Source organism: Arachis ipaensis, chromosome B1, assembly GCF_059453495.1.
Source record: "Arachis ipaensis isolate K30076 ecotype BB chromosome B1, ASM5945349v1, whole genome shotgun sequence".
In the NCBI taxonomy this organism is placed as follows: Eukaryota; Viridiplantae; Streptophyta; class Magnoliopsida; order Fabales; family Fabaceae; genus Arachis; species Arachis ipaensis.
In genome coordinates, this window is record NC_142436.1 from 19,272,849 (window position 1) to 19,344,937 (window position 72,089).

Below are 72,089 nucleotides of genomic sequence, written 5' to 3' on the forward strand. Positions count from 1 at the left end.
CTTTGTACGTTAGAATTCTGCCGTCGGGGCTCTTGTTAATGGCAAAGAGCCAAAGACCCACTTATGTCCAACAATAGCAGCATATGATGGAAGATCAACAAGGGATCAAATGCCACATTTGGCAAATCCTTCTTGCTCATTGTCCGTGGCTTGTTTCCAATGAGGACTTTTTTTAGGAAGCTCATTGATTAAATTGTTTGAATAATAAGTAGTAGCCAGCATGTTTCTAGGTTTTGAATAACCATATTTCATCCTAATTTTCATAGGATATAAGTATTTGTAGGACACTTGACTACCTAACTTCCTCTTGGTAAAATACTAATTTTTCTTCTTGTGTAATTATGCTACTACTCTTAGCAATGGTTTAATTCTAAGGGTGCTATCAAACTTACTATTCATGAAAGAAATTAAAATTTTTCATATAATCAATGCGTTCTAATATAAATATTTTTTTAATTTTATAATAAATTTATAATTTAATAATTCTCATTCCCTTTAAGATACTTAGCTTGTTCGCAAAAACTACTATAATTACTAATCATTATATATATATACCCGAAAGTTTGAGGAGTTGACAAAACCTTTTAGAGAAAGAATTAATTTACAATTGAAAAGTACTAACCAAATCCACCAAACATAGTGCATATATATGCTTACCAACTACTATATAGAATAAATTCGTAAATTGACTCTCAAAAATTTAAGATAGGAAATTTTAGGTTTTAACACATTTTTAATGTCTGAAAGTTTTTGAAAATTATTTTCATCATACATATTGATTTCTCTGTTATTTTAAAAATAATTAATTTATTTTATAGTGATATTTTTGAAATTTAATTTTCTTATATTAAAATTAGTTAGAAACTTATTTATTTAACGCATATTAAAATTTTGCTTAAAAGCAATCGAGTGACCAATTTATTCAACAAACATAATTCTCAAAAATTTTTAAATTAAAGAATAAAATTTTTTTATAAACTATAATATCAAATCTAAAATGTTATAATATATATATGTGTGTGTGTGTGTTTAACTAACATGTGATCTAAGAGCACATGTTAAAGTTACTAATTAGAGTAATTTCAATGAGTAAATAGTCATTTTTGATCATGAAAGATTTGGACGCTAATAAAACTGACTGGAAAAGATTAAACTAGAGTTATACCCATACAAGATAAGTTTTATTTGACAAAAATAACTAATTGTTAATTTTTTTTCAAAATTTTGTATAATAAAAACCATCTCCTTTATTCTTCCTTTCTCATCTTCCTTCCATGACCACCACTATAAAATCCACCATCTCACCAAATCTACTTCTCTACTCTCACCTCTCCCTACATCAGAAACGACGTCGAAAAATCAAGAGACTCAACAGAAACAAAAAGAGAAAATCATATCCCTCTCTAAAAGCAAAGAAACCCATATTCCATTGGAAAATCCGTTTGGGAATCGACAACAATATACGCAGACGTGGACTACTACTAGAGGTAGCAAACGGGTCGAAATTCGCCGGCCCGACCCACATAACCCGCCAAAAAAAGTGGGCTGAGCTGAAAATTTGAAACTGCCAAACTTAAAAAGTCCGCCTAACCCACACCGCCTAATCTGTGGTCTTTGGTGGGCTTCGACAGAGCGGGGCGGACTTCCCCAGCGGGCCAGGCGTTTTTTTTGTTAGGACCATTTTTTTACAAATTTATATGATGTTATTGATCTATAAGAGGATGAAGATGATAATTGAAGATGTTCTAATTTATATTTTGGATTATATTTTATGTTTGATTGGTTATAAACTTGAAGATGTTTAATTGTATGTTTTGGACAATGTTTATTTTGCTTTGGACAATGTTTGCTTTATTATTTTGTTTCAAAAATTTTAGTTTATGATTATGTTTATTACATATTTATATTATAAAGACTTTAATGTTTATAAATTTAGAAATTATAATTTTTTTCATGTCTTTAGAAATTATATATTTATTGAATCGTTGTGAAATTATATATATTATTTAATATTTAATGGTTTATAAATAAAAAAAGAGATTTGGTGAGTTTGACCCGCCAATGCACCGGTCCGTCGTTAGGCAGGATAGGCTTCTTCGTTTGCCACCCCTAACCACTACCATGTGCTAGAGCTTCCATATAGTGAAGAAGGCGCCAAACTCACTGAAAGGAACAAAAGAAAACGAAAGCACATAGTCTAATTCAGAAGGAGTAAAAGGTCACTTTCAACTTTCTGATCCAAATCTCCATTACAAGAAAATCATCCATTCAGTCACACTTTTTTAAAGCTACATTTGAAAATGGTAGTCTATTCATAAAATAGGCTACGCTTTTCTCCGTTTCAGTTTTTTATAGGAGAATAGGAAACACAGTTATGACATCACTTGAAAAGTATCTCCTTAGATATTATAAAGATCACTTATAAAATGTAGCTTTATCTTAATATATATGGGTACACTTTTCTCACAAAAAAAAAAAACTCTTTTGAAGAATAAACTATTTGTTATGTTTTGACTGCGCTTCAAAAACATTTCTAAGAACGCCAAATTCACGTTCGACACTTAGTGAATCTTTTTGTTTTCTTTTCACCAAATCACATAGCTCGCGGCCCCTCAACACTTCGAAGAAAGGTTTTTCCCCTCACCACTCACCTTCATCCTTCTCCACTAACTATCGCTTCTCTTCCCCACTCACCACTCACCACTCACCACTTCACCTTCGCCACCACTCGTTACTGTCGCCACTCTTTATCCTCTTCACCTGCATTCACTTACCACTGTGTAAGATCCAGAACTTTTAAAAAATGTTATTATAAAGTAATTTTAATTTATTTATTCATTAGAGACCTTGATTTCAGAAATTATTTTATTAAAGATAATTAAAACACATTTTGATAAATTAAATTTGAAATAAATTAAGGTTTTATCTAACTTTGTAATTATTGAGTATTTTCCTATTTACAATTTAAAATTTTAGAAATTTAAAAATAATGAGGTTTGGACTATTTAAAATTAGAATTTTTATCTAATTTTATAATTATTGAATAATTTTTTTATTTAAATTATAAAGTTTAGTAGTTGTAAAATAATAAGAATTTTATATGATTTGATTTAATTGATATTTTTGAAATTTAATACCTTAAGTTTTATGAATAAAGAAAATCAATTATATCATCTTATATTTTTAAATTAGAGTACTTGATTGAAAGCCAATTAGTAAATTGATATAATAAATAATATTTTTAAAATAATTTTAAGGGATTAAATTAAATTTTAAATTAATACTCTATGTCGCAATTTTATTAAAATTATTTACCCTAATTAACCCAAAAATCCCCACATTAAAACCCAAACCCTAACTTTAAACAAATCAAACCCTAACCCTAACCCCCTAACACTAACAGCCGCCACCCCCTTCCCAAACACACACACACACACACACCCAGAAAAGGGACAAAGAAGGAGGGAGACGATGTCGGCGGGTTGGGTGCTGTCGTCGCCGCCGCTGTCACGAGCAAGAGGGGGAGACAGAGAAGGAGACATGCACGAGGGAGTTTAGCTGAGGAGAGAGGAGACGCAACGTCTGGTCGTCGCCGTCACGTTCTGTTCCCTCGTCGTCTTTGCAAAGGTCTATGTTGCCGTCGTCGTCCTCATCCGAATCGTCGCCGTCGCTACCAGCTTCCTCCGCGTGTCGAGCTTGGTCGCGAATGGGAGAGAAACTTCTGTCGCTACCCTGTGGAGTTGCAAGCCTCATTGGTGTCACCGTCGTGGGTCACCACCATTGCGCGCTCCATTGCCACTGCTGGAGATGCGTTGCCGAGCCTCTGTCGCCGGAAAAGGGCGCTGCCATTGCCGAGATCCACTGTCGATAAGGGTCTTGCTTTTAGTTTCCGTTCTTTTAAATTCCTTGAACATTGTTGTCATTGCATGGTTGTTACAGCCACCATCGTCGTGTTGCATGCAGTTGTCGGAGGCGTTCCTTACCGACACCACTGCTGCCGAAACGCTGGAGCTCTGTCGCCGTTTTTTTTTTGCCAGAAGAGTACCGGCGGCATCACTGCCTTGTTCCATTTGGTAAAAATAATTATTTGGTTCTGTTCCTATTTACTACAATACTCTATTACCAATTATGTTCTAATTTTGCTTAATATCTATTCCACGTTAATTCCAATTTATGTCAGATAAGTCATTATTGCTGTGATCCTTGATGTCGCTATTGATATTGCCTGGAAAACATCAAGTTTGTTGCTGCTGCTAAGAATTAAAGGAATAAACAAAAGACGGATTTATTGTGTTAAAATTTTTGCAGGCTTAATTTTTTGAGGTAGGGGATTATTTTAAAATTAAAATATTTTGGGCTTTAAATACATGATAAATTTAGTGAATTAATCCAAATGTATAACTGTCTGTTATATAACTGATTATTGGTTATGGTTGTGTGTATGACTGATTAGTGTTGTTGATGGAGTTATTTGTGGATTGTGAATAATGTGTGATTGATTGTGTTGTTGATGGAGTTATTTGTAGATTGAAAATTTCTTAGAAAAATGAATTTGGTGTTTGTGATTGAGAAAAATGTTATGTTTCGCTTTTGGTGGATTTTGGTAAGTAAAGGGTTTGAACCGTTTTCAAGGTTTTTATGAAAAATGTTTATATTAAAACATGAATTTGAGGTTTAAAAGAATAGCTTGGTAAGTGAAGGGTTTGAACTATTTTCAAGGCTTTTATGAAAAATGTTTATATTAAAACATGAATTTGAGGTTGGAAAGAATAGTCGATTATGGCCTTGGATTAATTTATTATTGAATGGCCGATTATGACTTTGGATTGATTTATCGAATGATGGATGATAGCTTGGAATAGTTTTAAATGTTATTGTTGGCTTGGAATAGTTATTAGTGGAAGTATTTATCCTTCTTTATTTCTTTATCATTTTTAGGGATATTTGCATTGTATATTATTACTGTGAATATCAAAGTTGTTAGGCATGATTATGAACCATATAAGCGACCCTTTTGTTTAAGAATAAATTTTATTATTTAAGGAATATTGTATAGTATTATTATTATTATTATTATTATTATTATTATTATTATTATTATTATTATTATTATTAAAAAAATGAGGGACATAAGACTACGTTTATATAGTGTAACTATAGGTATATAATGTTGCTATGTTTCTAAAGTGATGCAGTAGTAAAGATAAGTGTAGTCTATTTTTTTGAATTCTGGTAAGTATGAGTGATGAAAAGCGTAGCCTTTGGTTTTCAAGTGTATCACTTGAAAAGTGCCTATTCTAAATGTCAAAAGCGTAGCCTTTGATACAAAAAAGCACAGCCTTTGAGAATAGGCAATGGCCGAATAGTCATCCCCACTAAAGCGTCTCCAAAGCCAAAAAAGCGTAGCCTTTGCCTAAAGTATCATTTTTTTTATTTTTAGCTACACTTTTCAAGTGTAACTAAATGGGTGATTTTCTTATAATCCTTCCCTTCAGGTGATGTGAGAAACATGTAGCTGCCACCCAAATCTACAAAATCGCATAGCCACAGACCAAATTAGCAACTATCAAAGCAAGGTCTTTCACTCCCTTTGGATTCTTTGAAGTTTTACTTCAATCTGAAAACTTTCTTGTTCAAAGTCGTTACTTGAAGGTGTAGAAAAAATGTATATAGCTCCGATCAAAGATTCAAAGCTTACTTTGTGAGCTGCATGATTGGGACAAAAATAAAATAAAATAACTGAAATTAGGGTTCACATAGAAATAATTGCACAATTTAGTAGAGAAAATAAATTCAGATACCTGAGAATTTTAAAGACTAATAACGATGAAACCCAAACCTTGGGACCAATTCTCCTTCTTTTGTGATGAGATCAGTGAAAAAATTTCAAGAGTGAAAGGGCCCAGAAAGAAATAGAGCAAATCGATGAACTCTTGCATGTTAAGCTCGACTAGCAATACTGCTAGGAGTAGCGCGACGATAAGCGCCACAAGACAGTCTCCAATCTCGAGCAGGAGGAACGCAATGCCTTTGCTCCTGATCCTGCCACGAAGGCAAGGGAAAAGGAGGAGAGGATTGTGAGGCAGCTGATGAGCGGATAATTTATACGCTTTTTGGCATTGTTTTTAGTATGTTTTTAGTATATTTTAATTAGTTTTTATTATATTTTTATTAGTTTTTAAATAAAAATCACTCTTCTGGACTTTACTATGAGTTTGTGTGTTTTTCTGTGATTTCAGGTATTTTCTGGCTGAAATTGAGGGACCTGAGCAAAAATCTGATTCAGAGGCTGAAAAAGAACTGCAGATGCTGTTGGATTCTGACCTCCCTGCACTCAAAGTAGATTTTCTGGAGCTACAGAAGCCCAATTGGCGCGCTCTTAATTGCGTTGGAAAGTAGACATCCTGGGCTTTCCAGCAATATATAATAGTTCATACTTTACCTAAGATTTGATGGCCCAAACAGGCGTTCCAAATCAGCTCAAGAATTCTGGCGTTTAACTCCAAAACTGGCACAAAAGCTGGAGTTAAACGCCCAAACTGGCACAAAAGCTGGCGTTTAACTCCAAGAAAAGTCTCTACACATGGAAGCTTCAATGCTCAGCCCAAGCACACACCAAGTGGGCCCGCAAGAAGATTTCTGCATTAACTACTTATTTCTGTAAACCCTAGGCTACTAGTTCTCTATAAATAGGACCTTTTGCTATTGTATTTGGATGAAGCTTTGGACGTTTAGTCCCTAGACCTTGGAGGCTGGCCATTCGGCCATGCTTACACCATTATCACTTTTGTATTTTCAACGGTGGAGTTTCTACACACCATAGATTAAGGTGTGAAGCTCTACTATTCTTCATGAATTAATACAAAGTACTATTATTTTTCTATTCAACTCAAGTCTATTTCTTCTCCAAGATATTCATTCGTTCTTCAATATTAAGCTGGCTTGAATGCGTATCTCTTGGGTTTCTAATCTAAGATTGGAATCTTCGTGGTATAAGCTAGAACTATTGGCGGCCATTCCTGAGATCCGGAACGTCTAAACCTTGTCTGTGGTATTCTGAGTAGGATCTGGGAAGGGATGATTGTGACGAGCTTCAAACTCGCGATTGTTTGGCGTGTGACAGACGCAAAAGGATCAATGGATCCTATTCCAACATGATCGAGAACTGACAGATGATTAGCCGTGCGGTGACAGCGCATTTGGAACGTTTTCACTGAGAGGACGGGAAGTAGCCATTGACAACGGTGATGCCCAACATAAAGCTTGCCATGGAAAGGATTATGAATGATTGGAAGAAGGCAATAGGAAAGCAGAGGTTCAGGAGGAACAAAGCATCTTCATACGCTTATTTGAAATTCCAACCAAAGAATTACATAAGTATCTCTATCTTTATTTTATGTTTTTTTATCTTTTAATTATTAATTCTTCATCACCATCTGAATTAGCCTGACTGAGATTTACAAGGTGACCATAGCTTGCTTCAAGCCGACAGTCTCCGTGGGATCGACCCTTACTCACGTAAGGTATTACTTGGACGACCCAGTGCACTTGCTGGTTAGTTGTGCGGAATTGTGACAAAGTGTGATTCACGTTTAAGAGCTCCAATTCCTTTGGCGCCATTGTTGATGATCACAATTTCGCATACCAAATTTTTGGCGCCGTTGCGGGGGATTGTTCGAGTTTGGACAACTGACGGTTCATCTTGTTGCTTAGATTAGGTACTTTTCAGAATTTTTAAGAATGAATTCTAGAGTTTCAAGGTGATGTTCTTATCATCACAAAAGCTCATTGGTTCTCATCAATTTAGCTGCTGAATATAATGTCCTGCTAAAGCTTGGCCAAACATGTCTAATCTTTTTAGACTGAAGCTTTAGACTAACATTGCATGATTTCTGGAATTCTTGTTAAAAGTTTTGATTCTCTTTATTTTCTTTTCCATATAAGTTTCGAAAATCACAAAAAAAATTTTAAAACCATAAAAATAAAAAATATTTTATGTTTCTTGTTTGAGTCTAGTATCAATTTTTAAGTTTGGTGTCAATTGCATTCTTCTTGCATTTTTCAAAAACATGCAATATGTTCTTCATTAATCTTCAAGTTGTTCTTGATGATTTCATTGCTCTGATCTTTAAATTCTCTTGTTTTGTGTGTTTTGTTGTTTCTCATATGCATTCTCAATTTGTTAGTGTCTCTTATATGAAAATTTTTTAAGTTTGGTGTCCTGCATGCATTGTTTATTTGATCTTAGTTGCATTTTTATTATTTCTCATCATTAAAAATTCAAAAATATTTTCAAAATTGTGTCTTTTCAAGTCAATAATACAGAGTAATTGAAGATTCAGAACATTCAGCAGAGGAATCAAACAGAAAAAGTTGGGCGTTCAAAACGCCCAGTGAAGAAGGAAAACTGGCGTTTAAACGCCAGCCAGGGTACCTGGCTGGGCGTTTAACGCCCAAAAAGGTAGCACTTTGGGCGTTAAACACCAGAATGGATGCCATTCTGGGCGTTTAACGCCAGGATGACACAAAAGGGAAGATTTTGTTTTTAATTCAAATTTTTTTTCAAATCTTCATAATTTTTCAAAATCAAATCTTTTTCAAATCATATCTTTTCAATCATATCTCTTCAAAATCAATTTCTTTCCATTTTTTTAATTTTCGAAAATCCTTGCTACAATTAGTAATTTAATTCAAAATTTTCAAGTTATTACTTGCCTATTAAGAAAGGATCAAATTTTAAATTTTAGAATCATATCTTCTAATTTCTTGTTAGTCAAGTAATCAACTTTAATTTTAAAACTTTCTCTTTTTAGTCTGATTTTCAATCATATCTTCTCAATCATATCTTTTCAATCACATCTTTTTCAAAATTAATTTTCAATCATATCTTTTTAATTTCTAATTTCAAAATCTTTTTCAAAAATCACTTGATTTCTTTCCCAATCTTAGTTTTCGAAAATCTCAACCAAATTTCCAAATTTTTTTTTATTATTTTCAAAATCTTTTAATTAATTTTCGAAAATTCTTCCCCTCTTCTCACATCCTCCTATTTAAAGGACTAACACTCCTCCTCAAGGTACAATTCGAACTCCCTCCTTCTTTATATGTTCTAATTCTCCTCCATCTAGCTCCTCCTTCTATTCTTCTTTTCCTCTGACACCTCAAGGAATCTCTATACTGTGACATAGAGGATTTCTTACTTTCTTGTTCTCTTCTCTTTCATATGAGCAGGAACAAAGATAAAGGAATACTTGTTCAAGCTGATCCTGAACCTAAAAGGACCTTGAAGAGAAAACTAAGAGAAGCTAAAGCACAATTCTCTCTAGAGGGCCTAACAGAGCTTTTCAAAAAAGAAGAAACCATGGCAGCCGAAAACAACAATGCCAACAATGCAAGGAAGGTGCTTGGTGACTTTACTGCACCTACTCTCGACTTCTATGGGAGAATCATCTCAATCCCTGCCATTGGAGCAAACAACTTTGAGCTTAAGCCTCAATTAGTTTCTCTAATGCAACAGAATTGCAAGTTTTATGGACTTCCATTGGAAGATCCTCATCAGTTCTTAGCTGAATTCTTGCAAATCTGTGACACTGTCAAGACCAATGGGGTTGACCCTGAAGTCTACAGACTTATGCTTTTTCCTTTTGCTGTAAGAGATAGAGCTAAGACATGGTTGGATTCGCAACCTAAAGAAAGCCTGAACTCTTGGGAAAAGCTAGTCAATGCCTTATTGGCAAAGTTCTTTCCACCTCAAAAATTGAGCAAGCTTAGAGTGGAAGTCCAAACCTTCAGACAGAAGGAAGGTGAATCCCTCTATGAAGCTTGGGAAAGATACAAGCAATTGATCAGAAGGTGCCCTTCTGACATGCTTTCAGAATGGAGCATCATAGGTATTTTCTATGATGGTCTGTCTGAACTGTCCAAGATGTCATTGGACAGCTTTGCTGGAGGATCTTTTCATCTGAAGAAGACGCCTGCAGAAGCTCAGGAACTCATTGAAATGGTTGCAAATAACCAATTCATGTACACTTCTGAAAGAAATCCTGTGAATAATGGGACAACTCAGAAGAAGGGAGTTCTTGAGATTGATACTCTGAATGCCATATTGGCTCAGAATAAAATATTGACCCAACAAGTCAATATGATTTCTCAGAGTCTATCTGGAATGCAAGCAGCAACAGGCAGTACTAAGGAAGCTTCCTCTGAAGAAGAAGCTTATGATCCTGAGAACCCAGCAATGGAAGATGTGAATTACATGGAAGAACCCTATGGAAACACCTATAATCCTTCATGGAGAAATCATCCAAATCTCTCATGGAAGGATCAACAGAGACCTCAACAAGGTTTCAACAACAATAATGGTGGAAGAAACAGGTTTAGCAATAGCAAACCTTTTCCATCATCTTCTCAGCAATAGACAGAGAATTCTAAGCAGAGCCACTCTGACTTAGCAACCATTGTCTCTGATCTAATCAAAAGCACTCAAAGTTTCATGACTGAAACAAGGTCCTCCATTAGAAATTTGGAGGCACAAGTGGGTAAGCTGAGTAAGAAAATTACTGAACTCCCTCCTAGCACTCTCCCAAGTAACACAGAAGAAAATCCATAAAGAGAGTGCAAGGCCATAACCACAACCCACACGGCCGAACCTGGAGAGGAGGAAGAGGCAGTGATCTCCATTGAAGAAGACCTCAATGGCCGTCCACTGACCTCCATGGAGTTCCCTAATGAGGAACCATGGGAATCTGAGGCTCAGACTGAGACCATAGAGATTCCATTAAATTTACTTTTGCCATTCATGAGCTCTGATGAGTATTCTTCCTCTGAAGAGGATGAAGATGTTACTGAAGAGCAAGTTGCTAAGTATCTTGGAGCAATCATAAAGCTAAATGCCAAGTTGTTTGGTAATGAGACTTGGGAGGATGAACCTTCATTGCTCATCAAAGAACTGGATGACTTGATTAGGCAGAGATTACCTCTGAAGAGACAAGATCCTGGAAAGTTCTCAATACCTTGTATCATAGGCACCATGACCTTTGAGAAGGCTCTGTGTGACCTAGGGTCAAGTATAAACCTCATGCCTCTCTCTGTAATGGAGAAGCTAGGGATCATTGAGGTACAAGCTGCAAGAATCTCACTGGAGATGGCAGACAATTCAAAGAAACAGGCTTATGGACTTGTAGAGGATGTCTTAGTAAAGGTTGAAGGCCACTACATCCCTGCTGACTTCATAATCCTAGAGACTGGGAAGTGTATGGATGAATCCATCATCCTTGGCAGACCCTTCCTAGCCACAGCAAAAGCTGTGATTGATGTTGATAGAGGAGAATTTATCATTCAAGTGAATGGAGACTCCCTTGTGTTTAAAGCTCAAGGATATCCCTCTGTCACCATGGAGAGGAAGCATGAAGAGCTTCTCTCAATACAGAGTCAAACAGAGCCCCCACAGTCAAACTCTAAGTTTGGTGTTGGGAGGCCACAACTAAACTTTAAGTTTGGTGTTGAACCCCCACATTCAAACTCTAAGTTTGGTGTTGGGAGGTTCCAACATTGCTCTAAACATCTGTGAGGCTCCATGAGAGCCACTGTCAAGCTATTGACATTAAAGAAGCGCTTGTTGGGAGGCAATCCAATTTTTACTTATCTATGTTAAATTTATATTTTCTATTGTTATTTTATGTTTTTTGTAGGTTGATGATCATGTGAAGTAAAAAAAACAATTGAAAAAGCAAAAACAGAAGAAAAAACATAATGAAAAATAGAACACCCTGGAGGAGAAACTTACTGGCGTTTAAACGCCAGTAAGGGTAGCAGAATGGGCGTTAAACGCCCAGTCTGGCACCATTCTGGGCGTTTAACGCCAGAAATGGGCACCAGACTAGCGTTTAACGCCAGGAATGGGCAAGAAGCTGGCGTTAAACGCCAAAAATGGGCAGCAGCCTGGCGTTTAACGCCAGGATTGGCAGCAAGGGGCGTTTTACACGCCACATGGTGCAGGGATGAGAAATCCTTGACACCTCAGGATCTGTGGACCCCACAAGATCCCCACCTACCCCACATCTCTCTCTCTTCTTCACCCATTCACCAATCACCTTAATACCTCTTCCCCAAAAATCCCTCACCTATCAAATCCCACCATTCTCTTCACCACTCACATCCATCCTTCATAAAACCCCACCTACTTCACCATTCAAATTCAAACCACTTTCCCACCCAAACCCACCCATAATGGCCGAACCATACCCCCTCTCCACTCCTATATAAACCCATCTTCACTCCTTCATTTTCACACAACATACACACCACCTATCCCCCTTGGCCGAAACACATAGCCCCCTCCATCTCCTCTATTTCTTCTTCTTCTACTCTCTTCTTTTTTCTTTTGCTCGAGGACGAGCAACCTTCTAAGTTTTGTGTGGTAAAAGCTAAAGCTTTTTTTGTTTTTCCATAACCATTAATGGCACCAAAGGTCGGAGAAACCTCTAGAAAGAGGAAAGGGAAGGCAAAAGCTTCCACCTCTGAGTCATGGGAGATGGAGAGATTCCTCTCAAGGGTGCATCAAGACCACTTCTATGAAGTTGTGACCAAGAAGAAGGTGATCCCCGAGGTCCCTTTTAAGCTCTAAAAGGGCGAATATCTGGAGATCCGACATGAGATCCGAAGAAGAGGTTGGGAAGTTCTCACCAACCCCATTCAACAAGTCAGAATCTTAATGGTTCAAGATTTCTATGCCAATGTATGGATCACCAAGAACCATGATCCAAGTGTGAACTCGGACCCTAAGAATTGGCTTACAATGGTCTGAGGGAAATACTTAGACTTTAGTCCGGAAAATGTAAGGTTGGCATTCAACTTGCCTATGATGCAAGGGGATGCACACCCATACACTAGAAGGGTCAACTTTGATCAAAGGTTGGACCAAGTCCTCATGGACATCTGTGAAGAGGGCGCTCAATGGAAGAGTGATTCAAGAGGAAAGCCGGTTCAACTAAGAAGGCATGACCTCAAGCCCGTGACTAGGGGATGGTTGGAGTTTATCCAACGCTCAATCATTCCTACTAGCAACCGATCTGAAGTTACTATAAACCGGGCTATCATGATTCATAGCATCATGATTAGAGAGGAAGTAGAAGTTCATGAGGTTATATCCCAAGAACTCTACAAGGTGGCAGACAAGTCCTCTACTGTGGCAAGGTTAGCCTTCCCTCATCTCATTTGTCACCTCTGTAATTCAGCTGGAATTGACATATAGGAAGACATCCTCATTGATGAGGACAAGCCCATCACTAAGAAAAGGATGGAGCAAACAAGAGATCCCACTCATGGATAAGAGCATGAGGAAACTCCTCATCATGAAATCCCTGAGATGCCTCAAGGGATGCATTTTCCTCCACAAAACTATTGGGAGAAAATCAACACCTCCCTAGGAGAATTAATTTTCAACATGGGACAACTAAGGGTGGAGCACTAAGAGCATTCCATCCTCCTCCATGAAATTAGGGAAGACCAAAGAACCATGAGAGAGGAACAACAAAGGCAAGGGAGAGACATTGAGGAGCTCAAGCACTCCATAAGATCTTCAAGAGGAAGAACAAGCCGCCATCACTAAAGTGGACCCGTTCTTTAATTTCCTTGTTCTTTATTTCCTGTTTTTTGAATTTGTATACTTATGTTTATCTATGTTTGTGTCTTTATTACATGATCATTAGTGTCTAAGTATCTATGCCTTAAAGCTATGAAAATGAATCCATCACCTTTCTTAAATGAAAAATTTTTTTAATTGAAAAAGAAAAAGAAGTACATGAATTTTGAATTTTAAAACAGTTTAATTATTTTGATGTGGTGGCAATACTATTGTTCTTCTGAATGAATGCTTGAACAGTGCATGTTTTTTATATTGTTGATTCATGAATGTTAAAATTGTTGGCTCTTGAAAGAATGATGGGAAAAGGAGAAATGTTATCTGATGATCTGAAAAATCATAAAATTGATTCTTGAAGCAAGAAAAAGTAGTGAAAAGCTTGCAGAAAAAAAAGAAGAGAGGCGAAAAAAAAAAGAGAAAAGAAAAAGAAAGAAAAAGAAAAGCAAGCAGAAAAAGCCAATACCCCTTTAAACCAAAAGGCAAGGGTGATAAAAAGGATCCAAGGCTTTGAGCATCAGTAGATAGGAGGGCCCACAGGAATAAAATCCTGGCCTAAGCGGCTAAACCAAGCTGTCCCTAACCATGTGCTTGTGGCGTGAAGGTGTCAAGTGAAAACTTGAGACTGAGCGGTTAAAGTCGTGGTCCAAAAGCAAAAAGAGTGTGCTTAAGAGCTCTGGACACCTCTAATTGGGGACTCTAGCAAAGCTGAGTCACAATCTGAAAAGGTTCACCAGTTATGTGTCTGTGGCATTTATGTATCCGGTGGTAATACTGGAAAACAAAGTGCTTAGGGCCACGACCAAGACTCATAAAGTAGCTATGTTCAAGAATCAACATACTTAACTAGGAGAATCAATAACACTATCTGGATTCTGAGTTCCTATAGAAAAGCCAATCATTCTGAACTTCAAAGAATAAAGTGAAATGCCAAAACTGTTCAGAAGCAAAAAGCTAAAAGCCCCACTCATCTAATTAATACTGATCTTCATAGATGTTTTTGGAATTCATTGTATATTCTCTTCTTTTTATCTTATTTGATTTTTAATTGCTTGGGGACAAGCAACAATTTAAGTTTGGTGTTGTGATGAGCGGATAATTTATACGCTTTTTGGCATTATTTTTAGTATGTTTTTAGTATATTTTAATTAATTTTTATTATATTTTTATTAGTTTTTAAATAAAAATCACTCTTCTGGACTTTACTATGAGTTTGTGTGTTTTTCTGTGATTTCAGATATTTTCTGGCTGAAATTGAGGGACCTGAGCAAAAATCTGATTCAGAGGCTGAAAAAGGACTGCAGATGCTGTTGGATTCTGACCTCTCTGCACTCAAAGTAGATTTTCTAGAGCTACAGAAGTCCAATTGGCGCACTCTTAATTGCGTTGGAAAGTAGACATCCTGGGCTTTCTAGCAATATATAATAGTTTATACTTTACCCAAGATTTGATGGCCCAAACAGGCGTTCCAAGTCAGCTCAAGAATTCTGGCGTTTAACTCCAAAACTGGCACAAAAGCTGGAGTTAAACGCCCAAACTGGCACAAAAGCTGGCGTTTAACTCCAAGAAAAGTCTCTACACATGGAAGCTTCAATGCTCAGCCCAAGCACACACCAAGTGGGCCCGGAAGAAGATTTCTGCATTAATTACTTGTTTCTGTAAACCCTAGGCTACTAGTTCTCTATAAATAGGACCTTTTGCTATTGTATTTGGATGAAGCTTTGGACGTTTAGTCCCTAGACCTTGGAGGCTGGCCATTCGGCCATGCTTACACCATTATCACTTTTGTATTTTCAACGGTGGAGTTTCTACACACCATAGATTAAGGTGTGGAGCTCTGCTGTTCTTCATGAATTAATACAAAGTACTATTGTTTTTCTATTCAACTCAAGTCTATTTCTTCTCCAAGATATTCATTCGTTCTTCAACTTGATGAATGTGATGATCCGTGACACTCATCATCATTCTCACCTATGAACATGTGCCTGACAACCACCTCTGTTCTACTAGCAATGGCTTGAACGCGTATCTCTTGGGTTTCTAATATAAGATTGGAATCTTCGTGGTATAAGCTAGAACTATTGGCGGCCATTCCTGAGATCCGGAACGTCTAAACCTTGTCTGTGGTATTCTGAGTAGGATCTGGGAAGGGATAACTGTGACGAGCTTCAAACTCGCAATTGTTGGGCGTGTGACAGACGCAAAAGGATCAATGGATCCTATTCCAACATGATCGAGAACCGACAGATGATTAGCCGTGCGGTGACAGCGCATTTGGAACGTTTTCACTGAGAGGACGGGAAGTAGCCATTGACAACGGTGATGCCCAACATAAAGCTTGCCATGGAAAGGAGTATGAATGATTGGAAGAAGGCAATAGGAAAGCAGAGGTTCAGGAGGAACAAAGCATCTTCATACACTTATCTGAAATTCCAACCAAAGAATTACATAAGTATCTCTATCTTTATTTTATGTTTTTTTATCTTTTAATTATCAATTCTTTATCACCATCTGAATTAGCCTGACTGAGATTTACAAGGTGACCATAGCTTGCTTCAAGCCGACAGTCTCCATGGGATCGGCCCTTACTCACGTAAGGTATTACTTGGACGACCCAGTGCACTTGCTGGTTAGTTGTGCGGAATTGTGACAAAGTGTGATTCACGTTTAAGAGCTCCAAGTCCTTTGGCGCCATTGTTGATGATCACAATTTTGCATACCAGCAGCTCAAGGAAGAGATTGCGAGGATTAGGGCTATGCTTGCGAAGAAAGGGGCGTCGGAGGCTACTGCTTTTACAACGGCTGAGGAGACGGAGGTGAAGTGTTGCAGTGTTGGGTTAGATCATGAGAAAATTCTGAAGTTTTAGTGGGAGAAAACGGAGGAGGATTATTCGGCATCTATCTAGAAGTCGTGAGGGTAGATAAGTAGATTTGGTAGCATTGTGGATTTTGTCGTGGTGATTATGGCAGGAAGATGAGAAAGGAAGAAAAAAAATGAGAGTGTATTTACGAAATTATGAAAAAAATAACAATTGGTCATTTTTATGAAACAAAACTTATCTTTCATGGGTATAACTCAAGGTTGCGAGAACCGGACCAGTCAATAAACCGGTGAGGTCACTGGTTCAATGGTTCACTGGTTCGACCGGAGTTCAACCGGTTTAATTAAATATTAAATAAAATTATTAAAAAACCTAAAAATAATTTTAAATATATAAATTCAATAATTTCTAACTTAATAAACTTTAAAATTTCACATAATAAATTATCCATAACTTAATATTAGAGGTTCACAAACAACTTCAAACATCAAAGTTTATAACTAAACAATTTCATAGATCATTAAGAAAGAGAAATATAGTGATACTAAGAAACCCAAAACAATTTAAATTGGCATGGCTTGTGTACATATCATCTAGCAACACTTAAATTGTGGCTGTAAAGTATAAATAGATTGAATGATACTATTCAAAACAAAGGTATACTAGTACAGACAAGCATAGTTTGTTGATACATAACAACCAGTTTACCATATGCAGGACTTTGAAATACACTGATTCAGATAGATAGAAGCACATTGACACTGTTTTTGACTCATGCTTCACAAGAAGACTGTTAGTCTACCATAAGGCTTTTCACCTTCAACCCTAGAAGGTTGAATGTGACATGAAAACTGAACAGAAGCATACAATAAAGAGAGACAGGGTTCCAACAATTCCGTGCTTCACTCAGAAGCAAGCATTTAAGGACTAGCCAAGCCAAATACTTCTACTTATCATGATATGAATCGACCTGTTATCCCAGCTCAACAATGAATTATCGACAAATAGTAAAATACTATGTTGCTAGATCAAACCCAGGTTATAAGACTCTTCACGATCACTTGTTCGCCATCACCCTTGTCACATTTGTGTTTGAATTATTGTGCTTGTGTTCCATTCATTTACTCTAGTCTTCATGCTATTGTGCTAGAGAGGGAAAAATGGAAAATACACTACACAGAAAAAAGGGAAGGGAACATAGTTTCAAACTTTCAACAGCAAATCAATTAATCAACAGTATAGTTATAACTTATGAATCCAAACTAATCTAAAAACATATCAGTAGCAAAAACTAAATTGAATCGAATTCCAAAGTCAGAATCCAAATTAAATTGAATTCAGAATTACATCACCATTCAACAAATTGAATAAATAATGTCTTCTGGCTGTTGTTCCTGTTCCATCTTCAACACCCAGCAAAAATAAATTAACCTTCAATAAAAGTAACTCAAACAAATTAACCCAGCAAAGAAAATATTTAATCAAATCATTCAATCAATCATTATTTCAGAAAAATAGTAACTTGGATTAAGCAAAATTATCAAACTCAGAATCAGAAATCAAAGAACCCAAAACCCAGAATTGGTATTATTAACAAATGTACAAACCAAGCCATATTAATTAAAGCAGCAGCGCTTACCGGCGGCGAAGGAGGAAGGAAAGTGACGGCGAGGGAGGAATGGGAAGTGACGGGCTGATGACAATGGAACAAGGGAAGTGAACTCGAACAGAGAGCGACAGAGAGCTCGAAGCTCAGACACAGAGAGAGTGAGTGAGAGAGAGAGAGCGCGCGCTTGAAGAGATGACGATCAACCGGGAAACCTTCGCGACGGTTATGCCACGGGTTCAACGCTTCCTTTGTGCGACGGTGACGAGAAGAGGAAAGATGAGAAGGGATTGGCGATGAGAAGAGTGCGACGGCACCCACGATTCCCGCCGGCGGCGAAAGCACCATCTACCGGAGAAGAAGAGTTCGGCCATGGGGGATTGTGATGGCGGGCTGGTGGCTGGGGTTAGGTTAGGGTAAGGTTTCTCATTCTCAGAGATGAGATGAAGAGGTGGGGGTGGCGTAGGAATGACGCGTAGAACTTATATACCCGAACCGAAAATCCTGAAAAAAACTGGACGGTTCTACCGGTTCTCTGGTTAACCGCTGGTTTGACCGGTTTTTCACCGTTTTTTGCCAAGCGGTTTCTGACCTTATCCGGACCGGTTAGGTGACTGGTTCCCGGTTAATTTAGTTGAATCGGTCGGTCCGGTTCGATTTTCAGAACCATGGTATAACTCTAGTTTCAATTTTTCCTGGTTAATTTTGTTTGTGTCTGAATCTTTTATGATCATAAATACCTATTTATTTCAATTTCAATAGAATCTTTTAGAATATCATTTTAATACTTATAAGAAGTAATCTGATTCAAGATTGAAATTTGTAATGAAATTAAAATTTTAAACTTTACATTATTTACAATATATAATTTCACAAATGTTGATGTGTCATTTCACTACAACAAACAAGGCTTTTCACAACGGTCAAAAACCGTTGCTGTATATTGAAAAACCATTCCCTAAACTTTAGGCAACGCTTTGGCAACGGTTTTTGACCTGTGGTATATGCGGCCGTTGCCAATGATCAAAGGCAACGGTTTTTGACCTAAGGCAACGGTAACCAAAAAACCGTTGCCAAAGTTACTGGTATAGGCAACGGTTTTGAACACAAATTTTAAACAACGGTTTCAAACCGTTACTCGAGAAGCAACGGTTTTAGACCGTTCTTTTTCATGATACAACAGTTTAAAACCGTACCTGGATTGGCAACGGTTTTAAACTGTTGTAGTTTTGTTATCCACAACAGCAACGGTTTTAAAGCATTACCGTTGGTGTCGTTTTTTGGTAACGGTTTTTGTACTGTTGCCACTTTATAGTTGTCTAACACAACGGTTTAAAACCGTTACCGTTAGTGTTTTTTTGGCAACGGTTTTAAAATCATTGCCATTTTATAGTCATCTAAGACAACGGTTTAAAAGCGTTACCATTAGTTATTTTGGCAACGGTTTGAAAACAATTGCCATTTTATAGTCATCTAAGACAACGGTATTAAAGTGTTACCGTTGGTGTTGTTTTTTGGCAACGATTTTAATACCGTTGTCCTTTGTAACTTTTGACAACAGTTTTTTGTTGTAATATATAATTCTTTATTTACAATAGTAGTTTTCTCGTGAATAAAATTAATTTTATTTTTTTAATTATTTAGAGTCAATAAATAATCTAAACTATTTGAATAAAGTCACTAAAGAAAAATAATTGAATATTTTTCATCAAATTTGACTTACAAAGATTGTTGTAAGATCTGCAATCACATTCAAAATACCACAATACTATCATGACAACCTCGAACTATATCATCTAATGCTGCAAAAAATATAACAAAGAAGAGTTGAAATAGCTAAGTAGCAAATAGATTTATCATCATGTCCGATCCACAAGTTTATGACTTTTACTCTGTAACACTTGCTCTTAAAATTTGACCTTAATCAAGTTCGATTTCCCCTTCAACATAGTTTTCCTGTAAAAAAAGAAAAAAAAATCAAATATAAAACTACACATCTTTAATATTAATAATGTCTACTAAAAATGTTTGAGAGAGAGAGGAGAAACATATATATCTTAACATTCTTCTATTAAGATACACAAAACAATTGAATCAACATCAACATAATCAACCATTATTTAAGATATGATAACAATATAGAAACTTTAACAATAAATAATACCTCCTCATGCGCATCATTGTTCGGATTGCCTAAAGTGCTTCCTAGTTGAGCAGCTAACATCTCAAGGTCCACTCCTGAACTTTTTTGTTGCAACATCATCTTAACAAGCGATTTTAGTTCATCTACTTCTTTTTGCATCACATCAACTTTACCCTCTAATGATGCCTTCTCAACTGCATGTTGTTTCTTAAGGGTGGCAATTTCTTCATTTTTCTTCAACAAAGTTGGTGTGGTAACTCTTCCGTGACATCGCACTCTCCCTGCCTTCTCTTTCCCAAATATGGATTGAAAAGCTCTAATTGCTGATTCTTTAGACTTTTTATTCTCAGCTTGCAGATGTGCCTATATTAATGTGAAGAAAAATAATAATAACAAAAAAGAGTAACTACACACTTGGACTCAACATATATCATTTGACAACATCAAATCAAATAAAGATAACCACAAATGATGGACAAATTACCAAGACACAAGAAATCCATAACCTAGTTTAATCAAATTAACTCCCAATACTTACAATAACATCTAAAGTGTCTTCATCCAATGATTTTTCCTTTGTGCTTTGGCGAGTCTCAACAAACATTTCTGCTTGAGTAGGTGGTTCATTATTTTCCTTAGAAGCAGCCTATAAGTCCAGTTCAACAAGCATTTATATAGAGTTAAAAATGCACGTAGTCTTGCACCCCACATACACATACAAATGCACAAAGAATAAAAAATTGTACCAATCTTGCACGTATTCTTGCAAAATTTATTGGTCCCTTTCGATGGCTAAATTTCTGTTGTGCCCTATTTTTCTTATTCTGCGCAGACATTTTCTACATAGCAAGAGACAAGTATTATCAAAAAATTATCATATTTCACACATAAATGTATATAACTCATAATTGCATAAACAGACTACAATAAGTTGCACATGTCTTAACTTTAACTTTCTCAGTTCTCCAATAAGCAATCAACTTGCGAAAATGACTCTCAGGTATGCTTTTAGGACGATTTTTCAGCATTTCATTAACACTTTTGTATGGCAGAAAATGATTTTGCTTGATTGTGGTCTTATACCGTCTCTAGTTGTCATTGATACGAGCAAGGACTATCCTCTTTCCTTCAGTTGGAATAATGAACTTAGCCTATAAAACACAAATATTATTTGCTAGTAAGAATAAAATACATGTGTACATTTCCAAATAATTTCTAAAAGAGACAATAATAATATTCTCACTTGAACATATTCCCAAATGGCTTCTTTATCTTTAATCCCCTTCCAATTTGTGTAAATTAATGGACAAAAATCTGAATTCCTTGCCACTGTGCCCAAAAATTTGCTCAAGTTATTTACAGCTTCATCAGTAGGACCAATTGCCTCTCCTTCAATATCTAGAGTAATTTCTTCTCTATCTTCCAACTGTCTTGCATGAATCTTCAAGCATTGTGTAGGACCTCGTGTTTTCTTCAAGCTCAGAATAAGGCCATCAGCATCATTGGTCAATCAAAACAAGGCATGAAATCAGCCATTAACAAGGATAAAGCAGCACTAAACAGCAAAATCAACCCATATAAACTCACTAAAACCAAATCAGCACTAATAAAACAGCTCAGAATAAGGCCATCAGCATCATTGCTCTATCAAAACAAGGCATGAAATTAGCCATTAACAAGGATAAATCAGCACTAAACAGCAAAATCAACCCATATAAACTCACTAAAACCAAATCAGCACTTATAAAACAGCTCAGAATAAGGCCATCATCATCGTTGCTCAATCAAAACAAGGCATGAAATCAGCCATTAACAAGGATAAAGCAGCACTAAACAGCAAAATCAACCCATATAAACTCACTAAAACCAAATCAGCACTTATAAAACAGCTCAGAATAAGGCCATCATCATCATTGCTCTATCAAAACAAGGCATGAAATCAGCCATTAACAAGGATAAAGCAGCACTAAAAAGCAAAATCAACCCATATAAACTCACTAAAACCAAATCAGCACTAATAAAACAGCTCAGAATAAGGCCATCAGCATCATGCTCTATCAAAACAAGGCATGAAATTAGCCATTAACAAGTATAAAGGAGCACTAAACAGCAAAATCAACCCATATAAACTCACTAAAACCAAATCAACACTTATAAAATAGCTCAGAATAAGGCCATCATCATCATTGCTCAATCAAAACAAGGCATGAAATCAGCCATTAACAAGGATAAAGCAGCACTAAACAGCAAAATCAACCCATATAAACTCACTAAAACCAAATTAGCACTTATAAAACAGCTCAGAATAAGGCCATCATCATCATTGCTCTATCAAAACAAGGCATGAAATCAGCCATTAACAAGGATAAAGCAGCACTAAACAGCAAAATCAACCCATATAAACTCACTAAAACCAAATCAGCACTTATAAAACAGCTCAGAATAAGGCCATCATCATCATTGCTCAATCAAAACAAGGCATGAAATCAGCCATTAACAAGGATAAAGCAGCACTAAACAGCAAAATCAACCCATATAAACTCACTAAAACCAAATCAGCAATTATTAAACAGCTCAGAATAAGGCCATCATCATCATTGTTCTATCAAAACAAGGCATGAAATCAGCCATTAACAAGGATAAAGCAGCACTAAACAGCAAAATCGACCCATATAAACTCACTAAAACCAAATCAGCACTTATAAAACAGCTCAGAATAAGGCCATCATCATCATTGCTCAATCAAAACAAGGCATGAAATCAGCCATTAACAAGGATAAAGCAGCACTAAACAGCAAAATCAACCCATATAAACTCACTAAAACCAAATCATAAAACAGCTCAGAATAAGGCCATCATCATCATTGCTCAATCAAAACAAGGCATGAAATCAGCCATTAACAAGGATAAAGCAGCACTAAACAGCAAAATCAACCCATATAAACTCACTAAAACCAAATCAGCACTTATTAAACAGCTCAGAATAAGGCCATCATCATCATTGCTCTATCAAAACAAGGCATGAAATCAGCCATTAACAAGGATAAAGCAGCACTAAACAGCAGAATCGACCCATATAAACTCACTAAAACCAAATCAGCACTTATAAAACAGCTCAGAATAAGGCCATCATCATCATTGCTCAATCAAAACAAGGCATGAAATCAGCCATTAACAAGGATAAAGCAGCACTAAACAGCAAAATCAACCCATATAAACTCACTAAAACCAAATCATAAAACAGCTCAGAATAAGGCCATCATCATCATTGCTCAATCAAAACAAGGCATGAAATCAGCCATTAACAAGGATAAAGCAGCACTAAACAGCAAAATCAACCCATATAAACTCACTAAAACCAAATCAGCACTTATAAAACAGCTCAGAATAAGGCCATCATCATCATTGCTCTATCAAAACAAGGCATGAAATCAGCCATTAACAAGGATAAAGCAGCACTAAACAGCAAAATCAACCCATATAAACTCACTAAAACCAAATCAGCACTTATAAAACAGCTCAGAATAAGGCCATCATCATCATTGCTCAATCAAAACAAGGCATGAAATCAGCCATTAACAAGGATAAAGCAGCACTAAACAGCAAAATCAACCCATATAAACTCACTAAAACCAAATCAGCACTAATTAAACAGCTCAGAATAAGGCCATCATCATCATTGCTCTATCAAAACAAGGCATGAAATCAGCCATTAACAAGGATAAAGCAGCACTAAACAGCAAAATCGACCCATATAAACTCACTAAAACCAAATCAGCACTTGTAAAACAGCTCAGAATAAGGCCATCATCATCATTGCTCAATCAAAACAAGGCATGAAATCAGCCATTAACAAGGATAAAGCAGCACTAAACAGCAAAATCAACCATATAAACTCACTAAAACCAAATCATAAAACAGCTCAGAATAAGGCCATCATCATCATTGCTCAATCAAAACAAGGCATGAAATCAGCCATTAACAAGGATAAAGCAGCACTAAACAGCAAAATCAACCCATATAAACTCACTAAAACCAAATCAGCACTTATAAAACAGCTCAGAATAAGGCCATCATCATCATTGCTCTATCAAAACAAGGCATGAAATCAGCCATTAACAAGGATAAAGCAGCACTAAACAGCAAAATCAACCCATATAAACTCACTAAAACCAAATCAGCACTAATAAAACAGCTCAGAATAAGGCCATTAGCATCATTGCTCTATCAAAACAAGGCATGAAATCAGCCATTAACATGGATAAAGCAGCACTACACAGCACAATCAACCCATATAAACTCACTAAAACCAAATCAGCACTTATAAAATAGCTCAGAATAAGGCCATCATCATCATTGCTCAATCAAAACAAGGCATGAAATCAGCCATTAACAAGGATAAAGCAGCACTAAACAGCAAAATCAACCCATATAAACTCACTAAAACCAAATCAGCACTTATAAAACAGCTCAGAATAAGGCCATCATCATCATTGCTCAATCAAAACAAGGCATGAAATCAGCCATTAACAAGGATAAAGCAGCACTAAACAGCAAAATCAACCCATATAAACTCACTAAAACCAAATCAGCACTTATTAAACAGCTCAGAATAAGGCCATCATCATCATTGCTCTATCAAAACAAGGCATGAAATCAGCCATTAACAAGGATAAAGCAGCACTAAACAGCAAAATCGACCCATATAAACTCACTAAAACCAAATCAGCACTTATAAAACAGCTCAGAATAAGGCCATCATCATCATTGCTCAATCAAAACAAGGCATGAAATCAGCCATTAACAAGGATAAAGCAGCACTAAACAGCAAAATCAACCCATATAAACTCACTAAAACCAAATCATAAAACAGCTCAGAATAAGGCCATCATCATCATTGCTCAATCAAAACAAGGCATGAAATCAGCCATTAACAAGGATAAAGCAGCACTAAACAGCAAAATCAACCCATATAAACTCACTAAAACCAAATCAGCACTAATAAAACAGCTCAGAATAAGGCCATCAGCATCATTGCTCTATCAAAACAAGGCATGAAATCAGCCATTAACAAGGATAAAGCAGCACTACACAGCACAATCAACCCATATAAACTCACTAAAACCAAATCAGCACTTATAAAATAGCTCAGAATAAGGCCATCATCATCATTGCTCAATCAAAACAAGGCATGAAATCAGCCATTAACAAGGATAAAGCAGCACTAAACAGCAAAATCAACCCATATAAACTCACTAAAACCAAATCAGCACTTATAAAACAGCTCAGAATAAGGCCATCATCATCATTGCTCAATCAAAACAAGGCATGAAATCAGCCATTAACAAGGATAAAGCAGCACTAAACAGCAAAATCAACCCATATAAACTCACTAAAACCAAATCAGCACTTATTAAACAGCTCAGAATAAGGCCATCATCATCATTGCTCTATCAAAACAAGGCATGAAATCAGCCATTAACAAGGATAAAGCAGCACTAAACAGCAAAATCGACCCATATAAACTCACTAAAACCAAATCAGCACTTATAAAACAGCTCAGAATAAGGCCATCATCATCATTGCTCAATCAAAACAAGGCATGAAATCAGCCATTAACAAGGATAAAGCAGCACTAAACAGCAAAATCAACCCATATAAACTCACTAAAACCAAATCATAAAACAGCTCAGAATAAGGCCATCATCATCATTGCTCAATCAAAACAAGGCATGAAATCAGCCATTAACAAGGATAAAGCAGCACTAAACAGCAAAATCAACCCATATAAACTCACTAAAACCAAATCAGCACTTATAAAACAGCTCAGAATAAGGCCATCATCATCATTGCTCTATCAAAACAAGGCATGAAATCAGCCATTAACAAGGATAAAGCAGCACTAAACAGCAAAATCAACCCATATAAACTCACTAAAACCAAATCAGCACTTATAAAACAGCTCAGAATAAGGCCATCATCATCATTGCTCAATCAAAACAAGGCATGAAATCAGCCATTAACAAGGATAAAGCAGCACTAAACAGCAAAATCAACCCATATAAACTCACTAAAACCAAATCAGCACTTATTAAACAGCTCAGAATAAGGCCATCATCATCATTGCTCTATCAAAACAAGGCATGAAATCAGCCATTAACAAGGATAAAGCAGCACTAAACAGCAAAATCGACCCATATAAACTCACTAAAACCAAATCAGCACTTGTAAAACAGCTCAGAATAAGGCCATCATCATCATTGCTCAATCAAAACAAGGCATGAAATCAGCCATTAACAAGGATAAAGCAGCACTAAACAGCAAAATCAACCCATATAAACTCACTAAAACCAAATCATAAAACAGCTCAGAATAAGGCCATCATCATCATTGCTCAATCAAAACAAGGCATGAAATCAGCCATTAACAAGGATAAAGCAGCACTAAACAGCAAAATCAACCCATATAAACTCACTAAAACCAAATCAGCACTTATAAAACAGCTCAGAATAAGGCCATCATCATCATTGCTCTATCAAAACAAGGCATGAAATCAGCCATTAACAAGGATAAAGCAGCACTAAACAGCAAAATCAACCCATATAAACTCACTAAAACCAAATCAGCACTAATAAAACAGCTCAGAATAAGGCCATCAGCATCATTGCTCTATCAAAACAAGGCATGAAATCAGCCATTAACAAGGATAAAGCAGCACTACACAGCACAATCAACCCATATAAACTCACTAAAACCAAATCAGCACTTATAAAATAGCTCAGAATAAGGCCATCATCATCATTGCTCAATCAAAACAAGGCATGAAATCAGCCATTAACAAGGATAAAGCAGCACTAAACAGCAAAATCAACCCATATAAACTCACTAAAACCAAATCAGCACTTATAAAACAGCTCAGAATAAGGCCATCATCATCATTGCTCAATCAAAACAAGGCATGAAATCAGCCATTAACAAGGATAAAGCAGCACTACACAGCAATAACAACCCATATAAAACTTCCTAACCACCTATATCCACTACAAAAGGATCATCCCGAGAACATCTTTTATTAAAATGAACTGAAGTTAGACCAAAATTCTCTTCCTCAACTTCAAACCAATCACAATTGAAGAGAACAAATTTGAAACATGCATAATAGTCTAACTCAATTATGTCATTTATTGCACCAAAATATGTTACGGCTTTTGTCATTGGGTTGTTGTCCTTAGCACTAGCAAAGCTTGGTGTTTCGCACACCAAAGTCACACCACTGTTTTGAGTTGTGTGGCTTGCATCATGTTCTCTAGTTTGAAATTTGTAGCCATTGATTACATAACTAGAAAATCGTTTTGCAACTGTGTTTGGGCCTCTAGACAAATCTTTAAGTTGTTTCGAAACATCTTCATGAGAAGCACGCTCTTTGAACCATTCACTAAAATCATGGCTTAGAGTTTTTGCCTTCTTCCATTTTCTACCTTTAGTTTGATTGTTGACATGTTCCTCATACTCTCTAAAGTAAGCAAAGAGCGAGTAAGTTAAATTTGCTAATAGAGAATTGGTAATTGAAAAATATATAAGAAAAATACCTAATGTAGTCTTTAACTTTATCACAATTAAATAAGATGTACCGATGAGCTTGTATTTTTGAGTTGGTATCTAGAGAAAAAGGTTGCCCTTTCCTCTTTCCACCAATTGGTCGCCCCAAGCATGCAAAATAGCTATCATGACATACGTCAGCTTCACTGCAATTATCATAATTTTGTGTCCTCCTACTCAGCCTTGTATCCACATCAGGACTTAAATACCTTGAGCAAAATGTCAAGCATTCCTCGGCTAAATATCCTTCAGCAATTGAACCTTCGGGGCGGCTCTTATTGTGAACGTAGGACTTTAACCTACACAGATATCTCTCGATGGGGTACATCCACCTAAATTGAACTGGGCCACCCAACCTCAACTCGTTTACCAGATGAATAGGCAAATGGACCATTATATCAAAGAAACTAGGAGGAAATATTCTTTCCAATTGGCACAAAATCTCTCTAATATCTACTTCCAAATGATCTATTGTATCATTTTCAACAACTTTTTGGCACAAGGAACGAAAGAATGAACCTAGATAAATTAAAGGGCCAGCTACTTGATTATGCATTGTGCATTTTATAGCTACTTGCAACAAATAATGCAACATAAAATGAGCATCATGACTTTTGTAGCCTGATATCTTTTTCTCAGCAACATGAACACACCGAGAAATGTTAGAGGCACTACCAGATGGCAATTTTACTGACTTCAAAATATCACAAAAAATAGTTTTTTCTTGATTAGTAAGGTTAAAACAAGCCTTAGCAATTTTTGCTTTCTTGCCACCATCTATCTCCTTTGGTTGAAGGTTTTTTCTTATGCCCATATCTTTGAGATCGTAACGAGCATTTGCATGATCTTTGGACTTTCCTGGAATGTCTAATAAAGTTCCAATTATGTTATCACATACATTTTTCTCGATGTGCATAACATCAAGACAATGACGCAATGTATTTTGCTTCCAATATGGCAACTCAAAGAAAATGGACCTTTTCTTCCATGGACCATCAATTTTATTTTTTTGCTTCTTCCCAAATACATTGTCAAAATCTTTCAAATCTTCAAAAATTTGTTCCCCATCTAATAAAGCTGGTGAAGACCTCAATTCAACATTGCCATTGAAAGATCTTTTATCCATCCTATATGGATGATCCATACCCAAAAATTTACGGTGATCCATGTAGCACATCTTCCAGCTATGTTTTAAATAACAAGAGGAGGTGTCATAATTACAGCAAGGACATGCTAACTTTCCCTTTGTGCTCCAACCGGATAACATAGCATAAGCTGGAAAGTCACTTATGGTCCATAAAAGTGCTGCATGTAGTTGAAAAGTTTTATTCTTTGAAGCATCATATGTTTCCACTCCAACTTCCCATAAAACCTTCAACTCTTCAATTAATGGCTGAAGATACACATCAATGCTTTTTCCAGGCGAACATGGTCCAGGGATGAGCAAGGACATCATGACATACTCTGGTTTCATGCAACACCATGGAGGAAGATTGTATGCGACCAAAACTACCGGCCATGTACTATGGGAGATGCTCATGGTTCTAAATGGATTAAATCCATCGCTAGCTAGCCCTAATCTTATGTTATAAGATTCTTCAGCAAAATCGGGATGAAGCCTGTCAAAGTCTTTCCATGATTGGCCATCAGCTGGGTGTCTTAACTTTCCATCCTTTTAACGATGTTCATCGTGCCACCTTAGTGATTCAGCTGTTTTTGAACACAGGAACAGCTTCTTAAGCCTTGGAATCAAGGGAAAATGCCTCAAGACCTTTGCAGGCACAGGTTTTTTCTTCAACTTATCAACTTCTATATCTACCTCAACATTTTCTATGTACATGGAAGCTCCACAAATAGGACAAAATTCTTCATCTTCATATGTATCCCGGAACAGAACACAATCGTTGGGACAAGCATGAATTTTATTATAACCAAGTCCTAAATCTTTTACCATGGCCTTGATTTTATTGAAAGAATCAGGAATATTCAAATGAGGAATCGCTTCTTTCAGTAACTCAAGAAGAGCAGTAAAGGATGCGTTGCTCCAACCATTAAGAGTCTTCAACAAATACAATCGGATAACGAATGATAATGTCGAAAATTTTTTACAGCCAGGATATAACTCTTGTTTTCCTTCTTCAAGCAAGTTATAAAACTTTTTTGCATCTTCGTTTGGCCCATCACCATCTTTATCTCCTTCAAGCACATGCCGAAACGTCTCGTTTAGCAGCCCATGAATGTCGTCGACAAGTCCTTCATGGACTTCACTCTCATCGGTTTCACTATCCATGCGACTTATCCTTTCGCCGTGATGAACCCACACAGTGTAACCTTTTTGAAATCCCTTACTTATTAAATGATCATAAACTTCATCCCTTCGCCCCCAACTAAAGTTATTACATATAGAACAAGGATAAAGAATTTCTTGTCCTTGTGGTCTACCTTTAGAAAAGGCAAAATTCAAAAATGAATTAACACCATGTTGGTAACCCTCAGTATGTCTTGGTAAATTAGTCTACCCTTTGTTCATTACTTTGTCAACTAAAATAAAAGACACGGACATATATTTTAGACTAACTATAAGTGATTTTTTCATTCAAGAGCTTATTGCATCTAAAGAATTTCTAGAAGTCAACCACACATATTCAAAAGAGAACATCTCAACCAATCATGAGACTAAAAATTTGTATCTAACAAATTATGCAAAGAAGCTTAATCCATCAATTAATCAGTAAATATTCTTAACAATTAAATGTTCAAACAAATTTAAAAAGATAATATATTAAATGATTTACCTGTAGTGTAGCTCAATATCTAAGGTAGTCGCAGCTACAGAGAGACCCGCTATTTGATTCTCTGTTTCTGGTTTTAAAGAGACAAACAAAAAAAAATAACAAAGAATAAAAATATAAGTAATTCATAACCAGATTTTTTAACAAAAAATTCACTTTTAAAACCACTTTTTAGAAATCTTATTTTCAAAAGTGATATATAACTAAAAAATCAAACAATAGAATTATCAAGTTTAGCAACACAGAAATCCAGAACACAATGCACTAACAAAACGTGTTCATCTTCAAATAGACAGCATCATCATATGTTTCTTCTACTACACTCTATCCCCAAGAAAAAATCTAAAACAATTAGTACAATGATGAGTTTTGCTAACTAGAACTCAAATTAATGAACAATGCACAAACAGTTTTTGAATTTGAACAATGCAGAAACGGCCAAATACAAATTTCCCTTTCTATCTTATTAGCTAAATAAAGCCTCAAAATAGTTTTTGAACAATGCACAAACATCACCACTTTCTTTTTTTCTTCTTAAATCTAACAAAAATACCCAACAGCCAAAGCCCTAACTAAGCAACAGAAACTCAGAGAAGAACACTTACCACAGATGACAACCCACAAACGGCCGATGCAGTGAAGCAGCAGCAGCAAAGAGACAACCCACAGATGACAACCCCTTTTTTGATTTTAAAGAGACAAACTACAACAGCAACAAAGAATAAAAATATAAGCAATTCATAACCATAACTGTAATACTAATGTAACTATCACTTTCATGCCTGAAATAAATTGATTTCTCAAAATAAACAACAAACCATTCAAAGTGAACGAAGTATATAAATAAATTACTCAGAGATGCAATGAATGATATATAAATGCATTTTTTGAAACTTTAAATAAACTGTTCTAACTAAGTGTAAACTGACAAAGACCAAATAATGGATAACTTTTCTTTAAATGAGAACAACATTTTGAGATAACAAATTTTCAAATCAAAATTAGAATAGCACTGTACCAAAAAGTATTTCAATTGAAACTCTTCTCAAATGCCTTCTATAATTGAGGTCTAAAAAATTATTTTGTTAATATAATTTGGCCCACTTCTAAACTAAAGGACTTTTAATAAAGTATATTTAAGTTTGTCAATTGAAGGTCTTTTATATAAAATTTAGTTCTGATGAAGTTTCAGAACAGAACCCATGACCAAAATAAAAGAGAAAGGAGTTTTGTAACTTTTTTTACAGGAGTGGCAACTGGTTTACATGGTAGTACACTTATAGATAGTAAGTAGCAACTAGCAAGCAATTATCAGGGTAGTTCAAAGAATAAAATGATAAATTTTATTCTCATTAAACTAATTCAAATGAAAAATAAATATCTATTCCATCAAATATTTAAAATAACAAATATTTCTCCTGATTAATTGAGGCATGTAGGAAGAAGAGCAGAATTTATGCTGATCTCTAAGTCAAATAGTTGGAATAAGCATGAAATTCCTCTATTATCCCAGATGAAACCAACCAATATGAAAAGCAGTCCACAACTCACTGAAATAATAACATTATAAAATAAGGCTTAAAATAAACAAAGCAGATAAATAATTGGGCATCCACCATAGAACACCTCAAAGAAAGCAAAGAAACAGAACCATAATGCCACCGAACACACTACTAGCAGATAATAAAAGTTTTGCTACCTTAAATAACAGACTAACCTAAGCCCCAGGTTCATTTCACAAGTACACAGTCCAAATTCAAACAAGAACAGAAACACATTCAACACTCATCTTGCTCATGTTCACCAACATCACCACTTTCCACAGCCAACAAAATCACCCAATAGCCAAACAAACCCTGATATATAACAGAAATCAGAGATGAAGACCACTTACTACAGATGACAAATCACGGCCAATGCAGCGAAGCAGCAGCAGCAACGAAGCAGCAGCAGCAGCGAAGCAGCAGCAGCAGCGAAGCAGCAGCAGCAGCGAAGAACCAGCAGCAGCGAAGCACAATCCACAACCAGCGAAGACAGTGAAGCAGAAATAGCGACGTAGAAACAGAACAGGGAGAAGCAAGGACGCCGTGGAGAAGCAGTGAAGCCTTGGAGCGGGGAGAAGCAGCGACGCCGCGGAGAGACTCAGCGACGCCGGGAAGAAGGAGGCAGCGACGATATTGGGAAGAATGGAGTGACGATGATGGTGCGACGATGGTGAGTGGCGATTTGGGGCTTCCTGGTGACTTGCGATGATGGTGCCATTTACGGCTTCATGGAGAGCTGCGGTGCGATGACTTCTCCGATTCTGAGGCGTGGGTTAGGGTTCGGTACGGTGAAGGGGGAGGAAGCTCTTTGGTTTCGAAGAGAAGGAGGGCTTTCTTATTAGCCTTATCTTTTTGGTGACTACTTAGCTTATTAGCCTTATTTGCGCTGTTATGTTTCATTCCTTTATTAATTAGGAAAAAATTAATAATCAATAATAGATATATAATATTTATTTTAAAATTATTTTAATTTTATTTTTTTATATTAATATTTATTATATATTTATAATAAAAATATATAATATTTATTATAAATTTATTTTAGCTATATGTGTTAAAAATATAATATTTTTTATATATTTATAATAATATATTAAATTTATTTTAATTTTATTTTTTTTAAATAATATTTGTTATTTATTTATAAAAATAATTTTTGAGTATGTTATAAATTCAATATTTATAAAAAAATAGTTTCAATTTATATAATTATCTGAAATTATTTTTATTAGTATTATTTAATTTGTCTAATTATTTAAATAATTTAAAAAATGGTTGTTTCATAAATAATTGTTGTAATGGTTGTAAAACCGTTCTTTAAAATAGGCAAAGAGAACGGTTTTATTTGGTTACTATAGCATAATGAAAAAATAAACTTCAACAGCAACACTGTAAAAACCGTTGTCTAAGACTATCTAATGGAACGGTTTTAAAGTGTAGCATTTCGGCAACGGTTTTAATGCGTTTTCTTTGTGCAATTCTTTAAACAACGATAAAAAACCATTGCTTAAAGCCAAATCATGGTAACGGTCATAAAACCGTTCTTTAAAATAGTCAAACAGAATGGTTTTAATTTGTTGCTATAAATTGATGAAAAATTGAATTCAACAGTAACACTTTAAAAAACCGTTGTCTAAACCTATCTAAGAGAACGGTTTTAAGGCATTGCAAAATTTGGCGTTGCTAAAGGCTATATTTGTTGTAGTGTTTTTGTGAAATCCAAAATGAAATTGAACTTAAAATTAGTTGGAGATGATTATTGTAAACCCCGTTAAATTAGTAAATAATTAGTCAATAAATTAAATTTTAATAAAGAAAATTAAAAATGTGAATATTATATTAAATTATGATAGAGCTCATTAAAACAAAAATTTTGACACTAATTTCAAAAAAATTGGCCCAAGATTAGGCTGAACGGATCGAACTGGACCCAAAATGGGCCCAAGGCCTAATTAGACCCAACCATACTTTACCAACACAACTCCCCTTTCTCCTCTCTAACCTCATTCACGCTGGAAAACATTCAAAAAAGGGGGAAGAACAAGTAACAACCCGAACCCTCACTCATATAATCAAATCCCAATAACTTTCGATCCGGAGCTCCGATTGCCGCACCGTTTGCGGCCATGCGTCCAGTGCGTCAAGCTCTACGAAGCCCGGTATCCAATTTTGGTAAGAAACCTCAGTTTTCATCTTAGCCTCTTATTCTCTTAGATTTTTGAAAATTAAGGTTTTGGTTGTTAAAAATTCGGTGTGTTGATATTTAGGCTCAAACTAGCTTGAGGAGTTTGTGGGTCCTTGTTCAATCAAGACATATATAAGGTAAGAACTCTCAAAATTCTGCAAATTCTAACTTATATGGGTTTGGGTATTGAATTTGGGTGTTATATATGTGCATAAGGCTTGTATATGTGTATGTTGAAGTTGATTTTGAGTACTTTGGAGGCTTGGTGGAGTTTGGGAGGTCTTGCCTTGGAGATTTTGAATCTTGAGGGCTGCTTTTGGTGCTTTGGTGGTGTTTTGAGTATACGTAAAAATCGGCGAAGGTATGGTTTAGGTTTCATGTATGTAATATATAATGTTCTGTGAAGACTTATGCTAGTTGACAATAAGATAGGAAAGAATGTATGAGTATGTAAATTGATTGGTGCTTAATAATAAATATTGAGTTTTGGCTTAATCGTTGATATTGGTGTTAGATTGCTAAGTGATGAATATAATTATTGATGCTCGTAAAGTAGGAATATGAATGCATATGAATTGGTGGTGGTATGTTGGAGAAGGTTATGACTAAAGTAATGAATTCTAGGTAAAGAAATTATGTATGTATTGATGTATGATTGATTGAAGTAGGTTATGGTTGATTTTGGCAAAACAAGTGGTATCTAGCTGTGATAAATAAATGTAATGAAAGAATGACTTGAGTTTGGTTTAATAAAAATTGAGGTTTGGAGCTTATTTGTGTAACATTGATTTTTGGCCGAACTTCGGCAAAGTATAACATGGCTTCCGGACCCCCAAACAATTTCAAACTTGTTTTATCTAAAAATTGGGTCCGTGAAGTTTACGCTGTTCGAAGAACAGAGGAAAAATGATTTAAAATGAAAAAGTTATGCGCGTCAAAAGTTTGAGGTTAAAAACTGGAATTCTGTAGCTTTTTCGCGTACGCATGGGGTGGAGGCAGTGGCAACAGTCCGCGAACGGGATGTATGCGTGCACAAAATTTCCATGTCTACGCGTACGTGTGACATGGGGTGCTTGCGTACGTGAAACTCCCATGCGCTTCTGTTAGGCACCCATGCATACGCGTATATAGGGGATGCGTACGCGTAATGGTCTGTTTGCACGTCCACGCGTACGTGTGGCCCACGCGTACGCATGACTCCTCTATTTTCAGCAAAAGTATTTTGTGATTTTAAAGCTCAATTTTGAACCTCCAAACCTCTGTTTTCACCCTTTCTAGCCCTAGAACATAATGATAGGCCTAGTAATAATTTGGAGTTAGGTAATAAAGGTAACTTGAGAATGAAGTAAAGGTTAAAAGTGATGAGTATATGAGGAGAATGTGTATGCATGAAGGATATATGATGTCATGGCTATGATGAACAATTATGTAATGAATATGAACGATTATGAATACTTATGTGGCTTATGCATTTAATGTTATCTAAGATACGAGTTTCCCTGGGTAGAATACCGTGGCTTGCCACCGCGTGTACCAGATTGAGACTCGATACTCTGTTGACCCTACGTCGTAAGGGTGACCGGGCATGTATAAATTTCCAGGAATGTTTATCCCCCATTGAGTAAAATTATATATGGATGTATGATTTATGAATGAAATGAGAAAAAAGCTATGCATAGTCTCATGGGGATGCGCGACGGGGGACAATCCAATGGTTTCAGACTTGTCAAGTTGGCTTGATAACCGACAGATGAGCCTCGTCAGCTATAGGACAGGCATACATCATGTGCATTTTACTTGTTTGTTTGCTATGCCTTATTTGGGAATGCCTAACTGAATATATTATGTTAATTGTAATAATTGTTACTTGCACTACTTGTTTCCTACCTATGCTTGCAATTGTCTGTTTGTCTGTCTTTGCAAACTCATTGGAGATAGAGGAACGGAGGAAAGGTGGACGGGTTTAGTGTTAAGGTTAAGTTTAAGTTGAGTTTAGAATTCCCTAGATACTTACCCCTTTTATGGTTTCTGTTTAGTAACTTAAGCTTTACAATCTGTGTGTTGGCATTCTAGGATTGCCTCTGGCATTCTTAGGACCTTATATCTTATATGCGTGGCACCTTTACCATGCTGAGAACCTCTGGTTCTCACCCCATACTGTGTTGCTGTTTTCAGATGCAGGTCGAGAGGCTCCTCGGTAGGCGTCTGGACTTCTGAAGCGGGGCAATTTCACGGTTCCTTTTTGCTGTATAGTTCATATGTATATATGCTTAGCTTTCTCTCTGAATAACTTGTTTACTTTGATTCTCTTAGAGGTTTATGGAGAGTTAGGGTTTGACAATGTATTTTGGGTTTGGGATTTGTATATGTATATGTAAATACTCTCCCGCCAGCCTTGGCTTCGCAGGCTGAGTTAGGAGCTAGTTATTCTATATCCTTGACTCTCTTTTCTCACTTTTGTTTATTTATGTCTTTGACCATTAGGTTTCTTTGCAAGCAAGTAATCCTGTTTCCTGAGCGTTGCGCTTTTATTTTTACGATTTTTGTTTCACCAGTTTTTCAAGGCTCCTAGTTATTATATTCTTTCTTATTTTAGATGTCGTAATACCACACCACCTCTGCTTTACGGCTTATGCTTAAGGCTTTGTATGGTAGGGTGTTACATTATGGTATCAGTGCAGTTCGTTCCTATAGAGCCTGAGGGACGGACTGACTATGCTTCTGTGCATTCTCTATATATGTGTCTTTATGCTATTAGGATATCTAACTGATATATGTGGCATAAACATTCATGAGCATGCATTTGGGACTTGAATCACTAGACTTGCGATATTGAGACTTATCAACTCGATATCACTTGTTTGGTGTATATAGGAACCAGATGTCAACTCGTGGATGCGGTCGCAGGCGAGGTAGAGGTAGAATAGGCAATGATAATCCTGGTCCAATAGGAAATGACCCTGTAGACTTTATGGCTGTCCAAGGAAACATGACTGCGGCTATGCAGGCGACAGCCGAGGCATTGGGTAATCAAATAAATAATGGTAACCATGGGAACAATAATGGTGAAGAGGGTCTAATGACGCTTTCCTCTTTCCTGAAGGTTCATCCTTCGACCTTCGGGGGAACCTCAAACCCCACCGATGCGAATAACTGGATTCAGGTTATAGAGCGAGCACTACAGGCTCAACAGGTTCCTGAGGAGCAGTGGGTTGAGTTTGGAACTTATCAGTTACAAGGCGAGGCCCAGCACTGGTGGCAGAGAACACGGCGAATCCTGCAGCCAGATGGTGTTGTGATTTCTTGGGAATTGTTCCAAATAGAGTTCTACAAGAAATACTTTCCCAGTTTAGTCAGGAATGTTAAAGAACTTGAACTGCTTCTGTTGAAACAAGGCTAGATGACTGTTACTGAGTATACTAGCAAGTTTGAAGAATTGTGCCGCTTTTCCCGAATTTGTCAAGGAGCTCCTGAGGATTTTGCTGAATGGAAATGCATCAAGTATGAGAGAGGCCTTCGGAGTGATATTCTGAGCTTTGTTGCACCAATGAAAATCAGAGTTGCAGAAGAGCGTGAGAGAAAGGCTGTAGCAGAGAAGGGAAGTCTGAGGGTGCCTTTCCAAGGGACTCCAGGGAGGAATTTTGCACCACGGCGCAGAAACTTCAAGCGTGGTGGCTTTGTCCCTCAAAATAATCAGGGGCAGGGCAACTTTAGAAAGCTGAATTCTAATGCTAATCAAGGAAGGAGGTATGGGAAGCAGCCACAGCAGGACTTGAGCTGTCAAAGATGCGGGAAATATCATCCGGGAGTCCTGTGCAGATTTGGAACTGGGGTATGTTACTTTTGTGGACAATCTAGGCATCTGGCCGAGAATTATCCAGAGAAAAAGAAGTATGAGACCGGTAGAGTACAGTAGCCAGGGAGAGTTTACACTACTTCTGCAGCAGGTGCTGAGGGATCAGAGACACTGATTAGAGGTACTTGTGAAATAGTCGGTAAAGTTTTAAGTGCATTGTTTGATTCTGGAGCAACACATTCATTCATTGCGTTTGAAAAGGCTGATGAGTTGAGATTGAAAATAGTGGTCTTGGGTTATGATTTAAAGGTGTATAATACTACCCATGAAGCTATGGTGATTAGGTTAGGATGTCCACAAGTTCTGTTTCGAGTACAACAGTGCGAATTCATGCATGATCTAATTTGTTTGCCGATGACTGGTCTTGCTCTCATTTTGGGACTGGATTCGTTTCCTAAGAATCATGTTTTGCTCTACTGTTCTGAGAAGTCAGTGTAATTTATGCCGGAGGATACAGAAGGTGCTAGTTGTGGCAAATAGCTACTATTTAAATTCTATGATAGTAAACTGTTCTGGATATGAATGCCAGGGTATCATGCTATTAACTGCGGGTGTTTCAGGTGATGATCAAAGTTTAGAGCAGATTCTGGTTGTTTGTGAGTTTCCTGAGGTGTTTTCAAATGATATTGATGAATTTCCACCTAACCGAGTGGTTGAGTTCGCTATTGAGTTGGTGCTTGGGACCGGTCTGATCTTGAGTGCTCCTTATAGGATGTCACCTCTAGAAATGACCTAGCTGAAGGCTCAGCTGGAAGATCTATTGAGTAAACACTTTATTCGACCGAGTGTTTCTCCGTGGGGAGTGCCAGTGTTACTGGTAAAGAAGAAAGACGGGAGTATGCACCTGTGTGTCGATTATCGGCAACTGAACAAGATTACTGTGAAGAATAAATATCCGTTGCCAAAGATTGATGACCTAATGGACCAACTACAAAGAGTCGGTGTGTTTTCTAAGATTGATTTGCAATCCGGATACCACCAGATTAGGGTTAGAGATGAAGATATTCCAAAAATTGCTTTTAGGATGCCTTATGGTCATTATGAGTACACAGTGATATCTTTCGGATTGACCAATGCTCCGGCAATATTCATGGATTACATGAATAGAATTTTCCATCCGTATCTGGATAAGTTTGTTGTCATATTCATTGATGACATTCTTATTTACTCCAAGACAGAAGATGAGCATGTGGATCACTTACGGACTATGCTGCAAATATTGAAAGATAGGAAGTTGTATGCTAAGCCATCTAAGTGCGAGTTTTGGAAGAGTGAGGTGAAGTTTCTTGGCCACGTGGTGAGCAAGCAGGGAATAGCAGTAGATCCTGCTAAAGGTTGAAGCAGTGACGAATTGGGAGCGACGAATTACAGTGACGGAGATTAGGAGTTTCTTAGGTTTGGCGGGTTATTATCGGAGATTCATTAAGGGTTTTCACAACTCGCCTTACCTTTAACCAAGCTGACTAGGAAGGATGCGCCTTTTGTCTGGACTCCTGAATGTGAGGAAAGTTTTCTAGTATTGAAGCAGAGGCTGACCACTGCACTCGTGTTGGTATTGTCTGAGCCGAGTGAACCATTTGAAGTGTACTGCAATGCATCACTGAAGGGTCTATGGTGCGTGCTGATGCAGCACCGTAAGGTTGTGGCATATGCCTCACGGCAATTAAGGCCGCATGAGATGAATTACCCAACTCACGACATAGAACTTGCTGCTATTGTGTTTGCTCTGAAGATTTGGAGGCATTATCTTTATGGCGTCAAGTTTTAAGTTTTCTCAGACCACAAGAGCTTGAAATACCTCTTTGAGCAGAAAGAATTGAATATGCGTCAAAGGAGGTGGATGGAGCTTCTGAAAGACTACGTGTAACATCCTAATTAGCCTAAGCCTTACCTCATGACGAAAAGTAAAGGTTAATCAGAGATTACGACAGTTCTAAGCTCATACATAATATATATAGAAGGAATAGTATAATCTAGATGCCCGATGAAAGATATAGCTCAATTTTGGATTTGAAAAGCGCAAAACGTACTAACGAAGCTACTGACTTAAAGCATAAGAAACAGATGTAAGATAACAAAGTGTAGTAGTATAATATCATAAGAGTCTAGCCACGGCTTACAGAGTTTAAGCCGCTAGCATATACAGACATACAGAGTTTGGAGTTAAAAATAGCTTATACAACTATTCTCTCAAATAAGCCTCTAAGGCCATAAAGATAAATATACAAAAGATGTGAGATTAACTACCACAAGAAAATAGAAATAAACAAAGGAGGAACCACACTCCGCTCTGTCACCATACCCGCAATCTCACCGAGGTGGATGTGCAACCTGCGTCTGAAAAACAACAACAACATATGGTATGAGAACCGGATGTTCTCAGTATGGTAACAGTGTCCAATAATGTAAGATGTAAGGCCCTGGGACGCCGAAGGCAATCCTAGAACTTCACACCAAACCGATATTCAAGCTTAACATAAATAAATAAATATATAAAGAACTTAAACCATAACCGGGTTATCTAAACTTAGGGGATTCTAACTTGAACTAGTCACACCGTCTTCTAACTTTTCATAGAAATACCGAATAAATCCTCCTAATGCCTTTCCCAAGGTTCAATGCCTAAAAATAAGCCCAAGAGTCTTAAAATGGTGTCATAGAAGTATACAATCTTGTTGGAAAAGTGAAATAGTTTAAAAACAAAGTTTAAGTTATAAAATAGGACGTGTGCGTATGCACAGGGGTGTGCGTGCGCACGCCCAGAAGATTTTTAAGATATGTGCGTACGCACGGGCATTAACTTTTCAAACTTGTGCATGCGCACACACAGGTTGCAATCCTTCATTGGTGTGTGCGCGCACAAGCTGTGCTAGCACTGCAAATAGCACGCCCATCCCCGCCTGTGCATGCGCAAAGGTCTGTGCGTCCGCACAGGTCTAAAATCTTGTAGGGTTTTATGTCTGCACAAGGCTTGGCGTGCGCACATACTAGAAATCACAAAAATTCTGCAACTCTGCAGAATTTCAGATTTTGACTCCAATTTTTAAATGATCATAACTCCCTCTAAAAAATTCCAAATTTTACAAACTTTATATCAAATCGAAGGGTTTTCAATAAACTTTAATTCTAAACTAAAATCAACAAATTTTGAAAACCAAGGCAAAAGTTATCATCAAACAAAGTTCACCAAAAACTAGCTTTTACCACAACTCACAAGAGTCTCAATTTACCAACTTTCATAACCAAAATCAATCTAATCATAACCCAACAATACCAAAACAGCATAAAAGTCCATACCACTCATTCCTCAACCTCGACCAATAATAATCTCCCATTTACACTATTCCGGACCATCAAAATCATTATTCCTCAACATCCAAAATCATCACAAATACTCATAATCATTATCAACCAACAACATTATCAACAACCAATATAAATCCTCATCAAATCCATTACTCAATTCATTCCATGACCCCAATCATAATAACATTATTCTATATACAAGCCATATACACAAATATCATCACTCATTATCAAATCATACAATCATCATCATTATTATTCCAATTCATCAATTTTCATACTTTATCCTAACTTCATAACTCACATTATTTATCAACAATCCCAACACTCACCTTCCATTACCAATCATATCAATATTTATCATCAATCATCAACCACCTCAACAAATCCTCATTAACAACAATAATCACACATTCCTCATCAACCTTCATAATCATTAAATACCAACAACGTCATCAAATCACATAATCATTATTATTAGTATTTAGATTCATTCCACACAACACCACCACTTCATTTATCAACCCTCGTCAACAACACCAATCATCCATACTTATTAGGACCAACAATTTCCAATAATCATCAACTACAATAACCCATTACTAACAACAATTAGCATCAATTCACATATAATTATTCATACACCAACAACATTCAATCCTATCTTAGGGCCAACTAGCCTAAGTTTCCATAAGCATTAGATATTACATAAAGGAAACTGAAACCATACCTTGGCCGATTCCCAAACACTCCAAACACCAAAACGAAACCACTAAACTTGATCCAAAGCCTCAACCAACTCTAACAAACACCAAAGCTCAAACTAACATCACATATATATACCAACATCAAAACCTAATATACACAAAACAAATAAACACAAGGGTTTAGTAAAATCTTACCTTATCCAATGAAATTAGGGGTAAAATCCATCAATTACCCGCTACTAGAGATCACCTAAATAAGCAAAATCACAAAACTTGCTCAAAATCCCAAGCCAAAAACTTGCAGAAACTTAGCACAGAAAACTGATATGTGAGATGCGATTTCTTACCAGATTTTCTTAGATAGAAGAAAAGAGCTCGTTAAGAGCTTCGTGTGGCCATAAACGGCTCGTCAATCAGAGCTTCGGATCAAAAGTTATGGCTTCAGAAAGAGGAGAGTAAATAGTAACTTTTCTTCTCCCTCTCTTCCCTCTATGCTGCGCCCCTCTCTTCAAAATGAAGAAAAATGAGCTGAAAAGCTCATTAAGTGGGCTTATATATGTTGGACTTTGGGTCCGGTCCAACCCATTAGCGTTTTTAGCCCGTTTGGCTCACTTTGGGCCAAAACCTTTAAGATTAGTGACCGGTTTTTAATTCTAAATTATTTTTCTCCTTTCAAAACAATAAATCAATTTTCCAAAATATTATTTTTCTCAAAACACAGTACCGGGCAGGCTTAAACCGGTTCAATCAGTTCGGCTGCCGGTTCTCGGTCTTTCGTAGAAAATACATTTTCCGACTCAGAAAAATTTATTGAAACCAATTTTCACATTTATATTTTCAAATTAAAACTTTTAAATTTTGAATCCATCTCGGGCACTTAAAATTTATTATTTTTATTAACACGGTTTTGTGTGGAAAATCCCGGTTCTTACATCCTCCCCTCCTTAAAAAGATTTTCGCCCTCGAAAATCCGAGTTACGCGACATATCCCTATCAAAGCGCCCACCGTGTCGATGTTTCCTTTCGCCTTCCACTGCGTTACTCTGATTATCGTCATTTTGCGCCCGAAGTTTTCCTTAAAACAAATGCCGATTTTGTAACACTTTTCAAAACCTTCAAAACAAATTCAATCTAAACAAATTCCTTGTTACCGCTTTTTCAAAGGAGTCAAAATCATTTGTTCGTAAGTCAAATACTTGAAATCACGGTTTTCTCGGATAAAACTTTTCAATTTAAATCCGCATTCAACAAGATAATTTAGAAACCAAGTTCACAAATTGATAAAATCATAGAACTCACTTTTTCTATCCTTCAAAATAAGATCAATATCAAACCAATCATTATTCAAGCCATAAGTCACTTTTCATTTCTCAAATCTCTTCAAACTCATAATTCAACTTTTCCTCAAAATCAATTCTCTTTCAAATCTTAGTCACTTAATATAACATTTCACAAAACTTCCAAGAGGCTTTCAATCATCACCTTAAAACGGAACTTTCTTTGAGAAGACACAAGACTCTAGGGAAGAATAACTTGCCTCACTTCTTAAACTCTTTAGAAATCCTCAGAATCATAATTACTCAAATTGAAACCATTTAAAATGGAGACTTAAAATCAAAACCAAGGCATGTAGGCAAAAGTTCTGAGCCACTTTCAAAACCAAAATGCTTAAAAGCCAATTTCATTTCATTCGTAAATCGGTAACCTTTCCAAGGCTCGGAGTTGTTTAGTCTTGCTAAGTCAAAATTTAAAGAATACTTCAAAAGCAAAACGAACCTAATTAATCAAAGTTTAACTTTTAAAATCCACTAAAACTCTTCCAAAGGTACTTCTTTAATCAAACTTCAAAACATAGGTTCTTTCTTATTTAAATCAATCTTAAAACATCCACTTTCCGTAGATAGATTAAACTCGAAAAACATCTATTTCTTAATAAATCAAGAACCAAGTAATAGAACCTCTCAAATTTATTCCTTTTCTAAATCACATTCTTAAAACAAAATCTTAAATTTTATAAAAATTTTGGCAGTATCTCCATAAATCTTGGACTTTGCCACCCTTTTCGGGTCCCAACCAAAACCATGTTTTCCAATCCATTCTCATCCAACTTCAATATCAAATAATTCCAATGTCAAATCACTTTCAAAATCCAACCAACTTTAATATTAAATCGTTACCAACTCTCAACCCATTACCAATAAATCAAACCAATAGTTTTTCAAACTCTTTTCAACAGTTTCAAACAAATTTTCAAAATCGTTTTAAGCTTTAAAACATTTTTAACAAGAATCCAAGCCATATCGTTTAGAAATTGAAAATCTTAAGTAAAAATCGCAAAAGCGTCACTCGTTGCTTCAGTTGCCACAAGTGTTAAGCCGCACCCATAAGTCGATATGCCGCAAACTCCACGTATAGAATTTTCTGGATCATGCTGAGCTCGTGACGCATAGGCTAAGCTAGTCACCCTTACTACCTCTCCATTTACGTGATCGACCTCATCCGTGAGTTGCCATTCGGATTTTCTTTCCACACCAAACAATCGATATCAAGGTGATCAGTCTCAATATCTCAAGGTCGGTGCTTCAATTATTCCCAAAGGCACTCACAAACAAGCATGCTATGATATATCAAGTAGATATCCTAAATATCATGAAAGAAAAATGACCTAGAGTAGGCAATGAAGCACAATCAGTCCATCCCTCAGGCTCACGAGGACGAACCGCTCTGATACCACTAAATGTAACACCCTAATTAGCCTAAGCCTTACCTCGCGACGTAAAGTAAAGGTTAATCAGAGATTACGACAGTTCTAAGCTCATACATAATATATATATAGAAGGAATAGTATAATCTAGAAGCCCGATGAAAGATATAGCTCAAATTTTGGATTTGAAAAGCGCAAAATGTACTAACGAAGCTACTGACTTAAAGCACAAGAAGCAGATGTAAGATAACAAAGTGTAGTAGTATAATATCATAAGAGTCTAGCCACGGCTCGTGGAGTTTAAGCCAGCTAGCATATACAAACATACAGAGTTTGGAGTTAAAAACAGCTTATACAACTATTCTCTCAAATAAGTCTCTAAGGCCATAAAGATAAATATACAAAAGATGTGAGAGTAACTACCACAAGAAAATAGAAATAAACTAAGGAGGAACCACACTCCGCTCTGTCACCATACCCGCAATCTCACCGAGGTGGATGTGCAACCTGCATCTGAAAAACAACAACAACATATGGTATGAGAACCGGAAGTTCTCAGTATGGTAACAGTGCCCAATAATGTAAGATGTAAGGCCCTGGGACGCCGAAGGTAATCCTAGAACTTCACACCAAATCGATATTCAAGCTTAACATAAATAAATAAATAAATAAAGAACATAAACCATAACCGGGTTATCTAAACTTAGGGGATTCTAACTTGAACTAGTCACACCACTGTATCCCACAGCCTTCGCCACCCTAACCTACGTGCGATCCCATCGCCACCACCTACCTAACATCCTCAGCACCAGACAAACACAATTAATGCAAACAAGTAATACACAGGTAATAATCATATATCATAATTAATTCAAGAAGCAAGTAAGCATATTATATAATTAGGCAAACTCAAGGAATCAAAGCAAACAAGCACATAAGAGGTGCATATGATGAATGTCTATCCTATTGGCTCGTGATATCACTTGTCAGTCCGTAAATGCCAATCCAACATATCCTCCCAGATGTAGCCTTTTCTGCCACGCCAGGGATATAGTGCCCTGCACACTCATACAGCAGCTCTTCTGCTACGCCAGGGATATAGTGCCCTGCACACTCATGTAGTAGGGAGTCTACTACGCCGGGGATATAGGCCCCGCACACTTCATGCAGCAGAGAAGGAAAATAACCATAACAAATCATGCATCAGAACAATCTGCCACGCCGGGGATATAGGCCCCGCACACTCTCAACATTATTAGTCATGCGACAGAAACATCTGTCACGCCGGAGATATAGGCTCCACACACTTTCAACAACAACTGGTCATGCTGCAGAACAATCTGCCACGCCGGAGATATAGGCTCTGCACACTATCAACAATCCAATAACTTCATCCTCAAATCATCACCAGACATCACCATTTCTCATCTTAAATCACTTTCAACGACATCTACTCATGCAGCAGAGAAACCTGCTACGCCAGGGATATAGGCCCTGCACACTTTCCTTCCATACTCATCAAGCTCATAATAACCATCATCAATTATTAATTCCTTTCCAAATTCATTAGTCCGTCACTTTTTAAATTTCACTGTCAGTACTCACCAAGTTCACTACTCTTCCTTCTTCCGCAACCAAACTCATCCTCAATACACCAGAAACCTAAGCCTCCGTCTTCTAACTTTTCATAGAAATACCGAATAAATCCTCCTAATGCCTTTCCCAAGGTTCAATGCCTAAAAATAAGCCCAAGAGTCTTAAAATGGTGTCATAGAAGTATACAATATTGTTGGGAAAGTGAAATAGTTTAAAAACAAAGTTTAAGTTATAAAACAGGGGGTGTGCGTGCGCACGCCCAGAAGATTTTTAAGATGTGTGCTTCATTGGTGTGTGCGCGCACAAGCTGTGCTAGCGCTGCAAACAGCACGCCCATCCCCGCCTGTGCGTGCGCACAGGTCTGTGTGTTCGCACAGGTCTAAAATCTTGTTGGGTTGTGCGTGCGTACATACCAGAAATCACAAAAATTCTACAACTCTGCAGAATTTCAGATTTCGACACCAATTTTTGAATGATCATAACTCTTTCTACAAAATTCCAAAATTTACAAAATTTATATTAAATCGAAGGGTTTTCAATGACCTTTAATTCCAAACTAAATTCAACAAATTTTAAAAACTGAGGCAAAAGTTATGATCAGACAAATTTCACCAAAAACCAACTTTTACCACAACTCACAAGAGTCTCAATTGACCAACTTTCATAACGAAAATCAATCTAATCATAACCCAACAATACCAAAATAGCATAAAAGTCCATACCACTCATTCCTCAACCTCGACCAACAATAATCTCCTATTTACACTATTCTGCACCATCAAAATCATTATTCCTCAACATCCAAAATCATCACAAACACTCATAATCATTATCAACCAACAACATCATCAACAACCAATATAAATCCTCATCAAATCCATTACTCAATTCATTCCATGACCCCAATCATAATAACATTATTCTATATACAAGCCATATACACAAATATCATCACTCATTATCAAATCATACAATCATCATCATTATTATTCCAATTCATCAATTTTCATACTTTATCCTAACTTCATAACTCACATCATTTATCAACAATCCCAACACTCACCTTCCATTACCAATCATATCAATATTTATCATCAATCATCAACCACCTCAACAAATCCTCATTAACAACAATAAATCACACATTCCTCATCAACCTTAATAATCATTAAATACCAACAACATCATCAAATCAAATAATCATTATTATTAGTATTTGGATTCATTCCACACAACACCACCACTTCATTTATCAACCCTCATCAACAACACCAATCATCCATACTCATTAGCACCAACAACTTCCAATAATCATTAACTACAATAACCCATTACTAACAATAATTAGCATCAATTCACATATAATTATTCATACAACGACAACATTCAATCCTATCTTAGGGCCAACTAGCCTAAGATTCCAGAAGCATTACATATTACATAAAGGAAACCAAAACCATATCTTGGCCGATTTCCAAATGCTCCAAACACCAAAATGAAACCACCAAACTTGATCCAAAGCCTCAACCAACTCCAACAAATACCAAAGCTCAAACTAACATCACATATATATCCCAACATCAAAACCTAATATACACAAAATAACTAAACACAAGGGTTTAGTGAAACCTTACCTTATCCAACAAAATTAGGGGTAAAATCCATCAATTACCCGCTACTAGAGATCACCTAAATAAGCAAAATCACAAAACTTGCTCAAAACCCCAAGCCAAAAACGTGCAGAAACTTAGGGCAGAAAACTAGTATGTGAGATGCGATTTCATACCATATTTTCTTAAATAGAAGGGAAGAGCTCGTCGAGAGCTTCGTGTGGCCGCAAACGGCTCGTCAATCGGAGCTCCGGATCAAAAGTTATGGCTTTCGGAAGAGGAGAGTGAATGGTAACTTTTCTTCTCCCTCTCTTCCCTCTATGCTGCGCCCCTCTCTTCAAAATGAAGGGAAATGAGCTGAAAAGCTCATTAAGTGGGCTTATATATGTTGGACTTTGGGTCCGATATGGGCCCGGTCCAACCCGTTAGCATTTTTAGCCCTTTTGGCTCACTTTGGGCCAAAACCTTTAAGATTAGTGTTCGGTTTTCAATTCTAAATTATTTTTCTCCTTTCAAAATAATAAATCAATTTTCTAAAATATTATTTTTCTCAAAACATAGTACCGGGCAGGCTTAAACTGGTTCGATCGGTTCGGCTGCCGGTTATCAGTCTTTCACAAAAAATATATTTTCCGACTCAGAAAAATACATTGAAACCAATTTTCACATTTATATTTTCAAATTAAAACTTCTAAATTTTGAATGCATCTCGGGCACCTCAAATTTATTATTTTTATTAAAATAATTTTGCGTGAAAAATCCCGGTTCTTACACTACGACTTCGAGTTGAACTACCATCTTGAAAAGGCGAACGTTATGGTGGATGCCTTGAGTTAGAAGTCTCTATGTGCTGCTTGGATGATGCTGCGAGAGGAAGAGTTACTAAAAGTATTCCAAGGTTTGAAACCGGGAGTTAGAGAAGAGTTTGGGACTCCGTGCTGAAGTCAAATACAGATTTCAAGTGATTTCAAAGTTGAACTCCTAAAGGCTCATCAGAATGATAAAGAGTTGTATAAGGTTTTGCCGGCAATTGAGCAAGAAAAGCGGTGGAGAGTGTCAGAGGATAAAGACGGTTTATGGAGGTTTAAGGATCGAATTATTGTGCCGGACGTCAGAAGCTTACAGCAGGATATCTTGAAGGAGGCTCATAAGAGCGGATTTTTCAATCCATCCGGAAAGCACTAAAATGTACCAAGATTTGAAAGCGATGTTCTGGTGGCCAAAAATGAAGAATGATGTAGCATTGCACATATCCAAGTGTTTAACTTGTCAAAAAGTTAAAATTGAGCATCAGAGACCATCAGAAGAAGCCTTTGGAGATTCCACAATGGAAGTGGGAGAGTATTGTGATGGACCCTGTGTTGGGTTTACCCTAGACTCGGACGGGTTATGACACTGTTTGGGTGGTTGTGGACCGACTAACCAAGTCGGCTCACTTTCTCACCATTCGAATAAGTTGCACGATGGAAGAGTTAGAACGGTTATACATTAAGGAAATTATAAGATTGCACGGCGTTCCTTCTACCATCATATCCGACATGGATCCTCGATTCACATTAAGGTTTTGGGGAGCCTTTCAGCGGGCATTTGGCACTCAGTTGAGCCTAAGCACTACATATCACCCTCAAACCGATGACCAATCAAAAAGAACTATTCAAACTTTGGAGGATATGCTGAGAGCTTGTGTTTTGGACCAACCTGTGAGCTGGAATCGATATATGCCTCTAGTGTAGTTTGCTTATAACAATAGCTACCAAACGAGCATCGGAATGACTCCGTATGAAGCTCTGTATGGTATAAAATATCAATCTCCGCTATGCTGGTATGAAGCTAGAGAAAGGAGCTTGTTAGGGCCTGAGATGATAGCTAAGACCATGGAACAGATAAAAAAGATCCGTAGCCGAATGCTTATAGCCCAAAGCCGTCAAAAGAGTTATGCTAATCAAAGGCGGAAGCCTTTGGAGTTTGAGGAAGGAGAACATGTGTTTATGAAGGTTACTCCAACCACCGGAGTGGGAAGAGCTATTAAGATGAATAAACTGAATCCCTGTTACATTGGACCGTTTGAGATCCTGAAGAGAATTGGACTAGTGGCTTATAGGATCGCCTTACCATCGCATCTTTCAAACCTGCACGACGTATTTTACGTGTTGTAACTTTGAAAGTATATTCCTGATGCAAGTCATGTTCTAGAGTTGGAATCGGTTCAAGTAAGGGAAGATCTGACACTACCGGTAATTTCAGTTAGGATTGATGACACCAGCATCAAGCAGTTGCGCGGAAAGGAGGTTTTCTTAGTGAAAGTAGCTTGGAGTGGGGCTGGTATTGAAAAACATACTTGGGAACTTGAGTCAGATATGCGGAAGGACTACCCACACCGGTTTTCAGGTAACTAAATCTGAATTTTGAGGACAAAATTCTTAATTAGGTGGGTAGGATATAAACCCCACTAAATTAGTAAATAATTAGTCAATAAATTAAATTTTAATAAAGGAAATTAAAAATGTGAATATTATTTTAAATTAGGATAGAGCTCATTATAACAAGAATTTTGACACTAATTTCAAAGAATTTGGCCCAAGATTGGGCCGAACGGGTTGAACCGGACCCAAAATGGGCCAAGGCCCAATTAGACCCAACCATACTTTACCAACACAGCTCCCCTTTCTCCTCTCTAACCTCATTCACGCTGGGAAATATTCAAAGAAGGGGGAAGAATAAGTAATAACCCTAACCCTCACTCATATAATCAAATCCCAATAACTTTCAATCCGGAGCTTTGATCACGGAACCGGGCCACGCGTCCAGTGCGTCGAGCTCTACGAAGTCCGGTATCCAATTTTAGTAAGAAACCTCAGTTTCCATCTCAGCCTCTTATTCTCTTGGATTTTTGAAAATTGAGGTTTTGGTTGTTAAAAATTTGGTGTCTTGATGTTTAGGTCAATCAAGACATATATTAGGTGAGAACTCTAAAAATTCTGCAAATTCTAACTTATATGGGTTTTGGTATTGACTTTGGGTGTTATATATGTGCATTAGGCTTGTATATGTGTATGTTGAAATTGATTGAGTACTTTGGAGGCATGGTGGAGTTTGGGAGGCCTTGCCTTGGAGATTTTGAACCTTTAGGGTTGCTTTTGGTGCCTTGGTGGTGTGATAAACCCCAATTTTGTAGTTTATCTTGTGCTTAATTTAGGAGATTTTATCAACTTTTCTCACATTAATTCAATAAAATAGCATAGTTTTGTAATTCTCTCTAAATTTGTGCTTAAGTGTGAAAAGATGCTTTTTAGGCCCTAAAATAGCTAAATTTAATTCACTCTAATTCCATTCGATGCCTTGATATGTTTGTTAAGTGATTTCAGGTTTAGAACAAAGTGGGAGAACTCATGAAGAAATGAAGGAACTGCAAAGCTATTAATCCTAACCTCTTCATACTAAATCGATCATAACTTGAGTTACAGAGGTCCAAATGAGGCGGTTATAGTTGTGTTGGAAAGCTAACATCCGGGACTTCAAAATGATATAAAATTTTCTATAGTTGCCTTGCAGTTAGGCAACGCACACGCATCCTTCACCTGCACGCATCGCAGGATCAACGTGGACCATTTTGGGCAAAACGTGGCCAGCGATTTCTAGCTCATTTTGGGCCCAATCCAACTTATTTCTAATGCTATTGAACCCAAGTATTGAAGGGGGAAGAAACCAAGTAGTCATAGTTTAGTTTTCAACATGTTTTAGGGTAGAATTCTAGAGAGAGAGGCTCTCTCCTCTCTCTAGATTTAGGGTAGAAATTAGGGTAAAGTTAGGTTAATCTCTCTCAAGTTTATCTTTCAATTCTTGTCTTGATTTAGTTTTCCCTTTTAATTCCTTGTTATTACACCTTTGCTCTTCTAGTTCTTATTGTTAATTTCCCTTTCATGTCATTTTTATGTTTATGAACACTTGTTGTATCTCAATTTCTTTTGATGCAATTTTATATTTCTATGTCTCTTGATGTTTACCTCACTTGCTATTGTGGATCTCATGCTTGTGTTAGTTATGGGTTTCATTGATTCTTGCAATTTATGATGTTTACTTTTCTTGCACACTAGGTGTTTGATAAAATGCTTTCTCTAGTTATTGAGTAGTTTTCCTTACTCTTGGTCTAGGCTAAGGGAATTGAGTGACTTTGAGTCATTGGGTCTCATTGAATTGGTGATTTGAGAACCCTATGTGGTCAATTTGACGTCCATTGACACTAACCTACTATTAAGCTAATTAATAGCAAGGTTGGGACTTATGGTTGATGTTGATCAAGCCTATTTAACGTACTTAATGCTTTGAGGTAGACATTATACTTACTTCAAGCATAGTAGTAGATTTAATGGGTTGGTCCCTCATAATTATCAATGTATGGTTTGTAGACAAGGATGGTGATCTTAAATTACCTATGTCTAGCCAAGAGTTCTTTCCTTTATTTTATTAGTTCTTGTTGTTTACTTTCTTGCTTTTATATTTCCTTGCCAATTATAAATCAAACCCCCTTGCATCTTCATAGCCAATAATTAAACACTTCATTGCAATTCCTTGTGAGACGACCCGAGGTTTAAATACTTCGGTTAATTTTTATTGGGGTTTGTACTTGTGACAACCAAAATTTTTTATGTGAGAATTGTTTGTTGGTTTGGAGCTATGCTTACAACGAAGTTCTTATTTCTATAAGAGAAATTCTAGACCGACACAAATTCTTCCCTATCATGGTGTTTCGGGATATACGTGGAAATCGGCCAAGGTATGGTTTAGGTTTCACGTATGTAATATATAATGTTCTGTGAAGACTTAGGCTAGTTGACAATAAGATAGGAATGAATGTATGAGTATGTAAATTGATTAGTTCTTAATAATAAATATTGAGTTTTGGCTTGATAGTTGATATTAGTGTTGGATTGCTAAGTGATGAATTATTGATGCTTGTAAAGTAGGAATATGAATGCATATGAATTGGTGGTGGTATGTTGGAGAAGGTTGTGACTAAAGTAATGAATTCTAGGTAAAGAAATTATGTATGTACTGATGTATGATTGATTGAAGTAGGTTGTGGTTGATTTTGGCAAAACAAGTGGTACGTGGCTGTGTTAAATATATGTAATGAAAGAATGACTTGAGTTTGGTTTAATAAAAATTGAGGTTTGGACATTGTTTGTGTAACATTGATTTTTGACCGAACTTCGGCGAAGCATAACATGGCTTCCAGACCCCCAAATAATTTCAAACTTATTTTATCTAAAAATTGGGTCCGTGAAGTTTACTTCGTTCGAAGAACGGAGGAAAAATGATTTAAAACGAAAAAGTTATGCGTGTTGGAAGTTTGAGGTTAAAAACTGGAATTCTGCCGCTTTTTCGCGTACGCATGGGGAGGAGGCAGTGGCGACAGTCCGCGAATGGGATGTATGCGTGCGCGAAATTTCCATGTCCACGCGTACGCATGACATGGGGTGCTTGCGTACGTGAAACTCCCATGCGCATCTGTGCGCTTCTGTTAGGCGCTCATGCGTACGCGTATATAGGGGATGCATACGCGTAATGGTCCATTTGCACGTTCACGTGTACGTGTGGCCCACATGTACGCGTGACTCCCCTGTTTTCAGCAAAAGTATTTTGTATTTTTAAAGCTCAATTTTGAACCTCCAAACCTCTGTTTTCACCATTTCTAGCCCTAGAACATAATGATAGGCCTAGTAATAACTTGGAATTAGGTAATAAAGGTAACTTGGGAATGAAGTAAAGGTTAAAAGTGATGAGTATATGAGGAGAATGTGTATGCATGAAGGATATATGATGTCATGGCTATGATGAACAATTATGTAATGAATATGAACGATTATGAATATTTATGTGGCTTATGCATTTAATGTTATCTGAGATACGAGTTTCCCTGGGTAGAATACTGTGGCTTGCCACCACGTGTACTAGATTGAGACTTGATACTTTGTTGACCCTACATCGTAAGGGTGACCGGGCACGTATAAATTCCTGGAATGGTTATCCCCATTGAGTAAAATTATATATGGATGTATGATTTATGAATGAAATGAGAAAATAGCTATGCATAGTCTCATGGGATGCGCAACGGGGGACAGTCCAAGGATTTCGGACTTGTCGGGTTGGCTTGATAACCGACAAATGAGCCTCGTCAGCCATAGGACAGGCATACATCATGTGCATTTTGCTTATTTGTTTGCTATGCCTTATTTGGGAATGCCTAACTGAATGTATTATGTTAATTGTGATAATTGTTACTTGCACTACTTGTTTCCTACTTGTGCTTGCAATTGTCTGTTTGTCTGTCTTTGCAAACTCACTGGAGATGGAGGAACGGAGGAAAGGTGGACCAGTTTAGTGTTATGGTTAAGTTTAAGTTGAGTTTAGAAGTCCCTTATGGTTTCTGTTTAGTAACTTAAGCTTTGTAATCTGAGTGTTGGCGTCCTAGGATTGCCTCTGACATTCGCAGGACCTTATATCTTATATGCGTGGCACCTTTACCATGCTGAGAACCTCTGGTTCTCACCCTATACTGTGTTGTTGTTGTTTTTAGATGTAGATCGAGAGGCTCCTCGGTAGGCGTCTGGACTTCTGAAGCAGAGCGATTTCTGGGTTCCTTTTTGCTGTATAGTTCATATGTATATATGCTTAGCTTTCTCTCCGAATGACTTGTTTACTTTGATCCTCTTAGAGGTTTATGGAGAGTTAGGGTTTGGCAATGTATTTTGGGTTTGGGATTTGTATATGTATATGTAAATACTCTCCGGCCAGCCTTAGCTTCGCAGGCTGAGTTAGGAGCTAGTTATTCTGTTTTCTTGACTCTCTTTTCTCACTTTTGTTTATTTATGCCTTTGACCATTAGGTTTCTTCGCAAGCAAGTAATCTCGTTTCATGAGCGTTGCGCTTTTATTTTCGCGATTTTTGTTTCACCAGTTTTTCAAGGCTCCTAGTTATTATTTTATATATATATATATATATATATATATATATATATATATATATATCTTATTTTAGAGGTCGTAATACCACACCACCTCTACTTTACAGCTTAAGTGTAAGGCTCTATGTAGTAGGGTATTACAACTATAAAAAATTTTTATAGAAAAATGTAAAGTTTAAAATTTCAAGCATTTATTAAAATAAAAAGTTCAAAACCGTCTCGTAATTATAAGATTGTCATGAGTTCTTAGAGTATATATGAGATAAATTATATTATACAGTTAAGTTATACACATACATTAGCTTTATGGTAGAAAAGAGTTTGTTTTTGTCATCATCCAAAGTAAATGTTTGACGAAGGCCCCAAAGACATGAAAATGGTGCCGCGCACGTTCGCACGGGGTTGGAATATAATAGGTAGATCTGCAGAAAGGAACGTTCTAGCTACCATTCTATTACATTTTTTGTAGTGGCGAATTTGTTGAGCTGTTTGCAGTTTTGCACTTTTAGATTAACTTTTTTCCTAAAAATTACCTAAAAAGTACTTTTTAAATCAATATTATCCTGTATTACAAACTTAATATTTTGTACAATTTTTTTATTTTTATTTCTTAAAGAGTGTTTTTAGGATTTTCACTCACAAATTTATATTCATATACTCTTATAATATATTTAATATACTACTTCCGTTTGAAATAATAAGTGTCTATTTAAAAAACACAGGCAACGTTATTGAACCTTTCCACTAATATATCCACATGAAATGGATAACTTAAAAAAATGTGAGAGAATAATTGAAAAGAAGAAAACAAGTATATAAAAAAGCTAATGAACATAATTTTGAACAATGAATCGATCTAATTAATTTATATTTAAAATGAAGATATTTCTATTTTCTTTTTAATTTCTGTGCATAATTTATTGTAGCATATATTATTCTTTTAGAATATTTAACACCATTCATTTTTATTTATAACATTCAAAGCTTCTATAAAAATTAAAAAAAAATTGTGATATTATAATAAAAGCCGTACTATTCAAAAGGCAATGTTATGTAAAAATAACACGCTAATATTACATCAATAACAAAATTTTTTATTTTTTGCTCTCAATCTTTAAATATTAAATTTAAATTTTATTTAAATTTTAAATTTTAAATTATAATAGTATAAAAACAAAAAAAAAACTATACTAATTCAAATAAATAATATTACAATACAGTACAGATATATTCATTCAAATCTAATATGAGAAATAATACTCTTAAAAGAAAAAATAAGAACATCAGAATAAAAAAAAAAAGAAAGAAGAAAAAGAATAATAAGAAGTAAAAAAAAAAATACAACATTAAAAGAGATATTTATGTGTTTATGCAGCAAAATTTCGGTGTCAAAATAAAAAAAAATTCGGTGTTATTATTAAGAAATTTTGGTATTATTTTTTTGCACAATTAAAAATTCGGTGTTATTCTTCTTCTCATTATTCATTTTTTACCTTCTTAACAAGAACTTGTGTCACAATTAAAAAATTTCAGTATTAAAAATTTAAAATTGAGAAATTTCTATGTCACAATTAAAAAATTTTGGTGCTATTTTCTGAATTCTGCTTATCTCAAAACTTCTCCTCTTCTTCTTCATCATCATTATCATTATCATCATCTTCTTCTTCTTTTGTTCATCTTTTCTTTTTTTGTTTACCTTCTCATCATTTTTTTTGGTTTTATCCTCTTAACAAGAATAAAAATAAGAAAAACTCAAATAAAAAATACATAATACTGCAAAATCACCAGAAAAAAGAGGAGAAAAAGAAAAAAAAAAGTGCAGTGACAACAATAGCAATAAAAGAAAAACGACAAAAAGAAAACACGCGAAGAAAAAAAAAATACATGTACAAATGTTTACGTTAATAAAAATAGTTGGAGCGTAACTGATTTTTATTGTCTTCCAAATATTTTTATCCAAATGCAATGCTACCTTATCACCCGTTTATGAGGCTTTTTTTAATAAATAAGTTTTTTAAATGCATCACTTTACACCAAAATATAAACATTTATCATTTTACATAGTATTAATTATAGTCCATGTCTGTAAAATAGAAAAAGAAAATTGATATTTGTAATTTCACAGGTAGTGCCAACAAAGTTAGAATAGCAGAAATTATATCAACTTATTTTAAGTTAATTATTTCATTATTCTCTATGTATTAACCTTAAATATAAATGTTAATAAAAAATAATATTCATATTTGAATTCAAATAAAATATTTAAAAATTAAAACGAATAAAAATTGAAATTGAAATTAAAATTTTATATTTTATATTTTAGTTTAAATTTCAAAAATTTACTTTTTTACAAATTAATAAATTTAAAATAGAACGATAAACGATTCCTTAAAATTCACTAAAAATTATTTTTTGATTCATTAGTATCTAAAGAATCATTATCAAAATTTCTGATATTAAAAGATTAATATAAAATATAACACTTTAAGGTGACATAAAAGTTAAAACTTAAATTTTTCTATAGTTAAAAGTAACAGATAATTATACAGTATAAAAAAATTAACTATATCTATATAATATATAATTTGTGGAATAAAAGGTAGAAAAAACGTTTAATTTTGATGGCGTTATATGTTATTTTTAATTCTAAAAAATTTAAATTTGATTTTCTATGTCATTTTGGAGAGCTATATTTTATATTAATCTTTTAACATAAAAAATTCCAATAATGATTCTTTAAATACTAATGAACCAAAGGACATTTTTAACGAATTTTAAGAACCGATTTATGATTTCATTTTAAATTTATAAGCTTATAAAAATACAAATTTTTCTAAAATTTGAACTAATACACAAAATTTAAATTTCTATTAGTATTTATTTTTATTTTTTAATATTTTATTTGAATTCAAATAGAAGTGTTCATACTCTAAAGCAAAACACAAAGTCAGGCCTATTAAATATAAAAGACTCACATAGGGCCACTTCTTACTTGACTCTTAAGAGGTCGGATACGACAAAAAGGTCCAGCTTTACTCATCCAAAATAAGTAACTGTCTCTTCGAATTTCTTCTTTTATCTCTATCTCACTTAAAAGATAGATTCTAACAAACTTCCAAAATAAAGGGAACAGCAGTCACCCACCAAAAAATATAGTTATCGAATCTATTATAAATACACTGATACCTCTTAGGTATATGGACGTTCTAATCTACTAAAAATCTGCCTAATGTCCTTGCTAACTTAAGTATCGAAGTATGACACCTTGCCACTAACATAAGTGGGACTTTGTTTCGTAAGGAGCTTAGACCTCACATTCGAGTCCAAATCAACATTTTAGATAACCTTTGAAATAAGAAGTATTTTTTATTGATATTTATATTTTAAAATTAATGATTAGTTTAAAGTAGAACATGTCAATACGTTAATCTAGTTTATGTTATTTTAATTTTGCTGGAAATGCTTGTAAAATTTTAAACATTATTATGTAAAATGAGAAATATTTATATTTTGGTATAAAGTGATAAATATAAATTTTTTTATACATTAAAAAAAAATAAACACCTTTGTGCGCTCTAATTATTAGAGCTCACTTTGGCACTTTTTTATTTTACAAATTGGGGACTTGTTGGAGTATAACAACGTTATGGGCGTCCATGGTGCTTCACGCAGATGTGACGGCTGCGATGAAGAAATTGGACGGACCAATTTCTTCCAGGTAATCGGATGGTCCGTTTTCGGGGCTGGGAGAGTACACAAATCGGACGGTCCGATTTGTGCTTCCCAACCAGGTGTCACGCATGCAAGTGTCCCCCATCAGAAAGTAGCAACACTTTAGTGATTTCCCTACGCTCCCTCCCCATTTTCTTTCACTTTCAGCAACCAAACTCTCTTCTCTTCCAACCCCACAAGAAGAGCTTCCATGGCCCTCCATTCATAAAGCTGTAAGGAAAAAAAATTTGGACCACTCATTGACAATGCCCAGAAGAAGAAGAAGAGTAAAAGATGTTAAACGTCCGGAGCTCCACATTGCTAATTATCTTGATCATCCTAACTATGTAAGTTTTTATTTTATTTTAAAAAATTTTATTTTAGTTAGAATAATAGTTATTATTATGTTAGAGATTAATAGTTTATTATGATGATAATGTTAGAAATTAGTGTAATAATAATATTTGACTATTTTAATCTGATTAAAATAATTTTAGAAATTATTAGTAGTAATGTTAGATTATAATGCAGAAATTAGGGGATTAGTGTAATAATATTATTTAGAAGGAAGGATTATAGTACATTATGATAATATAATATAATATAATAAATTAATTATTGTTATTAGTAAGATAATAATAATAATAATAATAATAATAATAATAATAATAATAATAATAATAATAATAATAATACTGTTATTACTGAATTAATGTTAATTAATAATAAATAAAAGAATTAATGTTAATTAATTATTATTACCGAATAATAATAATAATAATAATAATAATAATAATAATAATAATAATAATAATAATAATAATAATAATAATAACTGATACTGATGGTTTAATTATTTTTATTAGAATACGGCACTAATAGATAAATCAACGTGTGATAATGATGATAGTAAATCATTTAAGTAGTATTAATTGTTAGTAATAAATAATTTTTTTGTAGTAATAATATTTATTTATGATGATTAAGTATTCGTACGATAGTAAAATAGATATTATGATTTAAAAATTATTAAATTAACTATTTTTATTATAAGTATAACTTAAATATTTAATAAATGATTAATGATGTTTTCATTTATTGTTGTATGTATGTTGTTAGAATATAATTGAATAGTTACTTTAGTATTAGTATATAATATAATAGTTATTTATTTAATAGTTATTTATATTGGTTGTGGTTGTGGATACGTTTTACTGGTTATTTGGTAATGAAAGTTTGAGTTGATAAATTTAATTTGTTAATTATTTAATATTATGTTTGTGTTTAGGGTTCTCGAATGTTGCAATGTGACCACTACATGCCGCCAGATCGGTACAATCCAATAGTGGAGGGGTATTTACGGGACACAGGCTTTTATCATGTTTCACAGATTGGAGTTGTCCAATGTCTGTCGGCATTGGTTAATGCTCTGGTCGAGAGATGGCGCCTTGAGACCCACACGTTTCACTTTCCGGTTGGTGAGTGTGCCGTGACACTGGAGGATGTGGCGTTAATTCTTGGTCTTCCGACAAATAGTTTGCCAGTTACGGGACCGACACTGAGCAGTTATGAGGCTTTAGAGACTGAATGCTTGGACCAGTTTGGTGTTGCACCTATGAAGGCAGACTGCAGGGGAAGTTTCATCAAGTTGGTTTGGTTTCGAGCATTGAAAGATCAGTTAGAGTTGGTTGATGATATCCGGATTCAGAGGTACGTGAAGTGCCACATAATGTTATTGTTTGGGACCGTTACCTTTGGAGATAAGTCTGCAGCAGGGGTGCACTGGAATTTTCTTTCGTTACTCTGTAACTTTGCCGGGATCATACAGTTCAGCTGGGGATCGGCCTGCCTGGCACACCTGTATAGATCGTTGTGTAGAGTAACTCGGGTCGACTGTAAGGAGATTGATGGTCTGCTGACACTGTTGCTTGCCTGGGCTTGGACCCGTCTACCATTCATTGCGCCGATTCCAAGCAATCCTCGAATCTTTCCGATTGTAAATAGGTAAATTTAATTACTAAACGCTTTTAAATAGTGTATTTTAAATTGTCTCCATAAATGTAAGTTAGCGACTCGCTTGATGTTAGGTGGCGTAACTGGAAACGTCAGAATCGGCCTTACAGATTTCGTACCCTTGAGAACTATAGGAGAGATCTGGATGTTCTGCAAGAAGGACAGGTTTGTTGTAATAAATAAGTAGTTCTTTTCGTTTATCCGTGTTATTATGCTGTGTGTAATCCTCGATTACTTGCATAATGTGTGTAGTTTGTTTGGGAGCCTTATGCAATTGGAAGGACCGATCCGAACGTGATTCCTCCTGACATCCGCCAGCATTCTGCTATTTGGAGTGCCACAGTTCCACTTATATCTTTTGAATGTATTGAGTGGCATGCATCTGATAGACTGAGGAGGTAATTTGGCTTGACTCAGGGCGTTCCTAATCAGGAGCGAGACCTAGGTGAAGCACACGGCGAAGTTCTGACAGGTCCGAAGAATCAAGATTGGTCTGGAACCCACTCATTCTGGGTTATGCATTGGAAGAACCGGTATAGTCATATTCTTGTCGATGACACGGTGCCCTCACAACATCAGGCAGATATCTACTTGCATTGGTACCGAGGTAGATTTGGTTTACACTTGCATCTGTCACAGATCGAACCGCAAGAGAATCAGCCCGGTGATCCTATGCATAATCAGGAGAACCAAGAAGTACAATCACCGCCACCACCATCCCACCGCAACCACCACCGCCTCCCTCACAAACACAGGCACAACAAGAGCCTGAGCAGTTCACTCCATACATTCCTGACACACATTCTACGGATTACTTGACTCCACCAGTATATCAGCAGTACTGGAGTGTCCCGCACCAAGAATAAGGTGAACAGGATTCTTTTAGCCAGCTACTTGGGTTCATGGCTCCTGTGCCAGGTTACTCATATCCAGCTTACAGAGACATTCCCACCAACCAGATGGCCCAACCGAGTGGGATTGCTCCAGGTAGATTGTCATTGGATACGAGACCTCGACAGCTCACTTCTTCTGGTACTTCCGGAGGTAGAGTTTCTGTTGACTCTAGTATGAGTGATGATGCCACGAGGGGTATCATATAGAGCGGAGTTGATCGTCGTGTTCCGATGAATCTAATTCTAGAGAGCTATCAGCCAGTTGATGAGGACAATGATGACTTTCTGGTTGACCATTCAGCTGGGGATGAGGTTGCAGATGAGGATAATGATGACGATGATGATGGGGACGACGATGAGGATGAGGAGGATCGTGAGGATGATGATGATGGGGGTGATGGTCCGGATGATGGTTCAGCGCCTACTGCAAGTAAAACGATTTATTGGTCATTGATTATTTGACTTGATTGTTGATTATTGAATTAGTTGTTTGTTGAATTAGTTGGTTATTGATTATTTGAGTCGATTAGTTGATTTAATTAGTCGGTCATTGATTATTTGACTTGATTATTGATTATTCGTGTTGATTATTGAATTAGTTGTTTGTTGAATTAGTTGGTTATTGATTATTTGAGTTGAATAGTTGATTTGATTAGTTGGTTATCGAATGTTTTCATAGGTACAACTACTAGCGAAAAAGGAAAAGGATACAACCTTAGAGCTGATCCCCTCGGCGGAGCGCTAGTCGGTATACCCCATCCGCTTTTAAGAAGGTTGCAAAGAAATGCAAGAAATGAGTCATAGATGTAAAATGAGCGATGAGAAAATGATGTTGGACTTACTTATGTATCTTGTCGTGGACTTATTTATCTAGCATGTGTTGGACTTATTTATGTATCATGTCTTGGACTTATTTATGTAGCATGTTTGACTTACTTATGTAGAATGTATTGGACTTATTCATGGAACTGGTTCAATTTTCTAGAATGTTTGAGATTTGGAAATGGTTGAGAACATGTTTGAGAAATATTTGGATGGGACCCGAATAGGATGGCAAAGTCCGAGTTTTAGAGGAGATGCTGCCGAAATTTTATAAAATTGAAAGTTTCGTTTGAAGTAAATATTTAAAAAGATTTGGTTTTAAACATGATATATTTTGAGATTGATTTATTTAAAAGAAGGAATTATGTCTTGAATTGGAATTGTTAATCACGTCATACAATAACGTCACATACGAAAGTCATACAATATATAAAATATTCAAAGTCATACACTAAATTTAGTGTCCATCAACTACGGATTACTTGGACCACCACGTTGACGACATCTACTACGGCTGTGGCTCTCGGCCCCACATTGCTTACATCGCCTAGGACCACGCAACATCCGAGTGTCAATTTCATTCAAGAAACAGGTCATCCTTGGCCAACCTTTGGATACATGTCTAAGGAATGGATTACCTACGAATCGAGGTCCATGATAAACAGGCCATGTTGTTGGATTCCCGAGTGGCCTAAACCTAGCCCTGTACACTCGTCGAACCTGTTCCATCTTGTAGACATCATGTACATACAGTTGCCAATCAAGACGTTGGTTTGCACAACAAGCAAACACATGTCGACACGGAGCCGGTCAACTTGGAACTCACCACAGTCACACCGTTGTTGACGGAGGTCCACTGCATACTCCACACCACTAGGACACTCACGCACTTCGAATACCTCATTCTGTCGGTCAAAGCAACTCACTTGGATGTTACCTGCTGCCCGCTGATTTGCATGTAGTTTGGAGGTTACAAGCTCAGAGAACACATGTCCTGCATTAATTCGAGCCTCAGTCTCGGCTCTTTTTTGGGTGAACAATTCATTAAGCCTGTAAAATGTTGCCTTAACAAGTGCAGTGACTGAAAGATTGCGAGCCCCTTTCAGTACCGAGTTGATGCATTCTACTAGATTGGTTGTCATATGACCCCATCGATATCCCCCATCAAATGCTAAAGCGTATTGCTCACGCGGAATTCGATCCAACCAGTTGGTATAAGCCTCACCCCGCTCACGTAAACGCTGATAACGCGTCTCGTACTCGCGAACTGTTTGCGAGTAACCTGTCACATAAAAAAGGACCCACCATAAAAAACGTTCATCATAATAACTGAGTCCAGGAGTAAATGTAATCGTAACTATCATACCGATATTGACGATAAGCTTCTACAGATACGAAGCCTTGAATTTCCTTAGAAAGTTGGACTCTATGTGTCTGATGCAAAACATGTGGAATGCTCTGGGAGGAGACCAAGCTCCGTGACAACGAGCAATAGCAGACCTAATGGAATCGTGTCGATCAGAGATAAGACCCACACCGTCACGTGTCACAACATGCTGTCGCAAGTTACTCAGAAAAAAGTGCCAAGCCTCATATGTCTCTCCCTCAACTATCGCAAATGCAATCGGCACGATGTTGTTGTTGTCATCCTGTGAGACTGCAACCAACAAACAACCCTTGTATTTTCCATACAAATGAGTTCCGTCTACCTGCACTATTGGCTTGCAATGTCTGAAGGCTCTAATACAAGGGTAATAACTCCAGAAGACTCGGTGTAGCACACGAATATTAGGAACCAAGTCATCTCCCTAGTACGCAGGCATTGTTTCAAAATGAACAACTGCGGATGGCTCCTTGTGACACATGAACTCAAACCATATCGGCAAGGCTTCGTACGAAGCTTCCCACCCTCTGAAAATTGACTCCACTACCTTCTGTTTTGCCAACCATGCTTTGCGATAACTAATGGTGTAGTTAAACTTTGACTGTACTTCCGCAATCACTGATTTCACCCTAATAGACGGGTCAGCTTCTACCAATGGCTTTATTGCTTCTGCAACTGTGTTGGAATCCAGCTTCGAATGATCTTGAGAAATGGTGGCCCTAGTACAGATGTGACTACCATTGTACCTCCTTATCTCCCAACAGAACTTTCTGGACATTTTGCTCACCCTAATCAGCCAATCACATCTTGCACTATACTGGGTGCATTTAGCATAGAATGTCGTCGGTTCTGACTCATGCACCCAATAATCCACACCTCTGCGGATTGTATAATCTTTCATCGCCTTAATCACTGCCTCCTTAGAACTGAATTACATTCCCACAGTAAATTCACCATCCGGCATAAGGGGAAGCTCTGCGGCAACAACATCACAAATTTTAGACTTGTCAGAACTAATAATGTAATAAACTAATAAGCACAGAACAATGGAAAATGTACTTCTCAAAACCAAACTGCTGATCAAACCGGTCAAATCATTGGTTTAACTGATCTTCCCGGTCTTATGTAATTAAAAAATAAAGCATAGTAAAAAATTTTCACTAACAATTCAACAATTTTCGTCGCCTTCTGCGGTCTCACCATGAGACCGGACCGGTCTAAGATTCGGTTTACCAGTTTGTCGGACGAACCAACCAGTCCGGTCGAACCATCAAGTCCCGTCCTAATGCCCTACCCGGTCGGACCGGCCGGTCCGGTCTAGATGGGCGGTCCGGTCGAACCGGCCAGTCCGGCCCAAATGGCGCAGAAATCATACTATCACAAATCTTAATTTAAATTAACAGCGCACCTGCATTTACATATTGAAGAAACTCCGGTGCATGCATGGCCTCCAAATCCAACGATCGCATGAAACTCGGCTTCACAAATGGCTGCTGATTTGCTAGTGCATTTGCCACATTCGCCACATCTGCCACCATAGCCTCGTCAGCTTGATCTTCGTCTACACCCGGATCAACGACCTCGTAGTTACTTTCGAACTCTTCTTCACTATCACTGTTGTAATCTTCCAATTCAATATCTTGGTCCACTGCAGATTGCTCGAACTCGATATACAGTTAGATAAACGTCATTTGCGACCGACTTTCAAGATACACTGAAAACATTTCTTGCATGCTCGCTTCGTCAGTCACGTATTTCGTTTGAAATTGCACGAACCCACCAAAGACAGATATAGAATATATGTACAGAATACACGACACTCTCCTAGATATTTGAGAATCCATCCTCTCACAAATGACCCCTTTTAATTCTTCAAATGACAGTGTGAATGGAATAATAATATCTAATGGATTATCACACAAATTTCACTCCTTCTGATGTTTGTAATAAAATATGGCCATGATAATACACTTTTAATCTTACTCTATCATCCATGATAATAGAGAAGAAGAGATCTACAAATAAAGAAGAAGAGATTTGCAGAGAAGAGATTTAGAGAGTTGCAGCACCGAAGAAGAAGAATGAAATGAGCTGCTCAGATTAGGTGGGTATATATATATATATATATATATATCACACTCAAATCGGACCATCCGACCGCATGTATGGCCATTCGAATTTTTTAGAACTAAAAAATCGGATGGTCCGATTAGTAGACAGCCCGCCCAAAAATTTTTTTAAACCCAGAAATCGCTGGGTCCGATTTGGGTTAGCTAGAGTTTTTCTGAAATCAGCCCTCAAATCGGTAGGTCCGATTTCCTTGGGCAAAAAAAAAAAACCCTACGGATGCTACAAATCGTATGGTCCGATTTCCATGCATGCAACATCACCACGCACAAATCGGACAGTCCGATTTGTGCCCCTCATCCCCTGCATGAAATCGGACCGTCCGATTTCCCACCATTAGCTAACCGCTGTCACAGATTAGTTAAACACCTCTCAGCGCCATAAACGGGCGTTACACCAACCCTTGGTTCATATCCAAAAAAATTAGCCTCACTTTGGAGCTCTCAACATCTTACATTATAATCTCTTCTTCCAGTTCCAAATTAAGAAAACTACTTATTATTATACAGAGTTATGTAGTACCATAGCATTATGGTTGGACCATTAAAGTTAGAAGACAACGCTGAGCAAGGGTGTTCAAAATTCAGTTGGATTAGAAATTCGGTTTGAACTCAATATATATTTTATCAGATTTAGATTTGTTCGGTGTTATTTTTAGATTAGATTCGGATTATTCAATTTAAACCAAAATTCTTTTTTATAATAAAAATATATTTTAGAGTGAAACTAGTAATATTATATTATACTTTTATACTTCAATTGTTATTATTTATATTATATAGTATTATTTTTGTTTTAAGATCATTTATTTTTTATAAATATGATATAATAATTGTTAAATTTAATTTTTAAAAATAAAATTTTATTATTTTATAGGATAAAATTTAAAAATTTATATATTAATTTTACATCAAATTCATTCCATTTAACCTGATTTATTTTGAATCACTTTTAGATCATACTAAAATAGATTCAATTTTTTTTAGAGTTTAGTCCAAATCTAATTAAACATAATTCAGCCGAGTCTATGACTACTTTTATGTTGAACAAATAGTTGCTGGTTTCAAGGAACTCCCTCACAGCAAGTGAGACTTTGGTTGAGTGGTTTTATGTAGGTTTAATTACTCTAGTGGTTTCTATAGTTTCGTAAAATTTTTAATTAGATCTTTATAGTTTTTTTCTTTTTAATTGGGTCTCTACACCAATTTTTTTTTAATTAGGTTCCTCTTGGTAGTAATTGGCTTAATTTTATAGGGATCCAACTAAAAAAAAAATTGGTGCAGGGACCCAAAGAAAAGAAAAAAAGTGTAGGGACCCAATTAAAAAAAAAAATTGGTGCAAGGACTCAATTAAAAAAAAAAAGTACAGGGACCTAATTAAAAATTTGGCAAAACTATAGGGACTAACAGAGTAATTAAACCTTTTATGTATTGCCTCTTAATATGTTGCATCCAAGTTTAAATCTTAGCTATTAGAGTGTAATTAGGATCATTTAAGATTAGTTAGTATCATTTATATTTATATAGCATATCTGTGTATTTATTGTAGGATTTTGTGCTTTTATTGTTTTGATTCTTCTAGCACCTATATATACCATTGTACATTGTACCTTTCAACATACTCAATAATACACAAAATACTTTCTTCAGATTACTCTGTTGTTTCTAACATGGTATCAAGAGCATATGTTTTTTTTCAATGACAATTGGTTTCTAGCTCTTGTGTTTTGTCTCCTCTGGTAGTTCTTTGTCTTTATTTTTCGATCCTTTTCTGACACCTTGGTTCATCACCGCTGCTACCATTGCCTTCGTCTCGTCGTCACGATTTCAACGCGTTTAGAATCTCCGCTGGACTCCACCGGACATGCCACCACGTGCCACCTGAAGTCCCCTGTCCGTTTGAGGTTCTTCTCCCTCCAGACACCTCCAGCACTATCGGATCAGCGCCCAAGATCAATGGCTCCGCGTCACGCTAGACACTCCATGGATCCGTCGCCTGACCAGCTCCGCTCGACCCGACCCACTCCGCGACCCACGTGCCACCTCCTCACGTGCGTCAGTGCTGACGTGTTCTCCTCCTGCTATCACGCGATGCCATGTGGCATTTCCTGCTGACGTGGCATCTGACATGACAGTTGACGTGGCAGATAGTGGGACCCTCTATAAGATTTTTTAGTAAGCTCTTTCCAATTCTGTCCTCCATTTTTTCATTTTCTACTCTGAATTTGCAGTTTTTCTCTCCTCTCTTTGATCTCTATATCTACTATTATGGAAACATCAGATGTTTTTGCTATCACAGATAGAAAGGGTAAATTTTGTCGAAACTGTAATAATTTCTAGCACCTCTTCTCAGACTGTCCTTTTATTGAATGTCGCAAATGCCAACAAAAAGGTCACATTAGCTATAATTGTCTATAGCTGTTCTGTCATTATTGCAAACTCTCGGGACATTTGATTACTACATGTCCTACTCGCCCACTACGTCCTGATCAACTCAAGTATCATTCTCATCCTAACTTCTCCAAGAATGTATCTACTTCTGCTGTTGATGCTACTACTAAATCTTCCAACTCTGCTCCTCTCAAACCTGTCTCCTATCTCTCTATCTGATATTGCGTCTCTTCTTAAGCATCTTCTCTTCCTTTCTAGTAATATTCTTGCTATTTTTTCGAGATGTCTAGGTAATTCTAAATGTTATTTTGATTCCGGTTGCTTTCATCACATGTCTCTTTTGTGTCATCTTTTCTCATCTTTGTTTTTCACTACAAATGCACCTTCTGTCAATACTGCTAATGGTTCTCTCTTGCACGCGACACACAAGGGTTCTATTTTCCAGTCAACTCTTAATCTCCCTGAATTCCAAAATTAATCTTTAATCTTATTTTTGTTGGTCAACTTGTTGATCTTAGTTTTGATGTTAATTTTTCTATTTCTGATTTTTGTGTACAGGATCATCGGATAGGACAGATTATCGGGACTGGACGTAAGGTTGGAAGACTATTTCAACTAGAGAATCTTTATATTCTTCCTGTGTCAAATATCTGTGCAGCTTCTTCTCCATCTACCCTTCATTGAGGCATCACTGTCTTGCTCACAGCTCCTTAGAAAAATTGCATCCTCTTGTGTCTCAGGGTATTTTTGGTCAGGTTAATAATGAGTCTTTTGATTGCATTTCTTATCAAACTGCCAAACAACCTGTTTTATCTTTTCACAATAATTCATCTCTTGCTTGCTCTCCTTTTGATCTTATCCACTCTAGGCCCTGCTCCCACCGGTTTTATGGGAAGGGCTTGATACTTTGTCGTTTTCATTGATGATTATTCACGCTTTACTTGGGTTTATTTGATTACTAATCGGTATGAGCTACCTCATATTTATATTAACTTTGCCACTATGATTAAAACTTAGTTTTCCAAGGTCATTAAAATTTTTCCACGCGATAATGCTATGGAATACCGTGACTCCAAGCTTTTAACCTTTCTTGCAGAATAGGGTACTTTGTCTGATATTTCTTGTCCTAGTATGTCTCAACAAAATGGACGAGCTGAACGCAAACACTGTCACATTCTTCACTCTATTCATGCTATGTTTATTTCTTCTTCATGGCCTGAGCATACTTAGGGTGAAGTTGTTCTTACTGTTGTTCATGTTATCAATAGACTTCCTTCTTCTGTCCTTGGTAACATTACTCCCTTTGAGCATCTGTATCATACCTCTCCAGATTACAGTTCTTCAGCCTCATAAACATAATAAACTTGAAACTCAGACTCGTATGTGTTGGTTTCTTGGTTATGACACTGAACACAAATGTTATCATTGTTGGACCCTCTCTCTAAACATATTCGTATATCTCGTCATGTTGTATTATGGGAACATCACATGTTTTCTAGGTTCTCCTCATTTGAGTCCATTCCTCCTACTCAGTCACCATTTTTCACTAACCCCAATGTTAATCTTTTTCCTAGTGATGATTCTACAGGTTCTATCTCGAGTCAACCTGTACAGCCTCCTACTCTTCAGCCTTCTCCATCTCCCGATGATTCCAGGCCGGACGATAATCATGCTCCTATTGTCATGCCTCCTTCTTCTACTCGTTCTTTTAGGGTAAGAAATCCACCTCATTATCTTTTTTTATTATCATTATTTTTCTACTATTTTTCATCAACATGAACCTAAGTCCTTTAGAGAAGCATCCACAAATTCAAATTGGCAGCAAGCAATGTAGAAAGAAATTCACACACTTGAAAAAGCACACACTTGGGACTTAGTTCATCCTCCTTCTGATCAGGAAGTTATGGGTAGTAGATGGGTATATAAAATCAAGACTCGCTTTGATGGTTCTATTGACTGTTATAAGGCAGGATTGGTTGCTCAAGATTGTACACAAGTGTATGGTATTGATTATGACGAGACTTTTGCTCATGTTGCTCGTCTCACATCTATTCGAGCTCTCCTTGCCATTGCTACGGTCAAAAAATGGTCTCTCAATCAGATTATGAAGATTGCATTTCTTAATGGGGATTTGAATAAAAAGGCCTATATGAAATCGTCTTCGGGTTATCCTTGTCCTTCTAGTAAAGTCTGTCTCCTTCGCAAGGCACTTTTTGTGGTCTTAAGCAAGCTCATGAATGGTTTGACAAGTTCAGCACCATTATATGCAATCTCGGTTTCACTTGAAGCCCTCATGAGAATGCTCTCTTTATTCGTGAAAGTGACCGTGGAGTTATTCTTCTACTTCTGTATGTTGATGACATGATCATTATGGGAGATAATGTTGATGGTATCTCTAATCTTAAAGCCTCCCTTCACCATACTTCTGAGATGAAAGATCTTGGTTCTCTCAGTTATTTTCTTAGTCTCGAGGTCATATCCACAGATGACAGTATCTATCTCTCTCAAGCTAAGCATGCTTCAGATCTTCTTGCTCGCGTGGAGATTATAGATAGTCGCACTGAGTCTACTCCCCTTGAGCCTAACTTTGCTTTACCCCTATGGATGACACTGTTTTGGATAATCCTAGTCTTAATTGATAGTTAGTTGGAGGTCTCGTCTACTTGACTATCACATGCCCAGACATCGTCTATCTAGTTCATGTTCTTAGCCAGTTCTTGTCAACTCCTCATAATACTCACTATGCGGCCGTTCTTTGCATTCTTCGCTATATCAAAGGCACTCTGTTTCATGGACTTCATTTTTCTGCCCATTCATCTTTATCCCTTCAAGCGCACTCAGATGCTTATTGGGCTGGTGATTCCACTGATCGTCGTTCTACTACTGGTTATTGTTTGTTTCTTGGCAACTCTCTCATTTCCAGGTGAGCCAAGAAGCAAATGTTCACTGCTCGTTCAAGCATAGAAATTGAATACTGTGCTCTCGCTGACACCACTGTTGAGATTGTCTTGATTCATTGACTTCTCAAAAACTTGGGTGCTCTTCAGTCTTCCCCGACTAGTGTTTTTTGTGGCAACTTGATAAACCACTATTTTATGATATATTTTAGACTGAATTGAGTGGGTTTTGTCAACTATTCTCACACTTATTCATGCAAATTGCATGTTTTTAAGTTTTCTTCCTAATTTTGTGCTATGACTGAAAACATGCTTCCCAGGCCTTAAATTTGTCAATTTTTAATTCTCCTTTATTACCATTCGATGTCGTAATGTGTTTGTTAAGTGTTTTCAGGTTTACAAGGCATGAATGGCTTAAAGGGTGAAGATGAAGCATGTTAAAGTAGAAGGAACACAAGAAAACAAAGACTTGAGAAGCGAGGAGTGACGCGCACGCATGGTTGACGCGTGCGCGTGATCAAGAGCATCTTTCAATGACACGTACGCGTGACAGAGAGTCACGTGCTGCACTTAACAAAACTCGCTAGGGGCGATTTTTGGGCTAATTTGGACCCAGTTTCAAACCCGAAAATGCAGACTAGAGGCAGAGATGGAGCAGAGACTGAGGACTTCACTTTTCAATTTTAGTTTTTGATTAGTTTTGAAATTCTAGAGAGAAAAACCACTACTTCTCCTACGGTTTTGACATTATTAGTTTTATCTTCGAATTGGATTTTGAG

The 72,089-nt window shown here is 36.5% G+C and overlaps 2 protein-coding genes, 1 non-coding gene and 1 pseudogene across 3 annotated transcripts; all 4 read right to left on the reverse strand.

The window, feature by feature from the left end:
* Positions 1 to 9,763: 9,763 nt before the first annotated feature.
* LOC148575875 (small nucleolar RNA R71) lies at positions 9,764 to 9,871 on the reverse strand. Its single transcript, XR_015903428.1, has one exon. It is a non-coding gene; the product is annotated as a small nucleolar RNA R71 (small nucleolar RNA).
* Positions 9,872 to 19,987: 10,116 nt separating this feature from the next.
* LOC110268758 (uncharacterized) lies at positions 19,988 to 20,814 on the reverse strand. Its single transcript, XM_088500639.1, has 3 exons — positions 20,749 to 20,814; positions 20,232 to 20,573; positions 19,988 to 20,023 (listed from the first exon to the last, which is right to left on the reverse strand). The coding sequence occupies exons 1-3, from the start codon at positions 20,812 to 20,814 to the stop codon at positions 19,988 to 19,990; spliced, it is 444 nt and encodes a 147-aa protein (XP_088356765.1).
* A 7,477-nt stretch (positions 20,815 to 28,291) lies between these two features.
* On the reverse strand, positions 28,292 to 29,763 carry LOC148575876 (uncharacterized; annotated as a pseudogene).
* Positions 29,764 to 63,150: 33,387 nt separating this feature from the next.
* LOC107647666 (uncharacterized) lies at positions 63,151 to 64,797 on the reverse strand. The gene is made up of 3 exons (XM_016351725.1): positions 64,444 to 64,797; positions 63,999 to 64,320; positions 63,151 to 63,794 (listed from the first exon to the last, which is right to left on the reverse strand). The coding sequence occupies exons 1-3, from the start codon at positions 64,795 to 64,797 to the stop codon at positions 63,151 to 63,153; spliced, it is 1,320 nt and encodes a 439-aa protein (XP_016207211.1).
* Positions 64,798 to 72,089: the final 7,292 nt, after the last annotated feature.

What these genes read in the sequence shown, in the direction of transcription:
- LOC107647666 (XM_016351725.1), bottom strand. Translation starts at nt 64,797, where the DNA reads ATGAAAGATTATACAATCCGCAGAGGTGTGGATTATTGGGTGCATGAG. An exon ending in CATGGTTGGCAAAACAGAAG is followed by an intron (nt 64,321 to 64,443) that starts GTAGTGGAGTCA and finishes CCTGCGTACTAG; the next exon opens with GGAGATGACTTGGTTCCTAA. An exon ending in CATTAGGTCTGCTATTGCTC is followed by an intron (nt 63,795 to 63,998) that starts GTTGTCACGGAG and finishes TTTATGTGACAG; the next exon opens with GTTACTCGCAAACAGTTCGC.
- LOC110268758 (XM_088500639.1), bottom strand. Translation starts at nt 20,814, where the DNA reads ATGTTTGTTGAGACTCGCCAAAGCACAAAGGAAAAATCATTGGATGAA. An exon ending in AAGACACTTTAGATGTTATT is followed by an intron (nt 20,574 to 20,748) that starts GTAAGTATTGGG and finishes ACATTAATATAG; the next exon opens with GCACATCTGCAAGCTGAGAA. An exon ending in ACAATGATGCGCATGAGGAG is followed by an intron (nt 20,024 to 20,231) that starts GTATTATTTATT and finishes CTTTTTTTACAG; the next exon opens with GAAAACTATGTTGAAGGGGA.